The 72,089-nt window shown below is 37.0% G+C and overlaps 1 protein-coding gene across 4 annotated transcripts; it reads right to left on the bottom strand.

The window, feature by feature from the left end:
- Positions 1 to 19,279: 19,279 nt before the first annotated feature.
- On the bottom strand, positions 19,280 to 67,518 carry LOC149772978 (uncharacterized). Of its 4 annotated transcripts, XM_089947009.1 has the most exons (9): positions 67,123 to 67,517; positions 56,805 to 56,910; positions 56,030 to 56,295; positions 53,265 to 53,286; positions 52,918 to 52,939; positions 46,246 to 46,293; positions 33,407 to 33,484; positions 26,743 to 26,861; positions 19,280 to 21,201 (listed from the first exon to the last, which is right to left on the bottom strand). In XM_089947009.1, exons 1-8 carry the CDS (start codon positions 67,175 to 67,177, stop codon positions 26,745 to 26,747), a joined length of 714 nt encoding a protein of 237 aa, XP_089803135.1. In that variant the 5' UTR covers positions 67,178 to 67,517; the 3' UTR covers positions 19,280 to 21,201; positions 26,743 to 26,744. The 4 variants fall into 4 exon arrangements, with proteins under 4 accessions (XP_089803135.1, XP_089803137.1, XP_089803136.1 ...); XM_089947011.1 differs by lacking the exon at positions 26,743 to 26,861 and having other exon boundaries at positions 67,123 to 67,518; XM_089947010.1 differs by lacking the exon at positions 46,246 to 46,293 and having other exon boundaries at positions 67,123 to 67,460.
- Positions 67,519 to 72,089: the final 4,571 nt, after the last annotated feature.

Raw genomic sequence — 72,089 nt, 5'->3', positions numbered from 1 at the left:
AGGTAAAAAGTAACTGGGGGATAAGATGTGTATGTGGCGCCAGGCCTGGAAGGTGCCACCATTAACCAGGTGTCCATGAAGTTCCAAACAAAACAGCCCTTTTCAGGGCTACCCAATACTCTAGAAAAGAAATAACTATTAATTTGCCAATGTGTGTAGGTAGAGTAGTGTGAAAATAAACACTAACTCTTTATTAATAGTGGAAGTGTATGTGTTTGTAAGAGCTCAGGTATGTTTGTGTGAATAGTAGATTATGGGTTTCTTAGCAAATGTGGAGAGTATAGTTAGGGTTATATTATATGAAATGAGAAAGTAGGGGGATGTTTTCCTTCACGTCCGCGCGATGTTGGGTCATGATCTAGGTAAGATCCATTTTATGTTTTAGGGGGATGTTTTCCTTCACGTTCGCGCTTTTCGTATAAGAACCCACAGTATTAGTTGTTCAAACCATTCTGCAAAGAATACAAAGAAGATGGCGTCAAACCAAATGGACAAATTACAAACCTTGCAAGACGTTTTAGACAACTTAGGAATAATGGAACAGATGCTATTAAGACTGGTTGAAGACCATTATTCCTATAGTCCCCATCGTGTGAAGATGGAAATTAATAACTTAAGGAAAGCAAAGGACAAGATTAGTGGTGTAATGAAAGAGATCAAGGAGGAGAAGGAGGATGAAGAGGAAATCATAAGAATACGCAACTGGAACGAAAAAATTGAAAAAGAAGAAGAAAATGAAAAGAAGAAGAAAGAAGAGGAGGAAGAGAAGAAAGAAGAGGAGAAGAAAAAAAAGAAAGAGAAGAAGAGTGTAGGAGATAAAATAAGAACTTGGTGGAGGAAAAGAAGAAATTAGAAGAAAACCCAAAGGCCCTTTTCAGGGCCAGCCATATTTCTCGAAAAGAGATAGTCTTTGAATTGCCTACCCCTTTTTTAAAAAAATTTTTTTAAAAAAAATCCCATGTTAAATTCCCCTTGTCCGTAGATTGTCCCACGATTTATTGCCATGTTAATTCCCCTTGTCCGTAATCTGACCCACGATTTTTCGCCATGTTAAATTTCCATTGTCCGTAATCTGACCCAGGGGTCCCTGTAATGCTAATTCCCATTGTCCGTAATGTATCCCCTTTAACTACTAGGGGCTGTAGTTATAAGGGTGATATCAAAAATTGCATGTAAGTGAGCAGGGGCTGTCCTAATAAGGGTGATATCAAACATTGCATTTAAATGAGATGGGGTTGTCGTTTTAAGGGTGATATCAAACATTGCATTTAAATGAGATGGGGTTGTCGTTAAAAGAGTGATATCTTAAGATATCGCAGGATTTTCAGATGGATTGCGGTATTCCTAATTTATTATCTTCTAACATAACCGCTCCGGTGGCCTAGTGGTTAGAACATCCGTCTAGGATGAGGGAGGTTGTGGGTTCGATCACCGGCAGAGTCATACCAAAGACGTTTAAAAATGGTACTAACAGCTGCCTCGCTTGGCGCTCAGTATTAAGATGCTAGTGTTAGGACTGGTCAGTCTGGTTCAGGATAATGTGACTGGGTGGGACATCATCCTACATGTCTGAGGCATGATGCCCCAGTGCTAGACATCACTATAAACTTCCACACTGCAGACCGTAGCAATATGGCTGAAAATTGTTAAAGAGAGGTTAAAATTCCGAATCACACACACAAACACACATCTTCTAACACTCGTACATATCATTGATAGATACCAGCTAGACCTTTCCTGAATGGTGTAGGCTCAGGTTTAATGCCTTTTAAAGTTACAGTTTACAATTTGCCAATAAATCCCAAAGGGCAAGTTTTATAGAAAGTCTCTCGTTCCATACGGTGTCAAATGCCTTCCTTATATCCAACAGCACGGCATTACATGTTAGCGAAAATAGCTTCACATAAGTTGTGCAACTCAATCGGTTGTGTAATCTCTGTTGTTGAGTATTCAGCATGTTGTCTTTTGATTTGTGCTATGTATCAAATATAATATATGCACCCATTTAAACAGTTTGTATAAAACAGGTAACGGAGATACGGTCTTGTAGCGATCAAAGTCATTGTAACACTTTCCTCAACCTTTGTAAATTGGTACAATTCTCGTGACTTTCGGCTCACATGGTACATAAAAGTATTTTTTAGTATCACATTGAATGGATTTGTAAAAATGTTTGTCAGCTTCCTGTCACCATATCTTATATGCTCGATCTGTGTACCAATAAAGTCTCCCATGTGTATTACATCACCAACGGAAGCATAATAATCAAAGGAGACTCAAGAATATCAATCAATTTTTGGCAGAAATAAAATTTGTCATCAGCAGGGAGATAAGCACTAAATGCAAAAGTGAAATTATTGAGGTGATAGGTAATTCAATTCATGCGATTTGGTCATTACAATAATTTGGTTGTTTGACAGAATATGCAAGATTTTTCTTATACATTATTTAGTTACTTAGCTACTCTTGTATGGCTTACATGTGTTTGTTCACACCTGTTTACATACATGTTGGTTACGGGATTTCTATCAGTGTCTAACGACATCTTGTAAGACTGAAATCAATGGGCTTATGCATTGATCCTAAATCACCCTTAACAGCCTGTGCATTCGTTAAAGTATGTTCGACATGGATAGGCGAGTTGACAGTCGCGTCATTAGACCGCGGCTCCTTATAGCACTCACAATGTGCAGCGGTTTTTGGGTAAGTTTGCCACTTCATTGCTTTTGTACTTCTGTGGAGTAAGTTTTGTCGTTGATGACATCTTAGACACTTTACCTGAAAGTTTAGAAATTGTCATTTCCATCCTTTATAAACGCCCACTCTTGCATTTACTTCCCCCAGAACATAAAGTCTACCTGATGCAGTATAAAGTAATCAAAATTTGTCGTGGACGTCAGTTTTGAAATCTTCAAAGTTAGATTTGATATAGACGTTTAACTTTCTAATTTAGTAACCTTTCTTAGCATTTACAATTATTTTTTCTTCACAAGCATAACTAACGTACATTATTTTTTGAAAGTCCGTGTCGTATGCTTATCAATTGATGTGGAAATCTGCAGCAGTTGAGTTTGTCTTCAGCCCTTCAAGTATTCCAGCCCTTCACTTATTCCAGCACTTCACGTATTCGAGCCCTTCACTTATTCCAGCCCTTCACGTATTCCAGCCCTTCACTTATTCCAGCCCTTCACATATTCCAGCCCTTCACGTATGCCAGCGTTTCACGTATTCCAGCCCTTCACGTATTCGAGCCCTTCACTTATTCCAGCCCTTCACGTATTCCAGCGTTTCACGTATTCGAGGCCTTCACTTATTCCAGCCCTTCACGTATTCCAGCCCTTCACGTATTCCAGCGCTACACGTATTCCAGCCCTTCACTTATTCCAGCACTTCACGTATTCGAGCCCTTCACTTATTCCAGACCTTCACGTATTCCAGCCCTAAACGTATTCCAGCGCTTCACGTATTCCAGCCCTTCACTTATTCCAGCCCTTCACGTATTCCAGCCCTTCACGTATTCCAGCGTTTCACGTATTCCAGCCCTTCACGTATTCCAGCCCTTCACTTATTCCAGCGCTTCACGTATTCCAGCCCATCACGTACTCCAGCCCATCACGTATTCCAGCCCTTCACGTATTCCAGCCCATCATGTATTCCAGCGCTACAACTGATCAACAATATTTATGTTAATCTTATATTTATCTTAATCCCATGACGGCGTTCGAGGGTGACAAGTGGGGCGACAGACCCAGGCCCCGCTCTTAAGGGGGCCCCACCCTTCAGGCCTAAGGTCGTCCTTATGAGTTTGTCAAGCGATGTTCTCCTGAAAATTGGAAACGCTGATACAGGCCGCACGTAATGCACGCAAAGTCGCGAAGTCAACTTAGTCAACTTCGTAACGCACATGGACATAGAACACAATTAATTTTACTATATGTTCTCTACATTTGTTTCTCAGTACTGACCATTCCACTGTGTAACAATCAATGCAAATCATATGTTAATCTAAAATACCTGCAAAGATGACTTCACGGTGAAGTTCTTGTCAAATGTTGACCTGCTCTTATTTTGAGATGCTGGACTGTCAACACATAGCAGCATGTAAACATAACACAGATTTCACTTCCGGATCATCACCAAGGCCTTATTACTCACTGTACACTGTCGCCGACATACACACAGACAACAACACCCTGAGCTCATATTATTAAGAATAAACAGTTACCTTTAAATCCCTACCAAAAATGCATAAATAAAACTCTTCTATCACCACCAAAATGAGAGAGGAAAAAATGTTCTAAAAATAGACTAGAACTACATTAATGGGTACTGAACTGGAAGTATTAATTCTGACCTAATTCCTGACAGGCCGCATGTTTTACGCCAATTTTAGTCAAACTTTTATATTTGGATGCTATACCTATTTGAACTTTATACATGAAGTTTTTTGAAATTTCCTTGCAAATAAAACATGTGACACCTGTCAGAAAGTATGTAGTGATGGTGTTCCACAGGGTGCAAGTTCTGGTCCAAGTGCTCTTGAGAAACCAAAACTAAATTTGCTATATCTTCCTTAATTATTGGAATTTTTCAATGCAGTAAAAACCTAATTGTAATACAAGACAAGCCCTGTCTGAAAATATGTTTGAAATTTACAAATATTTAAAAACTAAATTTTTTTGAAAACTTAAATTTTCATACAAGTTTTAAAACACAGTTTGACAAATTTTAGACAGAAAATTTGACTAATGAATGGTATTTAAAACAAATGGTAGCTAGGGTCTGTACAACTGATAACATTTTTCCCAGGGGTAGTGAAGAATCATAGCTCATAGTGATTTTGGCAGCAAACCGCAATATGCCTGTCCAGATGCATTTAGGTGTACACACTAAAGAAACAATGACAGGTGCTATGTTCCACATTTATTGTGTCAGGTACTTAATCAGTTGTTTCCATAACTAATAGCACATTCAGATTTAAAGTTCTGATGGGACCACTACCATGTTTTATAGCAAAAATGCATTCCATTTCAATGTCAATAACTACAAAAGGTGGCAATGGGATAGGAAAATAATTTCTAGGTAAGCTCTACCTTACTGAAAAATGGTGCTGATCTCTCTCGTGAAGACCCAAGCCATGACCTTGCGGTGCTATATATCAGCGTGGTGATATGAACTAATCTTGGTCACTTATGGCAGTACACTGCACATGCCCTTATGAAACCTTGCTATCACCACCAGATTACTGGAGAGCTTCCAAGCTGATCCAACTCTAACACTTTGTTCCAGATACCAGGCCAGACCTTAAAAGATACAATATGTTTCACTTAATTCTGTAAAACAGTAAGATCTATGTAAATGAAGTTAAAATGTGTTAGATATGGTATTTTCAAAATAACATTAAGGTTGCAAGCATGGGGCAAAATATTGAACTTGACAGAGTGACACTCAGAAATGTGAAGCAATGGTCATGTATTAAAGTGATAAATTCATCCTAAAAATATATGAGGTTTCTAGAAGCATATTTAGCCATTTACAAGTTAAATAACTAATCAGATAGACTATGTATCATAAAGTTTAAGACAATGTTGGGGCGGTGAAGTCTGATCATTGGTGCAAACATTAGTACATACCAGTATACAGGAAAGTCAAGTGACAATGCACTAAATTAGAATATATTACTATAAGCAATCTTATTCATGAGGGAAATAACAATTTTGGATATTGCAAGTGAATACAGCCAAATGTGGTCACATAAATCAACTATAGGTACCAATATATCCTATGTCAACTAAATGTGAAATTCTGATCCCCAAAACTTGTAAACAAGGACGGAAATTTGCATATGTGGGACATATACAATGTACTAGTTAAGATCAAATGTGCAAACATAATTCAAATGATCTGTTTGAACATTTATAGTGTATTTTTAAGATTGTTGGTTACCAATTATTAAGCTCATTGATTCAATGGAATCAGATATCAGCTGGTGCTTCAATACCGCACTCTGTCAAAGTACTAAATTGAAATATGTTACCATACATAGGCATATTCATGATGAAAATAACATTTTGGGGTATTTTCAGTGCCCACACCCAGAAATGTGCCTTACAGATTCACTGTAGGTGCAATGTCAGCCTATATGATGTACTGAATGTTAACTTTTTATCCCAAACATTCTAAAATGGATGGATATTTGTTCATGTGGGATATGTAACCATGTTAAGATCCGTTGTACAAAGTTAAATTCAAATAATCTGTTTGAATATTTCTCATGTAATCTTTATAGTGTCAGTTAACAAATATTATTAGTAATTAATAATGCATAAAGCAAGATGGACCATTAGAATTCCCATAACATCATATAGGCCATAATGCCGCACTGCACCAATCAATATCTTAACCAAACTGAACAATAAAATGGAATGCATTTTGTGTTCAACTTACATCATTTTGCTCTTTTCTTACATCCAAGGGTAAATATACCTGGGGAAAGCATATTTTATCCCTTTGACCTGTATTTCATTCTCAGACAGTTTGAAATGATTTAGTAGAGAACTTGAGTAGGTTCTAGTATAAAGTTTTCATCGCTGTCCTCTCACTAAATACCTTATAACTATGTTTATAAACAATTACTGAAGGCTATACAAGCAGATGTGTGTTACTCAGGAAGTGACCCCATCATAAACACATAAATTAATTGCTTGGACACCTAAAAAATAGTCTGAATGGCCAATACAAATTATAATTTTGTCTTCGTGTATTTTAATAACGACAGAGGGAATCGAATATAACAAATCATGCTTGAAGTGACAGGACAGTTTCGTAAATTAGCCCTTGGCAAATTTCTTAACTTAAGGCTGTGATGTGACAGTTTGAGCTATTATTGTTTAATAATTAAAGAGATGAATATATTTGCGAATTTGTTCTTTCCAGCTCGCATTGTACTTGAAATTGATGTGAGGCATATATACCTCATATAGTCATTGCACAGTATGAAGCCAGTGCAATACCAATAGTCGGCTAGGAAGCTGGGCTAATCATTTATGGCAGTACACACTTTGGTTCCAGGCAAGTAGAATATCTCAAAAATGGCATGGATGGCAACTTTTTTGATTTGCATGAAGCTGTTAAGTACAAAATGTTTTTCAAAATTATGATCCAGGGAAAGGGCATTTGTTTGCTCTGTAGCATTATATGCTCTCAAAAATAGCCTTCGGACATGACAAATGCATGTATAACTTGGGGGGGGGGAGGTGCATCGACTATTCATTTTATGAATTTCCACTGACCTGTCAGGTCAAATGAATGACATTCTTATGTTCTGCTTTATTATACATATACTAAAATATGGACCTTTTGGACCTCTCTCATGTGTTTTATTTGTAATGAACATTTTTATTAGGCAGGTGAATGCAACGTTACATTTGTGCATAAAACTTCCCCTTGCACTCTGAGGCTCTAACTTCCGCCATTAGCTGTATAAGTTTTATCCTTCGTCGTTGGTTGCATATTTTTCAAGCTATGTTCTTCTGCATTTTCCCTCCGTCTTTGTTTGTATATTTTTTCAAGCTACGTTCTTCTTAAAATTTCCTCCGTCGTTGGCTCATTTTTTGTCGCTGAGAATGTAAACAATTTGGTATGTAAAATAGACTGAAAATTTCAAATAAAAAAAAAAAAAGTTTTAAATAATATCAGACGTAACAATATGAATCAGTTCCACTGCGTTACTCCACTCTGTACACTACATAATGTGCTCGGGAATCAGACCCATATTTTGTAAACTATTGTTAATCTTGACTTTTACCCAACTCAGAACGTCGTTCAGAGGACATTCATATATGTTAATATCTCAGAAGTATATGTTTCATGCGCATTTTTATTCCACTTCGTAATTCTACATTTAAAGGTTCCCGTCAATCAAAATGATTGCCGTCGCCTTATTCAGACAGGTTCTCATGCCCTAGGACGACCTAAAGTAAACCCGGAAGCAGGATACAGGAATATACCTGTAATTTTGTTTTAAGCCATTTTCGCTTCTGCATAATGTATTATATTAAGATGAAAGACAGATCCGTTTAGGATGTTGTAACTCAATTATGATATATTGGTGATTTTTGTTGAAATGGGTAAGATATGATTTTGAGTTAAATGAAGGTGGGACAATACGTGATTTTGAGTTCAATCAAAGAGAGAGAGAAAGGTGTGATTTTGTTGTTGTTGTTGTTGTAGGGTTTAACGCCATTTTTCAGCACGCGATAGGCTATACATGGCGGCCAGTATTAATGGTGGAGGAAGAACCCGGGAAATCCCCGGAAAGAACCACCGACCCTCGAGAAGCTACTGGCAAGCTTTCTCACATATCCACATTGGGCGAATCCGAGACTCGAACCCACGCAGACAGAGGTGAGATGGCAGTGATCCGTAACGGAGAGCGCTTTAGACAACTCGGCCACTCGGGGCCCCGGTGTGATTTTGAGTTCAGTCAATGAGAAAATATGGCATGAGTTTGAGTTCAATCAATGAGAGAAAAAGGTGTAATTGTGAATTAAATAAAAGAGAGAAAGAGATATTATACTGATTACGAAATGTATTAATCTTTATTTGGATTTCGAAGTTAGCATCTTGTACATGTTACCGTTTGGTGTATGAAACCCACATTAACCCCACCCACCCACCCCCCAAAAAAATAACGATTTTAAGCGGACGTTACAAACGTATAGTTAACTGTTCTATTGAAATATCATTTACTTACCATGAAAATCCACCAAGATCGTCCAGTTCAGCTTGTTGAGTTTGTACGTTACTTATGTATTTATCGTGTACAGTGCATGCCCAGCCATTTAACAGCGTCATCATCTAGGGTGCAGGGTCTGCAGTCCACCGGGAAGCTTTGTCAGAGGACAGATATTCACAGTGTGCAACATGGTCTTTAGAGCAAAACAGCTACACAGGTAGTGTCAGTGGCCTGGACTCATCGTATATGGTTGACTGCACAATGACGCTGCCCTGTCCGGAAAAGGTTCAGCGTGATCCATGGATGGCGTGGAAGGCTGAAGCAAATGAGGGCCGACAGTTGGCTCAGCTATGAGAGAGTGGTCTACAACATCTGTTGCAGGCCAGTCATCACTCCATACGTCTTACTCTTTTACCATGGCTGCCGGTACTCAGCAATATTTCTCCCCCACATCTCCGATGCCAGGAAGCAACAACAAAACTGCTAAGATCTATGCCTATCAGAAACTTCCACTGTACATGGAAATCATTTCGCGTTCAGCAGTCCACTTTGCTTCGAGGTTTTAAAAAAAAAGACTCTCTTTCCCAAACTTGCGAGTCGTGTAGCTTTAGACAGTTATAAAACGGTCAATCCGTTACAGCTGGTTTAAAGAATCATACATCTACGCGAGAACATCTTTAGAACAGTTCCAAATTTGTCAATTAATCCTTAGAAGGTTCATAGAATTCATTCAGTTTCGGATTATAGCAAGCATTCATTTTCGGTTCATAGAAATCATTCAGTTTCGGTTGTGTTTATACCATCACTAGAAGTAGATGCTTATAGGGAAAAAGCATCGCCAAGGTTGTTTAAATATTAAGTCACCAAATCTCGCTCGTGCAATCTCTCATTCGTGTATAGTATTCTCACACCCTCCAGTTTGTTTGTACCTCCCTACCGATTTTAAAACACGAAAATAATCAAGGATGCAAACAAAATGCACAATTACGTAGCAATTTCATTTCCTGATTTATAATTTATAACATGTCTGTCGCCAAGAAGCCCCTAACATTGTCGACTTATTGACATTTAAAAACAAACGGATGCCCTTGATGCAAACAAACAGACAGACAAACAGACAGACTGCTCGCTGTCCTTTTCTGGTTTCTAGAATAGTCTATTTCGTCACAACAGTGTCGTCTGCGTCCAATATTTGCAATGTTTGCTTTAATATTTATAAAACAAACTGAACACATAAAAAGGAAGAACTATTGTATGCATGTGTCAACAGATATGAAACCCCAAAAGTTACGGAATTAATGTGATTAGGAAAGACGATGTACTATAGCTGTTGCTTTTTTCCTCCGATCCATTTGGATCGAATAATTTAAACATAAAAGTACTTCCAATACATTTTTGACATAAATGTACTTCCAGTAAACGTTTGACATAAAGGTACCGCCATGAAATTTTAGACATAAAGTTACCGCCATGAAATGTTAGACATAAAGGTACTTCCGGTAAATTTTAGATTTAAAGTTACTTTCAGTAGATGTTAGAAATAAAGGATCAATGTACTTCTAGTAAATACTAGACATAAAGACACTTCCGTTACATGTTAGACATAACGGTACTTCCGGAAAATTTTGAACATAAAGACACTTTCAAAAAATTTTAGATATAAAGGCGCTTCAAATAAATGTTATATATAAAGCCACTTCCAGTAAATGTCATCAAGGTACTTTCAGTAAATGTTATACATAAAGGTACTTCCAGTAAATACAATTCCAGTAAATGTTATACATAAAGACACTTCCAGTAAATGTTATACATAAAGGTACTTCCAGTAAATGTTATACATAAAGGCACTTCCAGTAAATGTTATACATAAAGGCACTTCCAGTAAATGTTATATATAAAGGTACTTCCAGTAAATGTTATACATAAAGGTACTTCCAGTAAATGTTATACATAAAGGTACTTCCAGTAAATGTTATACATAAAGGTACTTCCAGTAAATGTTATACATAAAGGCACTTCCAGTAAATGTTATACATAAAGGCACTTTCAGTAATGTTATACATAAAGGCACTTCCAGTAGATGTTATACATAAAGGCACTTCCAGTAAATGTTATACATAAAGGTACTTCCAGTAAATGTTATACATAAAGGTACTTCCAGTAAATGTTATACATAAAGGCACTTCCAGTAAATGTTATACATAAAGGCACTTCCAGTAAATGTCATACATAAAGGCACTTCCAGTAAATGTTATACATAAAGGTACTTCCAGTAAATGTTATACATAAAGGTACTTCCAGTAAATGTCATACATAAAGACACTTCCAGTAAATGTTATACATAAAGGCACTTCCAGTAAATGTCATACATAAAGGCACTTCCAGTAAATGTTATACATAAAGGTACTTCCAGTATATGTTATACATAAAGGCACTGTCAGTAAATGTTATACATAAAGGTACTTCTAGTAAATGTTATACATAAAGGTACTTCTAGTAAATGTTATACATAAAGGCACTTCCAGTAAATGTTATACATAAAGGTACTTCCAGTAAATGTTATACATAAAGGCACTTCCAATAAATGTTATCAAGGTACGTCCAGTAAATGTTAGACATAAAGACACTTCCAGTAAATGTTATACATAAAGGCACTTTCAGTAATGTTATACATAAAGGCACTTCTAGTAAATGTTATACATAAAGGTACTTCCAGTAAATGTTATACATAAAGGTACTTCCAGTAAATGTTATACATAAAGGCACTTCCAGTAAATGTTATACATAAAGGCACTTCCAGTAAATGTTATACATAAAGGCACTTTCAGTAATGTTATACATAAAGGCACTTCCAGTAAATGTTATACATAAAGGTACTTCCAGCAAATGTTATACATAAAGGTACTTCCAGTAAATGTTATACATAAAGGTACTTCCAGTAAATGTCATACATAAAGACACTTCCAGTAAATGTTATACATAAAGGCACTTCCAGTAAATGTCATACATAAAGGCACTTCCAGTAAATGTTATACATAAAGGTACTTCCAGTAAATGTTATACATAAAGGTACTTCCAGTAAATGTCATACATAAAGACACTTCCAGTAAATGTTATACATAAAGGCACTTCCAGCAAATGTTATACATAAAGGCACTTCCAATAAATGTTATCAAGGTACGTCCAGTAAATGTTAGACATCAAGGTATCTCCATGAAATGTAAGACATAATGATACTTCCTGTAAATGTTATACATAATGATACTTCCTGTAAATGTTAGAGATACAGGTACTTCTTGAAATTGTTAGACATAAATGTATTTCCAGAAACTGCTACACCATTATCTATTACTAATCCGTTCCTAAATATTGGTATGGACATTTTATTAATGCTTTGTATTGATGAGTAACTAAATATGATGTTGCTGAAATTTTTATCTTGCTCTGAAAGAGAAATGGGTCTTTAAAATTATGACACTTTAGGATTATGTTTAAAAGTGGAAGCATCAAATGTTGTTTTATTTGGAATGCTGTGTGTTTGGTTCTTTCCAACTGTACAAATTAGACCTATTGTTGACATCTTGTATAAACGTAAAGAAAGGTTTTGTCGATTTTAAGTTAGTTTAAATCATATTTATTTGAGAGACTTTGTCAAATACACTTACAAACATATGATTGGGTATGGATTGAGTAGAAAGAATACGCCTATTAGCGATTATCTCCCAAACAAGAAAGAAAATATAACATCAAAATAACTCGATATCGGCACCATTGGTTTTACAGAAAATATGCATACACTTACAAACAAAGCATAGCAATGAATAAGAACTAGTCAATTGCGATTCAAATGGTTGTGAGTCAATTAAGTAAATCTCTTAATCATCCTAATGTAATGTTGTACAGCTAAAAAATATTTGTGTCTTGTTTTCTAACATGATGTTGCTGAATGAAAATTTTTCCAATCGTAAGAGCGAAACGGAATTTGAATAGGACTTGATCTCTAAGATTTAAATATTTGGAAAATTCTAGAAGAAAGTATTCAGCATTCTTAATTTCACCGCAGGAATAATACTTATTACCGGATACATTATTCGTTTATAAATCTTAATTTAAATTACTATAATTTTTTATTAGCCATGCATACATGATTTGAGACATTCTGTCACCAGCGTAGTAGTAACATGGGGTGGTTTCTTTAGCGTGATTCAAAAAATGCGTTAAAAGTATATATTGAATGATTGGTTCTCACTTTAGCGATTAAAAAGTTCCATAATCGAATCGAAAAAGGTAGAAATGAATTGTATCAAACCTGTCGTTTTATACACTGTGTCGAAGATTGTTTGATGATCGAATGGAGTAGGTCTGATGTTCTGTAAATAACGGTCGTATCACGTCTTGAAGATATGAGGGAGCTAGTCCGTGGTACATTTAAAAAAAACGGAAGCGGTTTATGCTTTTACCAGCGAGAGTTTAAGCTTTCCCAGCAAGTTTCATGGTACATTGTGAAGGAACGACACTTTCGGTTGCACCCGTTATTATTCTCATGGCATCAACATTTATTTTTTTCTAAGAGTTTTTTTTTTAATCATTCATTGTACAATTGTCCTAAATGCGATCAGCGTAGTAAAAATTGGAGAATATAAGATTTGTACATTTTTTCGAAGGATAATCGATCTAGTTCGCATTGATACTTTTTAGGCGATTTAATTTATTCCATGCTTTTTTGGAAATGTATTTAATATTTGCATGCCACGTGGCATCACTGGATAATATAATGTCCAGTTGTTTGTGCTAAGAAACCTCTTGTTGTTTGCTTAGGCCGTACATAATATAGGATGGTAGTTCTGGTTCCATTTTTGTGTTATTAGCATTTATTCAGTTTCGTCTGGATTAAATAAAACCAACCAACGTCTGGACCATTCAAGTATTTTTTGAATTTCAGTGTTTAGGATTTTACCAGCTCCGATCTGGTTATCAACTATTATTATATATAATGCTGTATCGTCAGCAAATAGTCTGATTGATGATTCTATATTCTACACAATATCATTGACGAAGATTACAAATAATATTGGTCTCAAAATAGACCCCTTGGGAATCCATCGTCAATGCATCGAAAATCTGAGGATTTAGAATTAATGATAACTCTTAGTCTTTTTGACAGCAAATACCTTTCAAACCATGATAACAGATTTCCATGAGTACCAATGCTTTTTAATTTGAGATCAAGCCTTTTTGACAAACTATGTCGAAAGCCTTGCTAAAAAAACGGTTCTAATCTTCTTTCCTTAGTCTAGCGCAGAACAAATTGTATTGTAAATGTCTGTTAACTGATGTGTTGTTGAATCAGCCGGTAAAAAAACCTGCCTGAGTTTGATATATTGTATTGTGTTGCACAATATAATTGTTTAACGATTTATATACACAATTCTCAAAACATTTAGATAAAGTACATAGTAAAGATATAGCAGGATAGCTTGGCACCACTGTTTTAGAACATTTCTTATGCGCAAGCATTACGTTGCATAGTGTGCTGTTATCGGGAAAAACTGAAATTTGCAAGGAAATATTAAATAAGCGGCATAGTAGATATTTAACCGACTGTGCAATATTTTGCAGCAAATTTGGATGCAGCAAGTCAGGGCCGCATGTTTTCGATGGATATATACATACAAAGACAGTATAAACATCATCTTCAGTAATTTTAATCTCATCAAGTGGAGGATCTGTTAAACCTCATAGAGATAACGGTTTTGTGTGTATAGCTGACTGCTTACAAAAAAAATCTTTGAAAACGTGTGCCTTTTCTTTCTTCTCACATATAACCTTATCATTCACAATAAAATTTTGCAAGATTTACTTTTTTACTTTCCCTGAATTTCTCTAATTAGTTTCCACCAGTCTTTTGGGCTTCCATGTAAATATTTGAATATATCCATCAAAGTATTGTAATAATTACATTTAGACTTCCGAATCTCCTTAATAACCATGTTCTTCTTTTGCCTCTAGATAAATCATTGCCTGGGGTTTTGTATACGTTTCGTTTGGTCATACAATCCTTTTCTCTGAATTATTAGTTTCCTAATTTCATTATGCTTCCAATGTGGATCATTATTGCGACTAATAACATGATTCGGTCTCTACAATTATGATATGGCATTCTGCAACTACGTTTAAAAATTGAAGCATAAAATGTTGTTCTATTTGCAATAATGTGGATTGATTCTTTCACACTGTACAGGTTAGATCAGTGCTGTCCAACCTTTTTGACACCATGGGCCACTGAAAAATGTTTTTCTTGAAGCCGAGGGCTGCAGCAGAAAACTGAAAAGCAACGACTATATAGGTGCTCGAGCACTGGCGGGCCATTTAAAATCAGCACGCGGGCCGCATGCTGCCCGCGGGTTGGACAACACTGGGTTAGATCTATTGTTGATATTTTGTATAAAAGAGAGAAGAAAAAATAATGTTTTCTCAAATGTAAGTTTAATATATAAATTGACAAACTTTTAATGATATATTGTTGTGAATCAAATATGGTCTGTAACATGTTTCCAGCAAAATTTGAGGAAGCATAATTAAATCATAAGTTTAAATCAATTATTTATATGGTTTCCTGCTAAATTATTACAGGACACATTTCTTTATTTATATTGATAATGTGTTTTCTGAGTCAATATATTTACGTCTGCGTTAAGAACGTATTGTATGTCCAACATTTATCTTGATGCCATTCGGATTCTCCTCAGTACAAAGCAGAAATTGTAGATCAACATAAATCCAGGTATTACCTTGGATTTCCCATCAAGCTACGTTTTTTTTATATCGTTTTCTTTTTGTTCTTTTTGATCTAAGACGTAATGCAGTACTCTTTTTGATTTATTATAACACCCAATGCAGCGCTCTTTTTGATATATTATAACACTCAATGCAATACTCTTTTTTGATCTATTATAACATCCAATGCAATACTCTTTTTTATCTATTATAACACCCAATGTAATACTCTTTTTGATCTAGTATAATACCCAATGCAATACTCTTTTTGATCCAGTATAACACCCAATACAGTACTCTTTTTGATATAGTATAATGCCCAATGGAGTACTCTTTTTGATCCATTATAACACCCAATGCAATACTCTTTTTGATCTATATATAATACCCAGTGCAATACTCTTTTTGATCTAGTATAATACCCAATGAAGTACTCTTTTTGATCCAGTATAACAACCCAATGCAGTACTCTTTTTGATCTATTATAACACTCAGTGCAGTACTCTTTTGATCCAGTATAACACCCAATGCAGTACTCTTTTTGATCCAGTATAACACCCAATGCAATACTCTTTTTGATCTAGTATAATACCCAGTGAAGTACTCTTTCGATTTATTATTACACCCAAAGCAATACTCTTTTTGCACCTGTCAGTGTTGAGTTTTCAATGTCTCGATGGTCTTGTTTCTATCTGTTTTATCTCGGTATGCTAGTCTTTCTATCCTCTTCAGCCTCGAATGCGTCTGTATTTTGTAGCTATCATTAGCTTCAAATCACTTAAATCTCTCATCATTTGCTTCATCCTTTTGCATATCTTGTTAATACTACCATGCACCACCCGACAGTTTTATCTGATTATCAACATTTGTATTTGTTTTACGTTGTTCAACCTCATTTGATAATGTGTAATACCATTCGGTAACATCGTTTTGATCGTGACAATTAACTCTTTAATAGTCTAATATTTTCATATATCTAACTGTGCTTTTACCCATATTTGGTTTGTCTTACAAGTCATCTATCTTTTTGGTTTTCCGTATTAAATTATATTTATTTCTGCAATCCTGGCAACAGTTTGTAGCGGTTATCTTTTTGTTCCGGTCATTCATTAGCTTTTAAATTTGTTTAATCGGTTCACTATTCAGGTCTTGATCTAACTGATTTACTAGAGACTGCAAGGCACAGAAGAGTAATTTTGTAAGACCGATAAAACAAACTAAAATGAATCTTAGAAGGGTTCATTGTCAAACAATTTTCATGAAAAAGGTTTGTATCATACTTGAGCAGTATTGTCTAATCTATTTAGTAAGTACACTAATGTAACAAATATGGTTAAGTGACTTATGCAACGAAGCAGCTGGCATATATATAAAGCATTTTCACTATTGTGGGAGTTCTTGATTCCAGTTGGTCTTTTAGTCAACCCGTTTGAAGGCTATCCAATCAGCACGCTGTAGCAGCCCTAACTAAAGCAACTTAATTCCAATTCAAGTCATGTGGTCGTCTTTCACTTCCACGTATACAAAATGCAAGTGGTTGATTGGAATAGTTTTCCAAACTGTTGTTATAATAGTGTAAATTAAGATATTCAGCAATGATCAGGGAAGTTAATAATTATATCACTAACAAAGATTTCAGACATTTTCTTAATCTGACTCTCCTCTATGTTTTGATAAATTCAAACCAGCCCAGTACTCTTCCTCACAATCATAATATTCCAACCAACCCGGTACTCTTCCTCACAATCATAATATTCCAACCAACCCGGTATTCATCCTCGCAATCATAATATCCCAACCAACCCGGTATTCATCCTCACAATCATAATATTCCAACCAACCCGGTAACTCGGTATTCATCCTCACAATCATAATATTCCAACCAAGCTGGTGCGGTGTGTTGAATAATCTACGCGCTAGGTTAATGTTCTGAAAAGCAAACAAGACTGGTGATTTCGGTTAAAATATCACACACTGGGATCATGTTCTAAATGAGCTGGTGCCACAACTTTAAACATGTACACATTAAGGTAATGTTCTAAACGGTCTGGTGCCACGACTTTAATGATCTACAAATTAGGACAATATTCAAAATGGCTGGTGATATTGGTTGAGAGATCTACACCAATGATGATAGTCTGATGAACTTCACACCAGTATGAAGTTCCAAATAGCTTGTTGCTGACGAATTCAAATGTCTACGCGCCTGACTAATATTCTAGGCGTGTTGTCTTTGGTGTGGCATTCTGGGTGCAAATTTGTTATGGCCGTTTCGCTAGATTTTGTTATGGTTTGTTTTTAACGGCACTTTTTACACATAATTACATATATTAAGCCAATTAAATGGCAGATACCTTTCCCAAGGACACATCGAAGTAACCTATGCGGGCTGCCCTGGCCGGGTATAGAAACTGCAAGTCTAAGATTGCGCGTCTGAGCTACCGCGGATACCTCTCTTATGATGAAAAGAATCGGATCTCTGTCTTAGAGAAAGATTCAGTTGGTTCCAACTGGCGCTATGTTAATCGGCTGCTTTTCCAAAACTATCCCAAATAACATAAAGTAGGCTAATTAGTTATCTAATTAAGCTTAGCTGTCGTACCACAACTCAATTTTATGTGACAGCATGTCTTCGATAAATGAATATATAGCTGATAAAATATTTTCCAAAAAGGACTCTAGATAATATTGCTCACGAAATACGTTGCAAAGAGGACTCTAGCTCATGAAATAATTACCAAATACAAAATTACTCAACGTAAATAGTGAGTAAATGTTATAAAGATAAATGGGGTATTGAAATTACTATGAAAAAAACCTATCCATAAAATATCAGGTTAACTTGATAGATGAAATACTCTCATCCATTAGTGTATCTGATCAGTTGAACTACGTCAGTACATTGGGATGGATAATGATAGATAAAGGTTAAAATTGATATTGGATATATTGTGTAATAAATTTCATATGCCTAAATTCTATTATCGTATGTAGACTTTGAATTTTTTCTTGAACTATGTGTACACGTAAACGATAACAACATGGAAAGGAAGCAATTATTGTAGCTACGCCTTTTACGCCTGGGTCGAACGAACGCGATACACATGTAAACGATAACAATATGGAAAGGAAGCAATTATTTTAGCTACGCCCTTTAAGCCTGGGTCGAACGAACGCGATACACACCTAAACGATCAAAAACACGGAAAGAAAGTAGTTCTTTACCACGTCCTTTCAGCCTGGGTCGAAAAACAAGAACATGGATAGGAAGTAGTTGTTTTGTCACGCCCTTTCAGCCTTTCGAAAAGGATACGTACCTACTGTAAACACTTTCCTCATTCACTCTTATTTGGACATCACCATCGATTTGTTCTTGAATAGCATTTTTCTTTGATAATGAGCCTCTAAACAAACACATATAACAAGTAAAGAATTACAAATCTGACGGGTCTGACTTGTGAGCTCATTGAGACTAATGGAACCTTACAATAGAGATGGAATATTAAGAATGCTGTGAATCTACAACTGTCACCTTTGGTATCATTCCGAACCTATTACTAACTTAATCCCCCAACCTCTGATAAAGAAGGTACTAGGACTAAGCATGCATTAATACTAATTTTGCTTTGTAGACAGTATACTTTTCCGTCCTTTCTCAAATGTTTGGAATTCGATTTTGATTCGAGTTGAGATGGGGGCTATTTTCTTCCAAATAAAAGAAAAACAAACAAAAATACAGGAAACATAAAACGCAAAAATCACTAGTATGCATAAAGTATTTATTTCAACAGTTAAATAAAATTGTTGATGTTGTTTCATGATATGTATTAATATAAACAAATGGTTGTCAGTGTCATATTATAGGGTCCTAAACTGTATAATCGTGATTCTATTCAAAACTTATCAAAGACAGCAGAAACAGACAATGATGATGCACTCAGCTCAATGGGAAATAACATGTCTTGGTGACAAACAGTCACACGTGATGGAAAATAGCATATCCAGGTGATAAACTAACACACGTGATGGAAAACAGCGTTTTGATGTGAAAATAGCATTTCAAACTGACAAACAGCCATACCTGACGGAAAGTAGAATTTCAAGGTGACGAACAGCCACATATGATCGAAAATAACACTTCCAGGTGACAAACAGCCAATCAGGATGGAAAATGTGATTTCAAGGTGACAAAGAGTCACACATGATGGAAACTAGAATCTTGGGTCACATCTGTCTTTGATCATGGAAATTCAGCCAAAACAGGATAAATTAAAACTATTTCCTTATATTGGATTTAAACGAACACGTGATCGATCTCAATGACATGCCATGAATATACCGTACTTAGTTGGCTTCAGCTATACATTGTCGATACAGTGCCAAATGGTAGCAACTCTCCGTTCGTAAAAAGTCTCGAGACGTTAATGGTGTTGCAACGGGTCTGAGCTATGTGAACACAGTCTTACGTTCTAAATTAGTCAGTTGGGAAGCGAGACCACCCAATTACATATGCAAAATTTCGCTTCAATATCCAGATTTTTAACGACTTCTCCAAAACAAACCGATTTTCTCTATGCTTGATATTCATATCTTCAGACGCGTCAAACCAAACCAACATTAGCAACGTTAAACAAATGCCGCTTACTGCAAGAATTCAATATAGTGTGACATGTTGATAAATATTAACCTAATGTGCAAATTAGGTTGATCATTGACAAGCCATATAAAGAACTGGAGAAAACTCTCAAATGAAGTACAGTTTGTCTCAAGAAAAGGAGCCCTGGGATTCGTTGATCCCCATCCTAAATGAAGCTATACAATTCTGACTTAAGTAGTCTCCTGGATACAATAATGAGGAAGAAACTGCAAAACCTAATATTGCAAATGTGTTATGTTCACTGGAGTGAATTCGTTCAACGATAGATGGATATGTATAAATAGTCACTGAATATGACGGGACCATATTAACAAAGCTACAGTTTTTCAAAACCTTTCACAGTATCACATTTGTATTACTAACACTATTTGGACATCACCTAAAATGACGATTTATTAATTCCCACTATATATGCAAACGTATACTTTATTGCAAAAATAAGCATTGTAACAAAGTTAGTACTGATTTATATAGGTTAACATCTATAATGAATCAAAGTAATTACAAAAATGGTCAATACAAAATCGGACATATGCTGATATGTCCACATTTCCCAAAATGCGTGAAATGAAACAGTCCTCTAAAATATATACCGCAATTGAACTGTAATCACTATTTCTAAATCACAATATTATCCATTCATTTCTTTTAATGATATTCCGACTAACATCCGAACTATTCCTAATGATTCTCAAAACATTAACATATTCAGACACTTCTTCAGTTATTATGACATAAATTTCAATATTTCTAAAACAAGGTCATTTTTTTAACGAACTGATCTTTCGAACGTGAATCTAAACTGCATTGATTGATATCAAGCACTTTACAGCGCTGCTTTCTGCAGATTTTTGGAGAGCAAACTTAACAGAATTCCAAATAATTTCATAGAACTTTTAAAAGTAGTATATAGTGATATATTTAACTTTAACATGTTGATGCCTTGTTGCATCTGCATTTTAAATTATCAACATAACCTGGTACTAATCAGTGATTATCACGGCAACTAGAGCTGCGTCGAATCGTCAACCTGAAAAAGAATACGGTTTAAATCGGGTTACAGTTTGCAAGACAATGCGCATTACAATCCTCGTCTTGACAGATAAGCTTCCATACAAAACTATGACAGTTAGAGTGGCCAACATGAAGCGAAGTTGAGATATATATTTCAAAGAAATGTGGACAAGAGTGACACTGTAACGTTCCACTTATTTAGCTAGGATCCGGAGAAGATGCGTCAACATTTTGCACATATTGCCATCGGACTGAAACAATTCCTGTTACTTTAGTTAAGTTAAAAAATTGGTAAATCAGTTAATATATATTATATTTGTTTGTGTGTGTTAGGAACCTTAAAATATAGCACAAAGTACTTAAAAATAGAAGTAACAACTTTTGCCTATGAAAAATGCAGTAACACCGACTAATCTGAGTGCATTTCACCGTAGATGCTAGGAGTCTTTTTTCCCCTTAAACTTTTGGAAGCAGAAAGGACATGGTACTCTGGACCCCAAAAGGCCAATAAAGGAGATCAAACTCATAAAGAACGCTTGTCAAAAAAATAGTGATTTCATAACTAGATACGAGACATAGTTGTGCAAAGGACAAAAGAACATGAAACAGATTTTTCATTGTAGATAGTACTACACATTCCTGCTAATTAGATGAGCACTATAGAGACCCGGATGTGAAAGGATGAGCCGATCATTGGTTGAATGAGAGGACTGATATTAGAGAAGGAAGGGTTGGTAATTGGTTGAAAAAGAAAACAGCATTAGAGTAACTTGGTATTAAGGAAGGAAAGGTTAAAACTTGGTTGAAAAACCCAACACTAGAGTGAACTGATATTACTGAAGGAAAGGTGGATCACTGGTTGAAAAAGAAAACAGGATTAGAGTGAATTGGTATTACGGAAGGGTTGATTATTGGTAGAAAAAGAAAACAGCATTAGAGTAACTTGGTATTAAGGAAGGAAAGGTTGATAATTGGTTGAAAAACCCAACACTAGAGTGAACTGATACTATTGATGGAAGGGTTGATCATTGGTTGAAGAAAAAAATACAGCATTAGAGTGAATTGGTATTAAGGAAGGACGGGTTGATCATTGGTTGAAAAAGAAAACAACATTAGAGTGACTTGGTATTACGGAACGAAAGGTTGATGATTGGTTGAAAAAACCAACACTAGAGTGAACTGATATTACTGAAAGAAAGGCGGCTCACTGGCTGAAAACGAAAACAACATTAGAGTGACTTGGTGTTAAGGAAGGGCGGCTGACAACTGGCTGAAAAGACCAGAACTAGAGTGATTTGGTATTAAATAAGGAAGGGCTGCTCACTGGTTGAAAAAGAAAACATCATTATATTGACCTGGTATTTAGAAAGAACGGCTGATCGTTGGATGACAAGACTAGGACTATAGCGACCTAGTACTAAGTATGAAACGACTGGTCACTAGTATAAAAAAACACCATCGGAGTGACCTGGTATTACGGAAGGACATGCTGATCCTTGGTTGAAACAACCACCACAAGAGTGACATGGCACTAATGAAGGAAGGGCTGATTATTGGCTTTTCCTAAAACCAATAGCACTAGAGCCCAGAATGATCTGGTATTAAGGAAGGAATGGCTGATAATTGGTTAAAACAACCAACACTGAAGTGACCCGGTTTTAAGGTCGGAAGGGGTGATAATTCGTTCAAATAAATAAACAGCAATAGAGTGGTCTCGTATTGATGAAGGACATGTTGGTTACAATAAGAATCAACCAGCACTAGAATAACCTGGTATAAAGTATTGTGGAATGACGGGTATATCATTGCTTAGTATAAAAACAGCAATAGAGTGACTTGATCTTAAGGAAGGAAGTGGTAATAATTGGTTATAATAAAACAACCAGCACTAGCGTTGCCTGGTTATAACGTAGGACAGGGTGATCACTGGTTACAATAAAAAGCAACAGCACTAGAGTGACATTGTATTAAAGAAGGGAGAGGTGATAATTGGTTATAATAATATTAAAAAAACACTAGAGTGACCTGGTATTAGGGACTGACTATTGGTTGAATAAAAACCATACTATGCCTAACCTATACAAGTATACAATACACTTAATCAGAAATAGCATAGTACCACTCTATAGAAATAACATGCAAAAAAAGTCCTTTGTTTTTAGGTAAAACTGATTTTTAAATACCCATGACTAGTCTTTGTACTATCAAATTATCATACATTTATATAATCAATAATATTTCGTATCTCATCCAGTTTGCAGTTTGAAACAAAACGATTATATAGCTCACCTGTGCGATGCTGGTAGTAGTCCCAATCTGCCATTGTAAACATTATTATCATAGTAATCCCCATCTGCCATTGTAAACATTATTATTGTAGTAGTCCCCATTTGCCATTGTAAACATTATTATTGTAGTAGTCCCCATTTGCCATAATAAACATTATTATTGTAGTAGTCCCCATTTGCCATTGCAAACATTATTGTAGTAGTCCCCATTTGCCATTATAAACATTATTATTGTAGTAGTCCCCATCTGCCATTATAAACATTATTATTGTAGTAGTCCCCATCTGCCATTGTAAACATTATTACTGTAGTAGTCCCCATCTGCCATTATAAACATTATTATTGAAGCAGTCCCCATCTGCCATTGTAAACATTATTATTGTAGTAGTCCCCATTTGCCATTGTAAACATTATTATTGTAGTAGTCCCCATCTGCCATTGTAAACATTATTATTGTAGTAGTCCCCATTTGCCATTGTAAACATTATTATTGTAGTAGTCCCCATTTGCCATTGTAAACATTATTATTGTAGTAGTCCCCATTTGCCATAATAAACATTATTATTGTAGTAGTCCCCATTTGCCATTGTAAACATTATTACTGTAGTAGTCCCCATTTGCCATTGCAAACATTATTGTAGTAGTCCCCATTTGCCATTATAAACATTATTATTGTAGTAGTCCCCATCTGCCATTATAAACATTATTACTGTAGTAGTCCCCATCTGCCATTATAAACATTATTATTGTAGTAGTCCCCATCTGCCATTGTAAACATTATTATTGTAGTAGTCCCCATTTGCCATTGTAAACATTATTATTGTAGTAGTCCCAATCTGCCATTGTAAACATTATTATTGTAGTAGTCCCCATTTGCCATTGTAAACATTATTATTGTAGTAGTCCCCATCTGCCATTGTAAACATTATTATTGTAGTAGTCCCCATTTGCCATTGTAAACATTATTATCATGCAGGAAATACATTTCTCCTAAATTGACCTTGACCTTGAGAACCAAATCTTGATCACTTTCGTAATTAATATTTTTGCTGCAATTTTTTAATCTTTATATTGTAACATTTACTCTTTTTAAAATGTATATTTTATTCAGCACCATACAGCCTTACCGTGCTGGTATATCGCTAATTCACAGATATATGGACAAAGAATGAATTAATTATAAATACATTTAAAACCTTATATATTCATTATACCTTTAATGTTTTAAGACTTGTTTCTCTTACATGCAAAGAATAATTATAATATAGTACGAATAAAAACTAAGTAGGGCAAAAGTACTAAAAGCAAAGTTTTACATGGAAATCTACTGCAATTTTAAAGTAGTGCTTGAACTCGCAATTCAGTGGATTTCTCAACTGCGAGCGTTGGAAGTATACTAGTAGCATTGTGTGTTAAGATTCCCAAGCCGGTTAGAAATGTATTAATTAACTTTCAAAATACGGCAAACAAGTCAGACCTAACAGAGTATTTTTGCAGATCTATAACAAAATACTGAAATCAAATGCTACACCCCTTTGTTAATAAAACAAACATGACAAATTCAAGATTGTTGGATTAAAATTGCTACAAGAAAAGTCCTATAAGACTGCCAGCAAGGTACGGAACCAAATTATATAGAGATACGTGTGGCATAGACAATAAGTGAGAAGTAAAGTTCTTTAAGACTCTATGATAATGCTGGAATCTGTCTTCCAAGAAAATGAGGCAGACGCGAGGTGGATCTGTCAGCTGTGTAAAATGCACACCTATCTTGCAGCCTGAGAAACCACAGTGGTAAACTCTTTCTGCGAATTATGAATCATTAATATTCAAATATGACCTTAAATAAATCTACTCAAATATGTTCAGTGAATAGACCAGATCTAAAGCGTTTTGAAAATCAGTTAAAGATGTAACCACAGTCCATTAAAAATGCTACAGCTTACAACAAAGATCCTTAAAAACGCTATTGATTACATCAAAGTCTATTCAAAACGCCACTGAATACACCAGTCCAATGATTACACCAAAAGTCCATTGAACACGCTACTGATTACCCCAAAGTCCGTTAAAAATGCCATTGATTGGACCCAAGTCCGCACAAAATATTACTGATTACACCAAAATCCATTACAACGCTACTGATTACGTAAAGTCCATTAAAAATGCTAATGATTGCACCAATGTCTATTACAAACGCTACTGATTACACCGAAGTCCATTAAAAAGCTATTGATTACATCAAAGTCCGTTAAAAATGCTATCGATTACATCAGTCAATCAAAAACTCTACTGGTAAAAGAAAGTTTATTAAAACTGCTACTGAATACACCAGTCCATTGATTACACCAAAAGTCCATTGAAAATGCTACCGATTACAGCAAAGCCCGTTAAAATGCTATTGAGTACACCAAAGTCCATTAAAACTCTACCGATTACACCAAAAACAATTAAAAACGCTATTGATTGCACCAAATTCCTTTAAATTTGGTAGCGCACAAAAGTCTCAAGTTGAAGCTCAATATCAAAGCTCAACCGTTACCAGAGCCAGCAATACTTACCTATAAAAACGGTAATATGCATGAAGGATTATGTATAAAAAATATTTTGAATCGGTTGCAAAAAAATTACATCTACGATTAAGTAGATTTGCACTATAAATATGTAAAATTTGGAAACTCGTTTTCAGAGAGTATGATCATGGAACCTGAGCTTGTATAACTGGATATTAAAAATATGTATTGTTGACAGAAAACGTGAAAATAATTTCTAATACCAAGTATTTCGAATATCTGGTTTAAGTGTGAACTCTCAGAGAATATGTCAGCCAATATGTATATCAGCGTGACCATGCTTGATTTATTATTTACTGAATTGTTACAGAGTTTATATATCACGTGACAGGTCAACAAGTATCTCTAAAATTATAAAAAGTAATGACCGTCATACGAAACCTAAACACATTAAATTATTCAAATGTCACTGATACTAAATCCAAACACTGGAAATTACACAAAATGCCCATTTTATGAAATGCAGACACAGGAAAGTACACAAAATGTTCATGTTACTAAACGTAACCACAGGGAATTACTCGAAATGTCGATCGTGCGAAATTTAAACACAGCAAATTATTTTTTTTAAAAAGCCCAGCAAACCAATACACGGCTACAAGCAAACAAAGCCTAAAGAAGTTACACTAATGCTGCAAAGAACGCCTAAAGTAACACTAATGTAAAAAACAATCAACGGAGAAATTAACAAAATACCATCAATATAAAGGCATATTAGGCTGGCCTTTTACAGAGGTGTCATCTCCATCAGGATCGAATATAACTTCCATATCGTCAGCATTTGTTGTGTGTATGGAGTGAGAAGAGTTGAATTCCTGTTGAAAGAATGAAGATTAAATTTACACTATCGGGAATATTCAAGTTGCGAAACCTGATACACTCGCCAAATCATTAGAAAATGACGGTGTAGCTGCGAATTAAACAATATATTGTTCTGTACCTCATCAACAACATATGCGAACTGCAATTTGTTGGTTGCAGGTGCGATGGTGTCGATTGCAATGGAGAGATTCAGAATATACAGCAAACAGCGTCGACGCTGACTCAAGAGGCATGAATCGATTTACTTTATTTGTTATCTCCATTCATTTCTTATTGCTATTTATCAGTGTCTCCTTATTTATATTGATCATTTTGTGCTTTTTTCTACTGGTCACTGTTTTCTTATTTCTTTTCATCACTGTTTCTTGTTTCTATTGATCACTCTTTTCTAATCTTTATTATATTGTATTGATCGTTGTTTTCATATTTAACTTGTATGTTTGACCTCTTCTGTCACTCCTTGTATCTTCAACCTGTATGTGAATTGAAGAGATGAACGAACGGATTTTCTTATCTTAGAAAAGCAACATCAAATGTATATCAACCTACATCAGGCACCCTATTTGCACGTTAAATAGCACTAAACGAAATATTTTGTGTTCAGAAAAGCTGTACTGCAAACTACAAATTGCTTTTATCAATAACTTATTAATATGAAACGTGTTTAGTGTATGTCTGAAACTGTTTAGCAACTGTATGTCTGAAGCTGTATTTTCAATTGGTATGCCTGAAGCTGTGTTTTCCAATGGTATGTCTGAAGCTGTGTTTTCTAATGGTATGTCTGAAGCTGTGTTTTCCAATGATATGTCTGAAGCTGTGTTTTCCACTGGTATGTCTGAAGCTGTGTTTTCCAATGATATGTCTGAAGCTGTGTTTTCCAATGGCATGTCTGAAGCTGTGTTTTCCAATGGTATGTCTGAAGCTGTGTTTTCCAATGGTATGTCTGAAGCGGTGTTTTCCAATGGCATGTCTGAAGCTGTGTTTTCCAATGGTATGTCTGAAGCTGTGTTTTCCACTGGTATGTCTGAAGCTGTGCTTGCCAATGGTATTTCTAAAGCTGTGTTTCCCAATGGTATCTCTGAAGCTGTGTTTACCATTAGTACGTCTGAAGCCGTGTTTGCCAATCGTATGTCTGAAGCTGTATTTTCCAGTGGTATGTCTGAAGCTGTGTTTTCCAATGTATGTCTGAAGCTGTGTTTTCCAATGATATGTCTGAAGCTGTGTTTTCCAATGGTATGTCTGAAGCTGTGTTTTCCAATGGTATGTCTGAAGCTGTGTTTACCAGTGGTATGTCTGAAGCTGTGTTTTCCAATGGTATGTTTGAAGCTGTGTTTACCATTGGTATGTCTGAAGCTGTGTTTTCCAATGATATGTCTGAAGCTGTGTTTTCCACTGGTATATCAGAAGCTGTGCCTTCCAATGATACGTCTGAAGCTGTGTTTTCCACTGGTATGTCTGAAGCTGTGTTTTCCAATGGTATGTCTCAAGCTGTGTTTACCATTCGTATGTATGAAGCTGTGTTTTCCAATGGTATGTCTGAAGCTGTGTTTACCATTGGTATGTCTGAAGCTGTGTTTTCCAATGATATGTCTGAAGCTGTGTTTTCCACTGGTATAACTGAAGCTGTGATTCCCAATGATATGTCTCAAGCTGTGTTTTCCAATGGTATGTCCGAAGCTGTGTTTTCCATTGTATCTCTGAAGCTGTGTTTACAATTAGTACGTCTGAAGCCGTGTTTGCCAATCGTATGTCTGAAGCTGTATTTTCCAGTGGTATGTCTGAAGCTGTGTTTTCCAATGTATGTCTGAAGCTGTGTTTCCAATGATATGTCTGAAGCTGTGTTTTCCAATGGTATGTCTGAAGCTGTGTTTTCCACTGGTATGTCTGAAGCTGTGTTTTCCAATGGTATGTCTGAAGCTGTGTTTACCATTGGTATGTCTGAAGCTGTGTTTTCCAATGGTATGTCTGAAGCTGTGTTTACCATTGGTATATCTGAAGCTGTGTTTTCCAATGGTATGTCTGAAGCTGTGTTTTCCAATGATATGTCTGAAGCTGTGTTTTCCACTGGCATGTCTGAAGCTGTGTTTTCCAATGGTATGTCTGAAGCTGTGTTTACCATTGGTATGTCTGAAGCTGTGTTTTCCAATGGTATGTCTGAAGCTGTGTTTACCATTCGTATGTATGAAGCTGTGTTTTCCAATGATATGTCTGAAGCTGTGTTTTCCACTGGTATATCTGAAGCTGTGCCTTCCAATGATACGTCTGAAGCTGTGTTTTCCACTGGTATGTCTGAAGCTGTGTTTTCCAATGGTATGTCTCAAGCTGTGTTTACCATTGGTATGTCTGAAGCTCTGTTTTCCAATGGCATGTCTGAAGCTGTGTTTACCATTGGTATGTCTGAAGCTGTGTTTTCCAATGATATGTCTGAAGCTGTGTTTTCCACTGGTATATCTGAAGTTGTGATTCCCAATGATATGTCTGAAGCTGTGTTTTCCAATGGTATGTCTGGAGCTGTATTTTCCAATGATACGTCTGAAGCTGCGTTTTCCACTGGTATGTTTGAAGCTGTGTTTTCCAGTGGTATGTCTGAAGCTGTGTTTACCATTGGTATGTCTGAAGCTGTGTTTTCCAATGGCATGTCTGAAGCTGTGTTTACCATTGGTATGTCTGAAGCTGTGTTTTCCAATGGTATGTCTGAAGCTGTGTTTACCATTGGTATGTATGAAGCTGTGTTTTCCAATGATATGTCTGAACCTGTGTTTTCCAATGGTATGTCTGAAGCTGTGTTTACCATTGTATGTCTGAAGCTGTGTTTTCCAATGACATGTCTGAAGCTGTGTTTTCCAATGGTATGTCTGAAGCTGTGTTTTCCAATTATATGTCTGAAGCTGTGTTTTCCAATGGTATGTCTGAAGCTGTATTTTCCATTGGTATGTCTGAAGCTGTGTTTCCCAATGGTATCTCTGAAGCTGTGTTTACCATTAGTACGTCTGAAGCCGTGTTTGCCAATCGTATGTCTGAAGCTGTGTTTTCCACTGGTATGTCTGAAGCTGTGTTTTCCAATGATATGTCTGAAGCTGCGTTTTCCACTGGTATGTCTGAAGCTGTGTTTTCCAATGGTATGTCTGAAGCTGTGTTTACCATTGGTATGTCTGAAGCTGTGTTTTCCAATGGTATGTCTGAAGCTGTGTTTACCATTGGTATGTCTGAAGCGGTGTTTTCCAATGATATGTCTGAAGCTGTGTTTTCCACTGGTATATCTGAAGCTGTGATTCCCAATGATATGTCTGAAGCTGTGTTTTCCAATGGTATGTCTGAAGCTGTGTTTTCCATTGTATCTCTGAAGCTGTGTTTACCATTAGTACGTCTGAAGCCGTGTTTGCCAATCGTATGTCTGAAGCTGTATTTTCCAGTGGTATGTCTGAAGCTGTGCTGACCATTGGTATGTCTGAAGCTGTGTTTTCCAATGGTATGTCTGAAGCTGTGTTTACCAGTGGTATGTCTGAAGCTGTGTTTTCCAATGGTATGTTTGAAGCTGTGTTTACCATTGGTATGTCTGAAGCTGTGTTTTCCAATGATATGTCTGAAGCTGTGTTTTCCACTGGTATATCTGAAGCCGTGCCTTCCAATGATACGTCTGAAGCTGTGTTTTCCAATGGTATGTCTGAAGCTGTGTTTGCCATTGGTATGTCTGAAGCTGTGTTTTCCAATGATATGTCTGAAGCTGTTTTTTCCACTGGTATATCTGAAGTTGTGATTCCCAATGATATGTCTGAAGCTGTGTTTTCCAGTGGTATGTCTGGAGCTGTGTTTTCCAATGATACGTCTGAAGCTGCGTTTTCTACTGGTATGTTTGAAGCTGTGTTTTCCAGTGGTATGTCTGAAGCTGTGTTTACCATTGGTATGTCTAAAGCTGTGTTTTCCAATGGTATGTCTGAAGCTGTGTTTACCATTGGTATGTCTGAAGCTGTGTTTTCCAATGATATGTCTGAAGCTGTGTTTTCCATTGGTATATCTGAAGCTGTGATTCCCAATGATATGTCTGAAGCTGTGTTTTCCATTGGTATGTCTGAAGCTGTGTTTTCCATTGTATCTCTGAAACTGTGTTTACCATTAGTACGTCTGAAGCCGTGTTTGTCAATCGTGTGTCTGAAGCTGTATTTTCCAGTTGTATGTCTGAAGCTGTGTTTTCCAATGGTATGTCTGAAGCTGTGTTTTCCAATGGTATGTCTGAAGCTGTGTTTTCCAATGGTATGTTTGAAGCTGTTTACCATTGGTACGTCTGAAGCTGTGTTTTCCAATGATATGTCTGAAGCTGTGTTTTCCACTGGTATATCTGAAGCTGTGCCTTCCAATGATACGTCTGAAGCTGTGTTTTGCACTGGTATGTCTGAAGCTGTGTTTTCCAATGGTATGTCTGAAGCTGTGTTTACCATTGGTATGTCTGAAGCTGTGTTTTCCAATGGTATGTCTGAAGCTGTGTTTACCATTGGTATGTCTGAAGCTGTGTTTTCCAATGATATGTCTGAAGCTGTGTTTTCCACTGGTATATCTGAAGTTGTGATTCCCAATGATATGTCTGAAGCTGTGTTTTCCAATGGTATGTCTGGAGCTGTGTTTTCCAATGATACGTCTGAAGCTGCGTTTTCCACTGGTATGTCTGAAGCTGTGTTTTCCAGTGGTATGTCTGAAGCTGTGTTTACCATTGGTATGTCTGAAGCTGTGTTTTCCAATGGTATGTCTGAAGCTGTGTTTTCCATTGGCATGTCTGAAGCTGTGTTTTCCAATGGTATGTTTGAAGCTGTGTTTTCCACTGTATCTCTGAAGCTGTGTTTGCCATTAGTACGTCTGAAGCCGTGTTTGCCAATCGTATGTCTGAAGCTGTGTTTTCCAATGGTATGTCTGAAGCTGTGTTTACCATTGGTATATCTGAAGCTGTGTTTTGCAATGATATGTCTGAACCTGTGTTTTCCAATGGTATGTCTGAAGCTGTATTTACCATTGTATGTCTGAAGCTGTGCTTTCCAATGTCATGTCTGAAGCTGTGATTTCCAATGGTATGTCTGAAGCTGTGTTTTCCAATGATATGTCTGAAGCTGTGTTTTCCAATGGTATGTCTGAAGCTGTGTTTTCCATTGGTATGTCTGAAGCTGTGTTTCCCAATGGTATATCTGAAGCTGTGTTTACCATTAGTACGTCTGAAGCCGTGTTTGCCAATCGTATGTCTGAAGCTGTATTTTCCAGTGGTATGTCTGAAGCTGTGTTTACCATTGGTATATCTGAAGCTGTGTTTTCCAATGGTATGTCTGAAGCTGTGTTTACCATTGGTATGTCTGAAGCTGTGTTTTCCTATGATATGTCTGAAGCTGTGTTTTCCACTGGTATGTCTGAAGCTGTGTTTTCCAATGGTATGTCTGAAGCTGTGTTTTCCAATGATATGTCTGAAGCTGTGTTTTCCACTGGTATGTCTGAAGCTGTGTTTACCAGTGGTATGTCTGAAGCTGTGTTTACCAGTGGTATGTCTGAAGCTGTGTTTACCATTGGTATGTTTTCTAGTTGTATTTATGAGAATGTGTTCCATCAGAGTTTGAATTACTGATATATATTTTCACCTTACGACACTGCCTCTCAGCACAGTATCAACAAGGTCAAAATCGAAACAAAAAGGTACTATCACAAAATTATTATATATAATTCATAACATAAACTATTACCTATGCTATGAAAATTATTTTGTGGAAAAGACACTTTTGAAATAATTCATAAAATTTGAAAATCTGCTCAACAGTCAAGTTTCAATGACGCACTAACTGATCAAGGCGATTATAGTTCAAGCCAATTTCTAGTTTATGTTAAGTTTTAAAATATCGGTATACCGAAGCTGAGCATGGAGATAACAATGTATTGCTGGACGCAAATCAATTTGAACAACGTTAGTAACATCACTGACACGGTGTGGGGCTAGGCTGTGGCTACTTTCGAAAATTATATATAGATTGGGAGGGAAAATATCGGTTTAAAAGGCAATCCTCTTGAGAGTCTTTATTACCGCCTCTTTAGGCTGTCTTCTGGGCCCTCTATATCACTGCCTAAATAGGCAGTCTTCTGGGACGTCCTTATCACTGACTACATAGACAGTCATCTGGGCCGTCTTTATCACTATCTACGTAGACAGTCCTCTAGGCCGTCTGTATCACTGACTACACAGATAGTCCCCTAGGCCGTCTTTATCACTGCCTACTTAGACAGTCCTCTAGGCCGTCTGTATCACTGTCTACTTAGACAGTCATCTAGGCCGTCTGTATCACTGCCTACTTAGACAGTCCTTTAGGCCCTCTTTATTACCACCACGTAGATAACATGTTCAGAGTCCAGTCTGGCAGGACTGATGCCTCTGCTGTTCCGAATCATTCTTACCCTGACCTATGTTATATCCCTTTGTGGATCTCCCCATTTGTAAAATCAACCCACTCCCAGAGAGTGTGATATCTATGGCCATAACTACTTCGGGCGTGGGTTTATTATCAGAAGTTCTAACCTGTTTTTTGGTGGCAGTCTCTGTCGTTCTAAACTTCACTGCTTCGTTATCCTCTTCTTCGAAATTCATAGTTCCTGCCTAAGAAAAACAGAATGAAAATTATCAGTAGACTTTGGTATTATATTGGCAAACAAAATCACCATGGGGTGATTAAAATTAACGAACTTGCTGTAATGAAATATACAGTAATGGAATTTCATTCAAAATAATGTAAAATAAAAGATATCCGTTTTTAAGCCAAAACTCTCCAGGTCTAGTCTATTCACTTAACATATTTGGGTAGAAAATGTGTAAAACTTACTTCTGAAATAGTGTGGGATTTCACATCCTTATGAGTCCTACCAGACGAGAAAGGAAGATTGCAATAAGAAATTAAACAATTCAACAGCTGTGTATCACTACGTGTTCATCACCGTGGCGTTTGATCATCTCAATGTTTGACCATGTTTCACCACCGTGTCGTTTGCTCATCACCACGTTTTTAATCATCGCCAAGCTTGCTCAGAGACGATATTTATCAGTTTACATAATTTCATAATATTATTGCTCAATACAAACGTTTATCTGTATGATGCGACGACACGATCAACCTTATCATGCAACAGCAGATGCATTTCCCGAGCCGGTTGTACTGCATCAGATGCGGTGACCAAGAACAATGCATTATATTTCTGCTCGTCTTTCCTAAATACGTCGTTTACTGTTGTATGGCGTTTATTCTTTTGGTTGACTGGGAAAACTGCAACGCCATTGTTGTCACTTATTTCAGAAATAAATTTTGGCCGTTTTGTATCTTAATATTGTTTGAGCTAACATACATACATACATACAAACATACATACATACATACATAGTATAGATCGTACAGTATATCCCGGCTTACCTCCTGCCACGCTTAGTTCTTGTTATCTTTTTTTAGTAGTGCACTCCAACACGATAAATATGATTTAATAACCTGGATAATATTTAACTCAAAGTTTGTTTCTGTTCTAAAGATTTAAAAAATATATATTCTAAATATTTTCATAATTCCATCAGTTAATTTTTTACAATTGTAATTTAGTGTCTTAAGTTAAAACGTTACTCATCTGAAATCAGAACTTTGTTTTGAAAACTGATTAAAAAAAAGATTTAAATAATGGTAATAAAATAAATTGGTTTAGGTCTATGGAACGTCGGAAGTAAGAAGTCTGGGTCTATAAAAGACGAAGGTTTCGGCCTAGAGTACGTCTAAAATAAGAAGGTTTAGATCTATATAAAGTACGTCTAAAATAAGAAGGTTTAGATCTATATAAAGTACGTCTAAAATAAGAAGGTTTAGATCTATATAAAGTACGTCTAAAATAAGAAGGTTTAGATCTATATAAAGTAGGTCTAAAATAAGAAGGTGTAGATCTATATAAAGTACGTCTAAAATAAGAAGGTTTAGATCTATATAAAGTACGTCTAAAATAAGAAGGTTTTGGGTTAGAATACGTCTAATATGGATGGGTAGTATAATGCTAGCATATTACTCTTCCATAATAAAATTTTGACACGCATTATGATATCCTAGGATATTTAAGAACAATATTCTTACTGTGGGGTATGGGCATATGTTGGAGGGGGTACGGCATAAAAGTTAAAGTTAAAACTTGGGGAGGAGGACAAGAAAATATTCAATAAGAAAATGGTAACTATAGTAAAACGATTCATTTAAAGGAATACATAAAAATCGTGTACTTGGATATTAGGGTTCTGATGTTATGATGGTGGTTATTAATTTATATTTACTGTTTGGAGAGTGAGATACTGAATTGGGGGAACCAGGGCATGCACTATCTAGACTACACATGTACACATTGTTATGTATCTACTGTCATAAACTGACAGAAGAAAGCAAAACGAACAATTTTTTGTACAACTTAACTGGCGTATCCAGTATCCATCTCTTTTATGGTTTGGGAACTTCAGTTGGGGTTGTAAGCAATTGCAGTATAAGGTTATATAACCAGTCACTGAGGATACGCAGAATGTACTCCGACGATGAAATATTCCTAAAAAGGTCTGAAGAGCTATCTAAACAGTTAAATTACCGCGGCAACCAAAACGGCTAAGCAAACAAACGGCGATGACCTACTAAAATATGGAAAGAAGGAAAGGGTTGATAGGATACCGTTTATGCTGGCCTACCATCCAGACAATCCTAAAGTAGGTAAAATCATCCGGAAACACTGGCCCATCGTGGAATCGTCGGAAGCACTAAAGTTAATCCTCCCTAACAAACCTGTAGTAGCCTACCCCGAGACCTAAAGCACATCAAGGACATCCTGGTCAGAGCGAAGCTAACGCCAATTACTGATCAAAACCACCCTAGTTAATTTGACCCCTGTGGCGATAAAAGGTGCAAAACCTGTCAGTATATGATAGAGACCAGGACATTTTCTAGCACAGTGACTTGAGAAAAACTAAACATACATGGTCCAAACAAAAAGTGGAAAACAAAGAATGCAATTTATCTCATCACATGTAAGATATATAGCCCTCAGTAAGCTGGAGAAATAATAATAATAATAATAATAAACTATCTTTAACGACGATAACCCATCTGTCCTCAGTTTTTGTAATAAAAAAATAAAAAATAGAAGATCATGCACATAACCATGTATCGTCACACACTCATTCGTACATATTTGACATGAATGACTATGTGTGACTATACTGGAAAACATACAAATATATATCAATTATGGATATGATTTTAAAGTTTTCTGTTCAGAGCTTTTAATGTCATTCCAGCTGGTCTAGAAGGAATTTCTTTAATGATATTTTAAAAGAAGCAAGGGAAGTTGAATTACGTATCCTCATTGGTAAGGAATTCCATACAGTAGGTGCTGATACAGAAAATGAGCTTTTGTAATGATTGGTTTTCGACCAAGGAATCTGGAGATCGTTGTTAGTCGTCGATCGGAGATTACGCTCAGTATTCGATGATCTTAGTTCAATTATGTTAGAGATATAATCTGGAGAAAGACCGTTTAAAGATTTGTTTGTCATGATTCCTTTAAAATAAAGAATACGTTTTTGTATAGGTAGCCATAACCTGAAAAGCTACACAAAATGACCAACCTTCATAGATCTGAGTGGATAACAAAGAAGCTGTACAGAAGCCCGGTCGCAGAAAACTTCTCCTCCCCTGGCCACACTTTCAGTGATATAACACTTATTGCAATTGCTAACAACTCTAACTGGAGTTCCCAAACTAGGAAAGAAAAGGAATCTTACTGGATACGCCACCTTAGAACATTGAAACCAAGCCGTTTAAACTAAGAAGACTAAAAAAAGACGGCTAAGCAAAATAAAATTATCTTTTGCAGCCGACATATTTTATTTTTAATAATTCTGTATATTTGCCTTATAGCCTATACTAACTACTATAACAATGAAATATCCGGGATGTATTTTGCGCTTACATAAATTTACATAAAATAACATGTCGTTATGGATCATCGATTTCTAGGTCAATACAAATATTTTTCAGTATCATCAACAAGCTGAAATAAATTAGCTGAAACATAACCGTTATTCTTTTTTAGTTGTTTGTCTTGTCTGTTATGTATTTACCTTTGGAAAAGACTCATTAAAGAGTCGAAAGCGCTCAGGCTAGCAAGATACTAGTTTCGCACTGTTCGTTGTCGGTGTATTGCATTTATCTTAATCAATCGCTGACACACGTGATCCCTTTCCGGATCCAGTGCACTTGAAAGGATTGTTATTTGGCATATATATATATATATATATATATATATATATATATATATATATATATATATATATATATATATAGTGACATTATGTATGTTATGTGGTACTAAATAAGATGTATATATGCGTCATGTATTATGATTCTAATAAAATTACAGTCTGAGAAATAAAATTAACCTACACAATTTAACCAAAGTGAGTGATGCATGAAGTATGTGTCACAGTGTCTTACTTCTGCGAAGAGTATTTAGAAGTCAAGATGCATCTCCTCACCATGTTTCTTGACGAATGTAGAGTATAACAGATGCAAGCTAAATACAAGAAATAATATCCAACTACTGTACATGTATGTTTAGAGTTAGTCCCTCACCCCTCCCAATCTGGGTAGGTGCCACGAAGCTCACTTCAAATCTTGCACCGGATCTAGGAAGATACGATTCAGCAAGGCTATACATACCGATACACGTTTATGCAAGGGGTTGTGCAATAGCTCTTATCTGCTTGGTAGAAGCTGATGAAAACTAAAACAATGCCGACGGCTAAAAACGACGTGGCAACACGGTTATCGTCTGCAGAACCTCAGCGTTCATAGGAATTTACTACCTGTTCCGTGAACAAGAACGTGAATACAATAATATGACTGGTCGTAAGAATGCTGTGTGATACATTCCAAGCTAGAAAAATGCATTGCATACACTGCCACGCTTGACTTAAACTACAGGGAGACCGACGAAGACCTCTTGCATACTACTATTCGCCGTACAACATGCCATGCATATAACAATATCTAACTGTTAAAAACATGTCAACATGGCACACAATAAACTATATATACTGGCTTATATAATGCTAGTTGTCCACAAACACATTTCTAACATTTTTACAGCTTTATATTAAAAAAATTGAGGCAGTAAAATACCAGTCTCATGAAAACCGGCATCTGACACGTGATGCTCATTAAAACCGGCATCTGACACGTGATGCTCATTAAACCGGCATCTGACACGTGATGCTTATTAACACTTGCTGCTAAAAGGTCATGTTATGATAATCTCTGTAATTTACACATTCCATTTATTTATGCTTGCAAATCAGATTTAGATGGATTTTTATCATTTAAGAAAGAAAGTCAAAAGACTGAGAGGCTAAATATTGAATGATATCTAAACACAATTATCCTTGTGTAAGAAATAAGAAAACCGTAATTGTATTAATTGATCAACGGACATGCCCTTGAATTTATGCCCATCAGGCATGAAACTCAAAAACTTGGAGAAAAATATAGAGTTTAATCTCTGGTCTCAAAGCAATCGAAGACGACTTTAAAAACCAGAATTTATTGTTTATTTTGTGCACGGTTGACAACGTAACGCATGCTCCAATAGAAAGTCGCTGTTTTTTGTGATCTCCACACTAGTTTTACTGCGTACATGGGTCCCTGTTTAAAATGAAAGCGTCTGGGTTAACACAAAGAGAGATTAGAGGTTAGTGCAGCCTAATTCTTAGCCCCCTCCCCCCCCTCCCCCAAATATCTCAAATATCTGACGTCTGATTAGTCAATATTTAGTCAATAGCCAATCCAACATTTCAGGAGATCGAGCAGTGTCAGTTAAAAAAAAAAAAACTCAGACAAACGTTTCCAGAAGACAATCCTCGAAACAGCAAAAATGTGTATATTAAATAGACAACACATGAAGAAGCCCCATCAACAAACAAAGATTTTAAACCACAGATATTTAATAAGTAAGCATTTGAGACCTTGACTTCGTTGCCCCCATGACATGACCCTGGTTTTGCGCACGCAATTGCAGCGCGGAGATTTCCCGTACGCGCACAAATACACATCCAATCAGTGCGACTACCCTCTCTGTAAGCACTTTCGAGACTGCTCCACGTGAGCCCCACTTCAGTACTGATCAGCTGAAGAATTCCGGTAACAGTGTAACAAGCTTGATACTTGATGTGGCGGACGGGTTAATTTCAAATATTTCTCATCATGTGTGTCTATAATTCTCAGTGAGCGGAAAGAAAAATTTCAGATTAAAGTCCTCAGTAATAAAACGAACATCAATAATGTGAAAACTACTACATGTAGACTTTTTTGGCGGACTTGTTAATGTAATAATTTCAGACAATACGAGCACTGACTGTGCGAGAATATTATTTTAAATAGCAACAACGACCATCATATAACGTCGAAAATACCAGCGTTTGACACGCAAAAGGAACCGCTCCAGTGGTCTAGAGGTTAGAGCGTCTGCCTCGGATGCGGGAGGTCGTGGGTTCAATCCCCGGCCGAGTCATACCAAAGACTTACAAAAATGGTACTAACAGCTGCCTCGCTTGGCGCTCAGCATTAAGAGGTTAGTGTTAGGACTGGTCGGCCTGGTGTCAGGCTATTGTGATTGGGTGGGACATCATGCTACATGTCAGCGGCATGATGCCCCAGTGCTAGACATCACTATAAACTGCCACACTGCAGACATCGTAGCGATATGACTGAAAAAGTGTTAAAGCTACGTTAAAAATCCAAGTCACACACACACACACACACACACGCAAAACTTTGCGGAAGAATTCAAGGGCGTAGCTTATGCTGGAATTAAATTACGCACGCAGTGCTGCAGTTATAAGTAACAAAAATAGTTAAACTGATGTTATGATTCAATATCGCCCTGTCAAAGAGGGAAAAAAAATGTTGTATGATTATTCAAATATGCGCAAGTGTTCTATTGAATCGTTCCGTAAATAGCCTGATCGCGACGAACACCGACATTACCTTACCACGATGAACCCATACGTGTTTCGCCAAGAACACAAGAACAATTCTGGCGAATTCTTTACTTAGATTCAGTTCCATACGTCGCGGACATGTTAACAGCTCACGTTCGTAAATGTGTTTTCTATATTCGCTGACATTTGGAGGTCAAAGGTTCGGACACTTTATCTTCAGACAACATCTACAGCTGCTAATGCATATTTATCTGTGTACATACAACTTATATCATACGCAACTACGTTCTCAGCCACGTGCCTGATCGTGTGGGAAACCTCAAACTGTCCACAGGAAATATTTGCCGCGTTCGCAAAATTTCCAACTGATATCAGCGTTCTAGTAAACGCGTGGACTCAAGGATATCTCGTATATATTCCGTACAGAAACTTTGCTTTTCGCGGACATGTTAGTTATATCGTGATTTTGCCTCTAATGACCAGCCTTTTTCATAGTGAAATCGTTGCCTTCATCTTCATTTAACAATTATTCTGGCGATTATTTTTCCAACAGCCAGTCTAGAAATTACATTCAAGTACTGTATGAGATCCAAACCGGTGCATGGACGCGCACGAAAATCATTCGATGCTTTGAGATCATGCCAGTAACATCCAGTATTAACGCGGTTTACATGTTCTTCTCCGGGGTTTGGTCGGTTACCATGGATTCGAATATCCAACTGTATTACATACCCACAGTCATTATACATAGGGCGTTGCTTTCACCAAGATATTTATTCCTGTCAAGCATCAAATCTATGGACACGACGATTCAGATTAATCTAGCATTTCACGCCATCGGTGGCGTTTTACATAACCACAGTTTTGAAAACGCAATCATCGCATTGTTGCATATTATTTGGAATTTTTCCTAACGTGCCCCAGGATGATCTGCTGTCATCTACTTCCGCGACACCCATGTACCTTCCATGTAACAATCCTCTACTCGCGTACGTGAGTTTTTCCATCGTGAAACACGATGCGCATTCGTTAGACATTGCGGGTAAAGAGTAACAACAAAAATGTGCATCAGAGGCCGATCTGACAATGAAAGCATACAATGATGATCGTATGTAGAAGTGTGAGATCAATACATGCTGTCGACGGGAGAAAAACTCACAAATGCGACTTATTACGGATAAGGCTTCTGTGATATTGTCGAGGTATTGTTCACAGGTGCGCCAAATACTGAGTTGTTGATACCATCTAAATTGTTGCTGCCGGTCGGTTGAAAGATCGGGGATAGCAGGCGGTTTTCTTAATTAGTGATAGACTACTACAACTGGGGACTCGGCAACCAAAGGCGGTCGCGTTCCAGTCCACCGCAACAAAGTCAGAACCAGTAAAAAAAATGTCAACAATAAAGCTTCCGAACGACGTCTGGCTCAGTTGTCGAAAGGCAATACTGATTCAGTGATTGCAATTCGGGCACTGAGAAGCGTTTTACGTCAAGCGAAAGGTATCAGTCGAAACCGAAAATGTATGACAATGCTGATATGTCCGGTCCCGCATGCGAGACGGACGTGCCTTTGTCACGAGGCAGAAGCATTCAAAATTACTAATTTTACGTCTACAAGGCTAGGAAATGAGACCTGCATGAACCAATAGAATATAATGTTCAGGACACATCTCGTTATTTTCTTCCGTGCGAAGCATTTTTGGAAGTCAAAGGAGAGCTTTCATGCTCTGGCAATAAAACATCGCGTACCTACAACAAAGTCGGACTGGTCAACCACATCGTGGCACTGATCAGCAGCGCACTTTATCTCATCCATAGAAGGGAAATCGAAGCTTGTTTAGACAACACTGATGTTGCCACAATAATTTACAGAATAAAAGCAGTTACAGTTACTACTGTGCGAGGTCCACTGGCACGTATATAACATTCGTCAAGTACACAAGCGAAAATGCAGATCCAATTCCGTATATCGTAAGTAAACGTAGACAGGCTGCTTTCGTCGACCAGCAACCCGCCGATATGCACTGAGAGACCTGGTCCTAACTACAGTCCTACAATGTTTGGTGCATACCCAAATTTCAACGGCGGATTAGCGCATCATTCAGCTCAAAGTCGAGCGGTGATATTTTCCTGCATGATTCCAATGTAGTACATATTCGGATTCTGCAGAAACGTTGGTACGGTTATTTCGGTGCCAACCATACAGTCGTGTTAACCCGTAGCCAGGGATGTAATTTGTTCTGCTGACAAAGTCGCGTTATCCACACTTACGGGTTGGATGCCCTCAGCCAATCCACTTGTGGCTGAACGTTTGACATCACTTAATGAATCTTGCGAAACATATACGGTTGCATTCCACACGAAGACTACAGCCTGTGCAAAGCTGCGTCCTAGGAGAAGTCTCATAGCAGACAAGTACCCAACAAGGTGACAGCGCACAACTGCATGTGTTTGTGGCATTTGGAATCGTAGTTAATCTAGAATGCCAGCGGGGAAATCCAGCAATATTTGCCAAACCGTGAGTAAATGAGGTCTTACTTTGGTTAAATGGTCAGCAAATACCCACGAAAATCATCCTGCTTGACTTCGAAAACAATAATATCGCGGATTTTCATCGGCTGTTGAAATACATGGGCAGAGATGAGAACATTTACACAGGCATGCAGTTTTCTCAAAATGAATTTACTGACTTGTTAACGATTTATTACTTTTCTCTCTAGCATCAAAACCTAATTAAACAGGCCATGGTGGATATGTGCTTCAAAGAACGAGCAATGGGAGATCCAGTTACTCTGATTATAAACATTGTTGTGATTCTCTCCGATAAGATATATCTAAGTCACTGGCGCACCTATCGACAACTTGTAGTGGTTTCCGCAAACTTGAAGTGGGTAATTAAACATTAAACCTTTCAAATAAACTGTGACACTAGAGTTCTCACGTTAGCCGAGGTCAACACAAACACATCATAATCCCGCGATAAAGAACAAACGAAACGGAGACATTTGAAACTTTGCCTGGACATACCATCTGGGACAACCCAATTATGACACCTACGCAGGCTCAACAGTTCGATGCAGCTAAATATGGACGTCGCTGAATAATACTCAAGTTGCCAGTAGCTGTGTCGCTGAGCTGAAACAATACGACAATTTCCATTTCTAGCAGAGGTTAAAGCGCTGCCGGAGGCTTCGGCTCCAGCTGTTGCAAAAGCAGCGCGTTAGGCGATCGGGGGATGAAAAGAAAGGGAAAGGTGCTCGACTACCCTCGAAGACTAGAAAGGGAGGATGTCTATGACTAGCTGAGATGACTCAGAGCAGAAGACGTAGTCAGTTGTGACATCGCTGTTGGTGACCACAGAATCACGTCCATTGAAAAATTTTGATTTACTCGCGATGACAAAAATCAATCCAACTCTTCACTGGGGCCTTCATGCAGGATGAACTTGCATCGATGATCCCACGCGCTTGAGAAACAGGCATCGTCAACTTGAAATCATCTGTATGACCTGGAACTCGCTTGGTCGCATACGCGGTAACACCTCGACACCTGTTGTATCTTTACTCTTAGGGGCTTTCACTGGCTCATCAGTTGTTTGATTATTTGTACAGAGGATAGAGTTGTTTACCACTGGTTTATTCAACGTTGCCTCTGCAAACTCAAACAGATGGCATGATATGCGGGCATATCGTCGTTGGGACCTTGCATTTATTTGAGCGTTCACCGACACCACAGTCAGAGATTCGGGGGTGTTGGTTACCTTTACCAAAGACTACTTCGATTTAAATATAGAATCAAAACTTAAAAAGGTCGGTAATTCAATGAGCGGAGATCGTATCAGGAACAAAAACTGAATACAGCGCATACAAAAAAAACCATTGATGAAGCTGAATCTACGACGAAACAATACGTGGGGCTGAAAATATCGACTTAACAGAAAAATTGTATACACTTCCTCCTGGTTGTCCTCTTGATTTATCAAAAGACATGCTCTCTGGACTATGTATTGTATCAATTGTAAAATATTTATGAATTTTATCCCAAGAGCCAATTTAGATTTGTTACTGAGAAGAAAACAAAACTGGATATTTTTTATATATTGTGTACTCGTTTGCTAACCAATGGCGTTTTTTTAATATTTAGGTATTAGAAGAAAGACAATCAATGGAAGATCTATATAAAGCTATAATGTTAGAAACTAGACATTCTTTAATTTTTAGGTTAGATCGCGATGACAACTCATCAATATATTTATCGGCTGCAATCTCTCTCAAGATTAAAATCTTTTAAGGAATAAACGTTGAGTACAATTATCCATCTTTGGTATTTGTTTTTGAAGATCGCTAATAGAGTACATGTAGGATGAAGACTCTTGCAGAATTGTTCCGAACGAAGCTGGACCTGGGACAAATAGTGTATTGCGTCAGCTGAGGACGTGCCAACATCGATAGTGATTTTATATCGCTTGCTGATGAATATCTGCGTGAAAATATGGTTCACAGATCATAGTATACCATCGTATGTGCGTACGAAAATATCCCGTCAATTTAGGTTGAAAAATAAAATATGAAAACACTCAGTGATTATTTTTACAACAATGAAATGAAATTCACCAACATATCAACCGCAATAAAATTTCAAGTCTTTTATATCGAATCACCAACACTAACTCAGACAGAAAAGGAAAGATCTACCTGACTTATATTACAAAATGAGGCAAGTGTCAGAGTAACAGTTTTGGAGGGAAAAGACCATTGACAGGCTTAACCAGTGTAGTTTGGGTTAAACTTGGTGACAACTCCCATGAATGCACAATCACCGCGAAAATAAATATTACCCAGGAAGATATTTTCCATGATTGCATGGCAGTTGTACCAGTTAATACAATGTTTGGTTGCAAGTGTGTGTGTGTGCATTCTGCACTCGGTCACGGTGCCGCTAAGCAGGGTCTGCCTGTCGAGCAAAATATACTCCGTGGTGACGTTATTAAGAGAAGAATTGTGATGGACCTTCAAAGTTACCAATGTCAATGTGAAATACAGCTGCGAGACGAAATCGCCAAAATAACCGCAGTACTCAGTAACTACAAGCACATATGAGTGGTCGCAGATGTAAATTTTGGACCCATCGCGGCAATCACTGTTAGCCTTGGAATCATGTCCATGGCAACTATCATAGGCACGCCAATCAGATTTGCTGTCGCAGCAATATCAACAGTAACCGGTAACGCAGGCAAAACAATTTAGTTACAATTATATCAACTATTACGTGTTTATTTATAAATTCTCCATGCAGCGAAACTTAGTCTACGTACAGTTAGTAACCTATCCTCGATGGCCATCGAAGAGAAATCTATTACCGCCGCGGAGTTTAAAAACTGTATTTGTGGAAATCGAAAACTTCCGACGACTCCACGCACGCATACGGAAGAGGGCGCTATGCTGAATCGCAACAGGCAACTGATTTGCATTCAGGAACGCTTAAATAAAATCCTATATTACCCAGGTGTAAAACAATTTATTATCGAACGACCTCAAACAATGCCAGTTGTAAAAAAAATCTTATATGGAGTGCTCTCAAATATGCTCAAATGAAAAACAATCTGATATGGAATGCACCCAAATATTTCCCAGGGGTAATACAATGTGTTACTGAAATGCTCTCTAATACTGACCTGGTGTAAACGAATCTTATATGAAGTGCTCTCACACACTGCCCATGAATAAAACAATCTGATATTGATATATACTCGTTTTTGCTAGCGCCTATCGCTCCTTTATGCGTGGACCTGACCGATGTTTGTGCTCGTGCGGAAAAATACCCACTCTGAACTCGCGTGTTCAAAAAGGGTAAGTCATCGAGTAACGACGGTACGGACCCGGATAAGCAACAGCGGTCTCAAATGCCCACTTATTCCCTACTCCAAAATATTACATCCAGTTATGATCTCAAATTAATTGAACATAATTGGTCTGATTTGCAGTTGAAATAATTTTGTGATTAAATCCAAGAGATAAACTTCTTAGAACTTCAATACATGCAACATTTTCTTTTTTAATCTTATCTTCTAAAACTGCATCAAAACACAAACTTTTTACATGCTTTAAAATTGATTCTAAATTGTTTGTTCTTGTTGCTTTGTGGTATACGTAAATTACTTTTTTAAATTAAATTTTCTCATGTATTTTCATAACTTGTTTTATAATCATACTACTTTGGATTTGTGTATACTAAATGTACATAATAAAATAATTTTCCAAACAAAAAATGATATCAAGAAAAACTTTCTGTCCACTTGCAACATAAGCAAACAATTTATAGACTGTGTTCACTAACGAATATACACTCTAAGCCAATAGTTTACCTGGTCCAAAATCCATTTGTGCGTCAGTTTCTCTTGATATGCACTAGGCTGTAAGTCGATGTAAGCAGGCTGATAATATTTTTATTACTGAATAAGCCAGAGTTATCCCCAGATGAATACGACATCTACAGCTTCCTGTCAAATTCATCCCCCAGACATGACCAGGGTCGTAGAGAGAGATCATGGGCCCTGAGGTAAGAAACACCCGGACCTATACTAGTTCTTGTTCAAATAAAAAAATTCTTTCATAAAATTAAAATGTTTTGTTCGACCCGGGTCCCGTGGACATATCCTCGATTACTCCCCCCCCCACTACGCCACATATGAGCCACTATACTTTAACAGACGTGTTCGTGATGCCGATTTTGCTCCGTCACATGTTTGAAAGTAATAACACTCCATAAGACAGTTTTAGACCAAATTCACCTTGCTAAAAAGCAATTTTTATTATCTTAAACATACTTTCTTGCAAGCCGTTGCAAACAGCTTACATTTTTACCAAATCACGTTCCTAAAATTCTGGGGAGAACTCTGATAATGTAGGAATGAATAAATTAAGAACTGTGCAGTTATGATTTAATTCTGCAACACTCCCACGCATAGCTATAAATCTACGTTTTATTTTTTTAATTTTTGTCCTGGATCCAAGAGCAACATTTTTGTTTCTAACCTTCTCATGTTCTTTTCGTCCATGACATAGCGCATTCCTAAACAATCCACTACAAAATGTTGATTAATCGAATTCTTTAACTTCATATTCATACACAGCAATGTACACTGACGTCACCAGCTAGTGATTAAGGATGCTTATTCCAGATCTAGCATTGCAACGAACTGTCCATTCATATCTTACTGTTCTTACCTGTTCACCTTTTTAAGCAGCATAATTGCTAGAAGGATATTGATACCGAGTAATAATGTTTTCCAAATAAAGATGTGCCCTGTAAGCTAAAGTATGCTAAGAAGTGTTTATATCCCTGACAACAACGTAGTCTAACAATATGACACATTGCTTATTGCATATGTTTATTCACAAAGGCAAATATCCACTTTATAATTTACCTTACATTGTTCTATAGATAATGATTTGTTCATACAATCTTAGTTATCAACCCTAACGTGCACAGACCACACACAATCACCAGAATGAAAATAAATAGATAATATGGATTATTAACGTGCAGCTCTGATTTTTTAGGAAATCATTCTTAAAAGAAATCGACATTTCGTGCTGCAAGTGCCTGGCCTTACCCAGCTTTGGACTGCTTCGCCTGATTTCCATAGAACTCCCGAATGTTGAACTCTCGTGTTCTAGTAGTGTATATAAAGCAGGTTGTCTTTAAATGGAATTCAAGAGGTCTCGCGTTGACTATCTTGCGTTAGTTGTAAATTTTAAGGTGCTTGTTTCTGCATGTGCGCGACTAGTTTGTGGTACTGAATGCACTGCGTTCTCGCTAGATACTGTGATTTTAAATATTTCTCTTTTAAGTATTGCCACAGCAACGGAGTAAGTTTTCAAATCAGACCGACATAAAGACAATGATGTCAATAATTACTGCTAAATGTAACTGGAAAATACAACTATAAACTTCATTGTACAAATTCAACAATTATCACGGGTATATTGATCGAGACAGCTTTGGTGGAACCATTACACAGCAATCGATTGTAAATACTGTAACTGTACAGTGAGGTTTATCTAGGATGTTGACGCACGTATGGATAGAAAAAAAAAGGACGCCAAAATGATCGCAGTGTCATGGTTCCACCAATACTGGATGGAAAAATGTGAAAAAATATATACAAAAGATGCTTAGGTAGATATTTTATCATCACATCTCCCTGGGTCAAGAATACATTAACATACATCAAATCTCCCTGGGTGAGGAATACATTGACACACATTAAAAATCTCTCTGGGGCATAAATACATTGGCATACATCAAATCTCCCTGGGTCAGGAATACATTGACATACATCAAATCTCCCTGGGTCAGGAATACACTGACACACATTTAAAATCTCTCTGGGTCAGAAATACATTAACATACATAAAATCTAACTGGGGCAGAAATACGCTGACATACATAAAATCTCCCTGGGGCAGAAATACATTGACATACATCAAATCTCCCTGGGGCAGGAATACATTGACATACATCACATCTCTCTGGGTCATAAATACATTAACATACATAAAATTTGCCGGGGTTAGGAATACACTGACATACATCAAAAATCTCCCTGGATCGGAAATACAATGACATACATCAAGTCTCCCTAGGTTAGGAACACACTGACATGCATCAAATCTCCATGGGTCTGAAATACATTGACATACATCAAATCTCCCTGGGTTACGAATACACTGATATAAATCAAATCTCCCTGGGTCAGAAATACACTGACATGCATCAAATCTCCCTGGGACAGGATCACATTGACATACATCAAATCTCCCTGGGACAGGATCACATTGACATACATCAAATCTCCCTCGGTCAGGAATACATTAACATACATCGAAAATTTCTCTAAGTCATAAATACATTGACATATCAAATCTCCCTAAGTTACGAATACACTAACATACATCAAATCTCACTGGGGCAGGAATACAATGACATACATCAAATCTCCATGGGTCAGAAATACATTGACGTACATCAAATCTCCCTGGGTTAGGAATACATTGATATACATCAAATCTCCCTGGGTCAGAAATACACTGACATACATCAAATCTCCCTGGGTTACGAATACACTGGCATAAATCAAATCTCCCAGGATCAGAAATACACTGATATACATCAAATCTTCCTGGGGCAGGAATACATTGACATACATCAAATCTCCCTGGGTCAGAAATACACTGACATATATCAAATCTCCCTGGGTCAGAAATACACTGACATGCATCAAATCTCCCTGGGTTACGAATACACTGACTTACATCAAATCTTCCTGGGGCAGGAATACATTGACATACATCAAATCTCCCTGGGTCAGAAATATATTGACACACATCAAATCTCCCTAGGTTGGGAATACACTGACATACATCAAATCTCCGTGGGCCAGGAATACATTGACCTACATCAAATCTCCATGGGGCAGGAATACATTGACATACATAAAATCTACCTGGGTCAGAAATACATTGACATATATCAAATCTACCTGGGTCAGAAATACATTGACATACATCAAATCTACCTGGGTCAGAAATACATTGACATATATCAAATCTCCATGGGTCATGAATACGTTGACATACATCAAATCTCCATGGGTCAGGAATACATTGACATACATCAAATCTCCCTGGGTCAGAAATACATTGACATACATCAAATCTCCCTGGGTTAGGAATACATTGACATACATCGAATCTCCCTGGGTCAAGATTACATTGACATACATCAAATCTCCCTGGCCATAGAATACACTGAAATGCATAAAATGTCCCAGGGTCAGAAATACATTGACATACATCAAATCTCCATGGGTCAGGAATACATTGACATACATCAAATCTTCCTGCGTTAGGAATACAGTGACATACATCAAATACCCCTGGGTCAGAAATACATTGACATACATCAAATCTCCCTCGGTCAGGAATACATTGGCATACATCAGATCTCCCTGGGTAAGGAAGGCATTGCCATAGATCAAATCTCCCTGGGTCAGGAAGACATGAACATACATCAAATCTCCCTGGGTAAGGGATGCATTGACATACATCAAATCTCTCTGGGGCATGAATATATTGGCATACATCCAATCTCCCTGGGTCAAGAATACATTGACATACATCAAATCTCCCTGGGTCAGGAATACATTGACATACATCTAATTTCCTAGGGTTTGGAATACACTGACACGCATCAAATCTCCCTGGGTCAAAAATACATTGAGATACAACAAATCTCCCTGCGTCAGGAAAACACTGATATACATCAAATCTACGTGGGTCAGAAATACATTGACATACATCAAACCTCCCTGGGTCAGGAATACATTGATATACATCAAATCTCCCTGGGTCAGAAATACACTAACATACATCACATCTCCCTGGGTCAGGAATACTCTGACATACATCACATCTCCCTGCGTTAGGAATACATACACTCAGTCGGTCTGAACGATAGAAAGAGCTGAGCATTCGAGTTAAACACTATAAGACCATTATTTTTAACTGTTTAAAGATTATTATATACACAACTCAGACCATTATTTTTGCTGTTTAAAAATATTAAGATACAACTAAGACCAGTACTCGGAACGGTTAAAAAATGACTAGAGAAACAATCGAGACTATTACTTAGAACTGTTTAAAGATTACTATAGATACAACTGTGACCATTACTTGGAACTGTTTAAAATACTATATATATAACTGAGACCATTACTTGGAACTGTTTAAGGATTACTATAGATACATCTGAGACCATTACTTGGAACTGTTTAAAGATTACTATAGATACAACTGAGACCATTACTTGGAACTGTTTAAAGAATACTATAGATACAACTGAGACCATTACTTTGAACTGCTAAATAATGTTTATAGATACAACCGAGACCATTATTTGGAACTGTTTAAAAATACTACAGATACAATTGAGACCAGTACTCGGAACTGTTTAAAGAACACTGTAGATACAACTAAGACCATTACTTGGTTGTTGTTGTTGTAGGGCTTAACGCCATATTTCAGCACAAGATAGGCTATACATGGTGGCCAGTATTAAAGGTGGAGGATGAACCCGGATAACCCCCGGAAAGAACCACCGACCCACGAGAAGCTACTGGCAAGCTTTCTCACATAACCACATTAGCCGAATCCGAGACTCGAACCGACTCAGACAGAGGTGAGATGGCAGTGATCCGTAACGGTGAGCGCTTTAGACCACACGGCCACTCGGGGCCCCAAGACCATTACTTGGAATTGTTGAATAATCACTATAGATACAAGTAAGACCATTACTTGGAACTGTTAAATAATGGATACAATCAGGACCATTATTTAGAAATGTTATAAGTATATTATAAATACAACTGAAGCCACTTGGACCTCTTCATGAATACTGTAGATACAAATGAGTCCATTACTTGGAACTGCTTCCGGAATAACTATAAGACTATTATTTGTTGCTGTTGTTGTTGTTGTTGTAGGGTTTAACGCCATTTTTCAGCACAAGATAGGCTATACATGGCGGCCAGTATAACTGGTGGAAGAAGAACCCTGGAAAACCCAGGGAAGAACCACCGACCCACGAGAAGCTACTGACAGGCTTTCTCACGTACCCACGTTAGCCGATCCTGAGACTCGAACTCACGCAGACAGATTTTTGTTTTTGTTGTTGTTGTTGTTGTTGTAAAGTTTAACGCCATTTTTCAGCACACGATAGGCTATGCATGGCGGCCAGTATTAATGGTGGAGGAAGAACCCGGGAAAACCCCCGAAAAGAACCACCGACCCACGAGAAGCTACTGGCAAGCTTTCTCACATACCCACATTGGCTGAGTCTGAGACTCGAACCCACGCAGACAGAGGTGAGATGGCAGTGATCCGTAACGGAGAGCGCTTTAGACCACTCGGCCACTCGGGGCCCCCACGCAGACAGAGGTAAGATGGTAGTGATCCGGAACGGTGAGCGCTTTTAGACCACTCGGGACCCCAAGACTATTATTTGGAAATATTTAAAGAATACTATGGATTTAACTGATACCATTATTTAAAACTGCGTACAGAATACTATAAGTAGTATACTGGGGCGCCCCACTATACTACTAATATAGATTCAACTGAGACTTTTACTTGGAACTTTTCAAATAATGTTTTAGATACAACTGAAACCATTGTTTGGAACTGTTCACAGAATACTATAGGTATAAAAGAGACCATTATTTCAAACTGTTCAATGAATAAGTATAGATCCTATATTATATTACATTACTGTCTATATCAGGCATAGAAATGTGAATACCGACTGGACTGAGCAGGCTCTGAACCCATGATACGACTTTTTATCAACTGAACTACCGCAACTAATTTAGTATTTATACCAGCAAAATATTACTTGATATGGCATAAAAGCACTGTTGGCAAAGAGTTGAAGACTTATTATTGATAAGGAAGAAACATTTAATGATCGTGTGTGAAAGACATAGCACATTAATATGCATGGAAAAGTTATTTACAAAAAAGAAAGGTTAATGATTGGATGCGATAGAGAACACTAATATTCGAGGACTTATTATTGGTACAGAAAATATGTTTAATGATTGAATACGACACAGAACAATAATATCAAGCAAATCTGATTAAAAAGGAATAAATGTCTGCAAGTATTGATTGCACATTTTATAACTGAAATTGAAACTCAGTTTTTGAGGTCAAAATAATGTTTAGTATTAGTAAGTACAAGAAGTCTGGCATATCGCAATTTGCAATGTTATGAGATTACATTAAGAAATCATTGGTACTAATAAATGGGGAAAATAATTACGCATTATCTCTCAGCTTAATAGTGTTAGTGGTATCTTGAAAATAAAATAAGTAGACCAAAGCAGAAGACTTTTTGTTTTGAGTTGGTTATTAGTTTATTGTCTTTTGTGTAAATACTTATAAGATGAAAATGTGTAAACTATAATACATACCGTTCCATCAACATGACCATCACTGAAAAATGAAGGAAAATTCTACAATATGTACCAAACTAAGGTATTCTCAGTAAGTTGTTATAAAACTTCCATTAACCTCACAAGTACAGAAGTTCTTGTTCTGTGTTTTGGGGTGTTAATATGAACCTAATAATAATAACTTTCCTCAATGAATGCCTACTGGACTTATTAACTGATCTCTTTTTAGAATCTGAGTGCCACTGCCAGGTTGGTTATCTCCCTTAGATTAGACTACTTATAAAACATAAATAAGCTCCATGATTTTTGAAGGTTTGTTTATATAAATAATCATTTTGTACATCACTCTCAAGTGGAATACTTACGGTATTTCTACAATCCAGCTTCCTGAAAATGAGAAAATAATCATCAGGATTAGCTGAAAATCAAGAAAATTGACTTACAATCCTCTTCCAAAAAATGAATAAAAATTACTTAGCAATTACTGTCCAAACAACCAACCAACCAACTAACCATACAAACGTACGTACGTAAATCCATCAATCTATACATACATACATACATACATACATACATACATACATACATACATACATAAAGACGGTCAAAGGAAATTATATATTCTTAATCCGTCAACATATCGTAATAAAGTGAATAAAAGGTGCGATTAAGAACTTAACACGGCCAATAATCCTGGGATAATGCTCTGCAAGTGGTTTGTACTGTACATTAGTCAGATTAATTTAAATATTTACTAAAAAGGGACATCCATTTAGTACGTACGCAAAAATCTGGCAAAGCTTGACCCCTCCTCCCTCCCTTTACACATGCTTTTTTTTTTACACACACACCCCTCTGCGTGCATAGCCTTGACGCACACGCGCTCAACCCGAATTCTATACAACGGTCTATATTTAATCCGCGCAGAAACCATGAAGGATTAATAATATTAACGTGTTTAATAAAACAGATAGTCCACCGACGTTGCATGTCTGGCTGCATCAAAGAAATAAGCTGCGCAACTTTAAACAGTTTGCCCCGTGTCCAATAAAATTCAAACGCCGACTGAACCCAGTCGAACTGGTTACGTATCAAATTATTATCGAGGTTTCACCCTCCCCCGTTTCCTATGTGTACGTACATTATCAGTAGACACACACCACCCCCCATACGCAAGCATATGCATTTTGGTTACCCTCCTCCTCCCTCCATGCGTAACTAAAAAATAGACGGCCGCTAACAGTCACTATCCCACAATATTGACAGACACGATCATAACCGTTTATCCCACACTACTGATGGACATGACCATAATCGTGTATCCCGCTATACTGACAGACATGGCCATAATCGTGTATCCCACTATACTGACAGACATGACCATAATCGTGTATTCCACTATACTGACAGACATGACCAAAATCGTGTATCCCACTATACTGACAGACATGGCCATAATCATGTATTCCACTATACTGACAGACATGGCCATAATCATGTATCCCACTATACTGACAGACATGGCCATAATCGTGTATTCCACTATATTGACAGACATGGCCATAATCGTGTATTCCACTATACTGACAGACATGGCCATAATCGTGTATCCCACTATTTAAGTGCAAATCCTTGTTGGTTCAATAAACGAAATAGGGATTAAAACTACGGTGCACTTACGACGGAAACTTAAAAAGTCATTATTTCCTTCTTCCTTAGATTTAAATCGAATTCTGCCTATACTTATTGAATATATCAAATCATCTCTAGCTAACAGGAACTATGAGTGAATAATGTCTAAATCAACCTAGCATTATGTCCCGTCTGGTCCAGCACAAGATCTTAACTGTCACAGCAGTATGTCCCGTCTGGTCCAGCACAAGATCTTAGCTGTCCCAGCATTATGTCCCGTCTGGCCCAGCACAAGATCTTAACTGTCCCAGTATTATGTCCCGTCTGGTCCAGCACAAGATCTTAACTGTCCCAGCATTATGTCCCGTCTCTTCTATCCCCATATTTTAAGGAGTTTAGATTGCATGCCTTTATTTTTTAGTTTAGATAGCTCTTTACAGAATTTTAGCATCTTGACCTTTCAGCTTGTAGACTGCATGTTTGCGTTTATTTGAAGCGGCTATCTTCCTGTTTTTATTCTTCTGTTGTACATACATACATGCATGCATCCATGCATACATATATACATACATACATACATAAATACATACATGCATACATACATGCATACATACATACATACATGCATGCATGCATGCATACATACACACATGCATGCATACATACATACATACATACATACATGTATGCATCCATGCATACATACATGCATCCATACATACATACATACATACATACATACATACATACACACATGCATACACACATACATACATACATACATACATACATACATACATACATACATACATACATACATACATACATGCATGCATGCATACATACATACATGCATGCATCCATGCATGCATACATACATACATACATGCATGCATACATACATACATGCATGCATCCATGCATACATACATACATACATGCATGCATCCATGCATACATACATACATACATACATGCATGCATACATACATATATACATCCATGCATACATACATACATACATACATACATACATACATGCATGCATATATATATGCATGCATCCATGCATACATACATACATACATACATGCATACATGCATGCATGCATACATACATACATGCATGCATGCATGCATGCATACATACATACATCCATCCATGCATCCATGCATGCATGCATGCACACACACACACACACACACATACATACATACATACATACATACATACATACATACATACATACATACATGCATGCATCCATGCATAAATCTATTCATCCATAATCTGTTCGATCACAAAATTACAAGGCGTCCATTCTTTCTTACATCAGTCATTCAAGAATGCAATATTATCATCAAGACTTGTCAAAAAGAATCGATTAACTACTTAAAAGTGCATACAAATCGTGTCTTGTTTATTTTATATTTAATTTTGCCCGATTTCAAGTTTTTGTTCTGGTATGTTGTCTTGATGCAGGAAAAGATCACATACCCGTCTGGTTCTTTCTCTGAAGGGGGACGGCACGGCTACTGATGACCGAGGGAGGGTAGGTGACAATGGGTCGCACGGGGACTGTGCTAACCGTCCTTACACTTCTCATCGTGCTAGGGGCTGCCGTAATATACTGATGTTCCCCCATCGGTTTCTCCACCAACACTGTCTCCGATATTGACTTCTGCTTGAATGTCTTCACCTTATAAATCCTAGGTACCCGCTTGAATCCTCTCCTTGTCTTAAAGTTATGATACCAGTTCCTCCTATCAAAGAAGTACGTAATTGACGTAATGAGTGAAACGTCTGGCTACTGCTTAAATAACATTTCCAATTTTAAATCTGTATCAGCTATACATTTCTGCATCAAATTTCAGAACATTTTCACCATATCTATAAATATCTTGTATCAATGGCCATAATTAGATAATGAAAAAAAGAACGTCGATTTTAATGCAGATTTGTTTTTTTATTTCACGGAGCATCCTTGGGGGGGGGGGGTGTTATATAAATGTGGGTCATTTCCTTATAAGCAAAATATTTAGTATACAAGTATTGGTTTCTCCACGGTGACAAGCCCTTATTAGCAAAGTATTTAGTATATAAGTACTTGATTTTCCACGGGGCCAGTTCCATATAAGCAAAATATTTAGTATACTGGTATTGATATTGCATGATGTAACTGATTCGTATCGAAAATTGTAATGAAAGTATTCATCAACAAATGAACGTGCAGACAGGCGGAATACACTATGGGTAGAAAGGAGTGGCGTACCATAAGAAGAGGGCGAGAATCGTCGCGACCATACAGCACAACAAGATGAAGGCAAAAATGGCGCTTATCACAAGCCCCGCCAGGCTGTACTCATAGCAATGGGCATCTGCAAGAGAAAAATATAAGCCGTTGAGAGAGAGAGAGAGAGAGAGAGAGAGAGAGAGAGAGAGAGAGAGAATTTAGTTACTGTTTTATCAAAAAGGACGCTTATCACAAGCCCTGCCAGGCTGTACTCATAGCAGTGGGCATCTGCAAGTGAAAAATATAAGCCGTTGTGTGTGTGTGTGTGTGTGTGTGTGTGTGTGTGTGTGAGAGAGAGAGAGAGAGAGAGAGAGAGAGAGAGAGAGAGAGTTTAGTTGACTGTTTTATCAAAAGATATTGTCTGTCGTCTTTCTAGCGTGATCTTAACAAGATACCGCTGTAAAAAAAAAAGACAGTATTAATGCACTGGTTGACCCTTAACAAGCTAACCATTCCTAAATATGCGCATAACATGGATGGGTAAGATTTATAGTCTCAAATACATTTTCTCGTGACAATATACTGTGCAACATACAACTAATTTATGATGATACGTGACATTATACGGTTAAGACGTATCATGATCATGATGTGTTACGATAAACGATGGAAGATACAATTTAATATATTGTTACGACTTCATGGTCTTAAACTTGTTAACAGAAAGAAGTATAACCATCAAGCTTAGTAAAAAATTAAGCAACTAATTTATTTTTGTAGAACACAAAATGAAAATTTAAAAGGTTAAAGTATCGTGAATTAAATGCCAAATAGTCCTAAATGTTCAATCACAATCCAAAAATATATAATATTCTGAATGAAACCAATACTGAATTTGCTGACGTAGCCTCTGTGTGTCTTTGGGAACAAAAGTTAGCTCCCCTTTCTTGGACGTGATATAGCCAATGTGTTACATGTACCGTTAAAACCAACAAAACGAAAACAAATACCGATAATAATCTCTGCCAGCATAAGGTGGAGGAAACAACTAGCTGCATGATGATGATGAAGACAACGACGATAATAATAATAATGATAATAATAATGCGAAACAACATATGGTTTAAGATACAACTTACTATGCTGATTATGTGTGACAACCCGCTTTGTAACATACAACTAACTGTATGATGATGATGCCGTGTGACAACATGCTATGTGACATACAACTAGCTACATGATGATGATGCCGTGTGACAACATGCTATGTGACATACAACTAGCTACATGATGATGATGATGATGATAAGGTCTAAGATACAACTTACTGTGTGATGATGATGATAAAGATGTTCCACAACATATCGTGTGTGATACATTTTCCTGTATGATGATGGCAACGAGTTAAAGCATACGGTGTGCAAATGCGTGCTCCAGTATGATGATGGTGATGTGTGACTTTTCCTTATGATGATGGTAATGTCTGACAACTTACGGTGTACGATACAATTTTCTGTATGATGATGGTAATGTGTGACAACATACGGTGTACGATACATTTTTCTGTATGATGATGGTAATGTGTGACAACATAGGTGTACGATACATTTGTCTGTATGATGATGGTAATTTGTGACAAACATACGGTGTTAAGATACAGCTTACTGTATGATGATTGTGATGATATGACGTAAAAGAAACCGTGAAATACGCAACTTACTGTAAAATGATTCTGACAATGTGACTCACCGTATAATGATTGTCATGACGTCCACACACAAAAACAACGTGAAAGACACAGCTTAATGGATGATGATGATGATGATGATGATGATGATGATGAAGTAAACTTTTCAAAAAGAGAAAATGCACCACAGCGTAGGTTAAATAGTTTAGAATTATACTGCTGTAACTGGAATTAAAAAACAAAAAAATTAAAGGACTAAAGTTACGATTTTAAAAGACGCACACGAAAGTTATGGTTTTAAAGTTGCGTGCAACAATTTTTATCCAATAAAACTGTTAATGCTGTAGGAACAAATATAAATAACTTGTATTAAAAAAATAACATTATGAACACAATTTAGCATTCAAGATAAGGCTTCGCTATTATTGTTGGTTACATCACGCTTTTACAAAGGCAATATCAGCTTGCGATTGGTCCATTATCAGCAACTGATACTGAAGAAAATTTCAAGCCGACAATTCCAGTGCATAGATTTTGTTACAATGGAAATCTACTACAAAATGCAAACTCATTTAAGTGTCCAAGGGTGCAGTTAAATAAGAATGTTTATTTGGTCGGACCCACTGAAGAGTGTAAGTGTTCAAGGAAATTAAATCTTTTAATTTTATTAAAACATTTGCTCCAAATATGAAGAAACAAAACATTGTAATGAATATAAGAAGTTTGGATGTCTTCGTCGCAAAATTAAAATATGTTTGTTTAAGAGACAGCATGCATTTGAACAATATCTGAATATGATAAGATTACCTTTATTTAGAAGTGTGTTGTCTAGATTTATAACGGTTTCATAATGTATTGATAGAGACAGGCCCTTATATAGGATTACCAGGAGAAGAACACTTATACTCTATGCGTATTAAGAAGACTAACTGAGTATAAATATCGTTTTTATTTTTATGTCTATTTTATTGGGATTTAATACAAAAGTATTTAACTAAGAATATATCCTTATTGGCCCAATATTTAAATGCATATTATGATCAAGTCCGAAAATTCTTCGAAGCTTTGGATGTTTTCTTAAATTTATATTTTGTAGATTACACGTGGGTTTTTTATTGCTGTTTTCTTGGGGAGTAGTATTGGGAAAACACTGACAACGGAAAGCTAAAATTGATAAATAAATATGGCCACATTGATAACTTTCGTCTAAATATGCTGCTCGAATTTTTATGTGATGATAATATTAATATTAATAATAATAATAATAATAATAATAATAATTTCATCTGTATATTTATATATTTTAAATACAATTCACACTTACAATTTATTCATATACTTTTGCTTACCTAAGTCCTCTTTAACTCCGACAAATTCATCGTACATGTAGCTATAAACAGTGATTACAATTTCATGCTGGATAAATTGATTTAGTTTTCTTATGTTTGTTTGTTCTATTATGGAATCGACATACTGTTATTTTTCCTCACACATGTCATTTTGGGCTATTTGTTCCATCTGTATATTTCTAAGGATAACAAAGAGTAGATGCAACATTCGTCTTTTTGTGTCTTGGAAAAGATGATATAGAGGACTCGTCACAGCCGTATTTTTAAATCTTGGAAAATATGTTGTAGAGGATTTGTCACAAACGTATTTTTAAATCTTGGAAAATTTGTTGTAGATTAGTTGTGAGAACCGTATTTTTAAATCTTGGAAAATATGTTGTGGAGGAGTTGTAACATCCGTATTTTTAAATCTTGGAAAAGACAATATAGAAGAGCTGCGGCAATCTTACTGAACTTTACTGACGATATTAGGTTTTTATGTTCCAACAATAACTTTTTAATCCAGTTTAGGGGTACTAATATTCGTACACGTTGAGACCCTAATTTTCCTACATCCATTTCACAAGAAGACGCCTTCACGAAATCATTATTGCCTTTATTAGGTGATCACCTGAAATGAAAAAGTGTCTTTGACTGAGTCTTGAGTCAGGAAGATCCAGTTCAAAAATGGAAGCGAAACCGTACAAATACTAAATCATTTAATCCATTTAATTTGTGCCATGCTGAGATACCCAAAGTGGTAGACCTAATGCATGACTAATGTAACGTGTCTTCATCATCTACGTTCATATAAAATCAGGTTTATAAACTAATCACTGGCTCCTTTGTTCCATGCCCTATAGTAATGGTGTCACGTCATGCGTTTGACGCAGCAAACGTCATTTTCAAAATGTCGATGTTTATATGTTCTGCTTAACGGTCAGCTGAGCGGAACATTTTTTTGACAGCCGTACCTCTCATCAGAGTGTTTCATTGTCCACTGCCGTACCTCTCATTAGAGTGTTTCATTGTCCACAGCCGTACCTCTCGTTGTCTACAGCCGTACATCTCATTAGAGTGTTTCGTTGTCTACAGCCGTACCTCTCATTAGTGTGTTTCATTGTCCACAGCCGTACATCTCATTAGAGTGTTTCATTGTCCACAGCTATACATCTCATTAGTGTTTCATTGTCTACAGCCGTACCTCTCATTAGAGTGTTTCATTGTCCACAGCCGTACCTCTCATTAGAATGTTTCATTGTCCACAGCCGTACCTCTCATTAGAGTGTTTCATTGTCTATAGCCGTACCTTTCATTAGTGTTTCATTGTCCACAGCCGTACCTCTCATTAGAGTGTTTCATTGTCATCAACCGTACCTCTCATTAGAGTGTTTCATTGTCCACAGCCGTACCTCTCATTAGAGTGTTTCATTGTCCACAGCCGTACCTCTCATTAGAGTGTTTCATTTTGATTCAAGGTATGGTTTAACGTCATTTTTCAGCACATCATAGGCTATATATGGTGGCCAGTTTGTTTCGGTCACATCGAAGTTTTAATATATCCGGAAGAGCACAAAAGTAATGGGTTTCTGTTTGACCACTTGAACGCCATTCACAACTTTGTTGTTAAAATGGTCCTGTCTTAGTTTTTAAAGAGATTGAAGGAAGAAGAATTTACCTCACCCTCCAAACTAAGAACACACACCCGGTCCAACTGTCCATTGATATGAGATGTCCCTGAGCGAAAAGAGTTCTGATTTCAAAATATATATGTCCAATGTTTTAAAACTAAAGTTCTATGTGGAACGTAATGGTAGAGTGAAGGATTTTATCAAAGTTCCTGTGCAACTCAAATGTGGTTGCTTTTGTTTCACTGGAACTATGTCCTATTTCTTTCATTCGACTTGTTCTAAGGTAGTATGTATCCAGTTGTCCTGTATCTTCATTCGACTTATTCAACATTAGTATGTATCCAGTTAGTATATCTCTTTCATTCGATTTATTCAACGGTTGGATGTATCCAGTTGTCGTATCTCTCATTCGATTTGTTCAACTGCAGCATGTATTCAGTTGTTGAATCATTAGATTTATTCAAGATTAGTATGTATCCAATAGTTGTATCTCTTTCATTCCATTTATTCAAAGCATGTATATATCCAGTTGGCGTATCTATTTCATTCCATCTATTCAAAGGTAGTATGTACATAGTTGACGTATCTCTTTCCTCGGCTTATTAAACATTAGTATGCTACCAGTTGTCGCATCTCTTTCATTCGATTTATTCCAGGTTTGTATGCATACAGTGCTATGATATAGGCCCAGTTTCTTGCATCTCAATTCTTTAAGACCAAGGCACGTCAGAAAGTGACGTACTACTGTGACAAGCAATCAATGTGTCCACGATAACAATTAGTTCGCCACGTCAGCTAATTTATACGTATAGGCTGCAGGTGCTCCCATTTCTCTTCAAGTAGATTATTGCCTTGCGTGCAGGGACAGGTCACCCATTAATGTCTTTATCGCTTGTCTGAAACTGTCAATCAAATTAATTTCTTTCGATTTCATGGTATGACTTCATGGATATGTTATACGTATGGTTTTTTTCTTTGTGCATAATTCTACTTCACAGAATTATTTAGTTCGTTTATATATGTGTGTGTGTGTGTGTGTGTGTTTAGACAGACACTATTTCGATTGTTTCTGATACTAGGATTCCATACAAGAATGTGGGTTGTCAAATCAGTAAGTGATACGGTTTCATGATACTGAACGAACAATTAGCATAATGGACTTTATCTACTGGTAACAATTAGCATAATGGACTTCATCTACTGGTAACAATTAGCATAATGGACTTTATCTACTGGTAACACTTTAATTACCTCAATTTGAATGCACAAGGTAAAATGTAGAAATTAGTCTTAAAACTGATTGAATCTTTTACCAAACAGGTTAGGGATATGTTACTGAAACATTTGGATTAAGGATCAGTGACTAAAAGACCTGGATTAAGGATCCGTGACTAAAACACCTGGATTAAGGATACGTGACTAAAACACCTGGATTAAGGATGCGTGACTGAAACACCCTAAGTATACGTGACTAAAACACCTGGATTAAGGATACGTGACTAAAACACCTGGATTAAGGATCCGTGACTAAAACACCTGGATTAAGGATCCGTGACTAAAACACCTGGATTAAGGATCCGTGACTAAAACACATGGATTAAGGATCCGTGACTAAAACACCTGGATTAAGGATACGTGACTGAAACACCCATAGTATACGTGACTAAAACACCTGGATTAAGGATACGTGACTGAAACACCTGGATTAAGGATATGTGACTAAAACACCTGAATTAAAAATACCTTACTGAAAAACCTTGAGTAGTATTCCTTAACTAGTATACCTAACTGAAACCCCGATATCTTTTTCCGTATTCAAATAACAATATCACCATGTACCGTTGTTCAAGATTGTAGACAGGATAACTACATAGTATTTGTTATTTTGGTTTCACTCAGCCATACTACGACCCATGATAGACAAAAGTATCCTTAATCGTATAAATTCACTATTCGATTTCGCGGTCACCTAATTTTTCCTAATTTAGTGCAATCAAGTGCATGTTAAAGAGATATGTAGAGAACAATTCGTTGCAGATATCTCCCATTTGCAGGAGTAGCGGTAGATCAGGTGGTAGAGCGTCTGCCTCGTAACCCCAATGATCTCTGGTTCAACGTCGGATAGCCTGGGAATGCTCTTTGGGTGTTTCCCAAAAGAAAGTCATATATCTCAGATTTCCTCGCCATGACATAGTCAGTATTATGTTATAGTTGTCGGCCAAACCAACAACAAAAACAACAAACGAAAAAACTTCCCAATTGAATATGAGATCTTTTGTCCATAATACTTCAAATAATATTTCAAATGTCATCACCTTATCCAAGGCAGCTAAAGTACCATGTTTTGATATCACGCCCACGTTACAGGTAAGAGTCTATCGTCAAGTACATTACCGAGGTAAACCTTTTTCCCATCCATCCGTGTCGATGGAGTCCATGTTACATGTGAGATTCTATATCAAGTTCAGTAGCAGAGTGTACTGTTTTAACTCCATCCGTGTAGACGTTGCCCATGTTACATTATACATATCTTCAAATATTTCCATCTTTGTATATATTCTACTCTTTCCCCTGAGGGTACATCTAGGATTCAAACCTTTGTTTTCCTTCACCCTAGTGAAAAATATGACCCAATATGGTGCTCGTCTTGAAGTCATGAAAAAGTAGGTGTTACACGGCTTGAATCAGACTTGTATTATGTTACATATACCGGTGAGCACATGTACAATGGAAAGTTGTTGTTGTTGTTGTTGTTGTTGTAGGGTTTAACGCCATTTTTCAGCACACGATAGGCTATACATGGCGGCCAGTATTAATGGTTGAGGAAGAACCCGGGAAAACCCCGGAAAGAACCACCGACCCACGAGAAGCTACTGGCAAGCTTTATCACATACCCACATTGGCTGTATCCGAGACTCGAACCTACGCAGACAGAGGTGCAATGGAAAGTAGTAACTGTTGGAGTGAATGGGAAGAGGTTTATATTGGTGTTTTGCTGCACGGCAACACGAAAAGACGCTCCATTGCTCAGTATGTTTTTTCTTTTCTTGGGGGGGGGGGTGACTTAAGTAAAACGGAAAGGTGTACCAGTGCATACATTTTAAATACTCATGTTATCTGAAGAAGAAGAATAAGAAGAAGATAATGTTATTTCTGATAAATTTGGTTCAGAAAGAACCAACATTACATGCAGTCCTTTAATAAAATAATATTAAAATCATAAATGCAAACTCTGTATGTGTGTATCATTTCGCGCACATGCTTAACACATATGTTGAGATGTATACACATATCTCCATGGCGACAAAACCTGCAAAGTCGATAGCCAATTGGACTATATTGAGGCATCTATAAATAAATGGAGCACTCGAGATGTCCACAGTTCACACACCCACCCACTAGAGCATGTTTGAAAGATGGGAAAGTGTTTAGGGTATCAAAGTTAGATATCTCAATTTGATTCAGCTATGGATAATCAGAAAGAAGAAATGTGTGATTCATGCTGGTTTTTGTTTGATATCATTAGGCTAGCGATGAAGACTGTAAGCAACTGTTGTGAAAACGCCCCAAAAGCGTCCCAGTGATGACGATTTTATTATTGTTGTGAAAACACTCCAGAAAGTTTTAGTAATGAAAACTGTGTGTCATTCTTGTGAAAATACTCCAGCAGTGTCCACGTGATGAAGACTGTATGCAATGGTTGTGAAAACACCACTACTGCGTTTTAGTAATGAAGGGTGTGAAATCATTGTAAAAACACCCCAATTGCATCTTAGTAATGAAGACTGAAATCACAGTGAAAACACCACTACAGTGTCATATTAATGAAGACTGAAACCATAGTGAAAACACCACTACAGCGTCCTAGTAATGAAGACTGTGAAATCATTGTGGAAACACCACTACAGCGTTTTAGTAATGAAGAGTGTGAAATCATTGTAAAAACACCCCAATTGCATCTTAGTAATGAAGACTGAAATCACAGTGAAAACACCACTACAGTGTCATATTAATGAAGACTGAAACCATAGTGAAAACACCACTACAGCGTCCTAGTAATGAAGACTGTGAAATCATTGTGGAAACACCACTACAGCGTTTTAGTAATGAAGAGTGTGAAATCATTGTAAAAACACCCCAATTGCATCTTAGTAATGAAGACTGAAATCACAGTGAAAACACCACTACAGTGTCCTATTAATGAAGACTGAAACCATAGTGAAAATACCACTACAGCGTTTTAGTAATGAAGACTGTGAAATCATTGTGGAAACACCCCAATTGCATCTTAGTAATGAATATTGCACGCCATTGTTGTAAAACTACCCCAATATCGTCCAAATGATGAAGCTTGTGTGCAGCTGTTGTGAAAACACCACAACAGCATATAAGTAATGAAAATTGTATACCAGTCTTGTGAAAACACCCCAAAAGTGTCATAGCAATGAAGATTGTATGAAATATTTGTGAAAACATGCCAACAGCGTCCAAGTGATGAAGAATTTATGCCAATGTTATGAAAATACCCCAAAAGCATCTTAGTAATGAAGAATGTATGCCATTATTGTGAGAAACACACCAACAGCGTCTTGGCAATGACGACTATGCAATCTATGTGAAAACGCCGCAATAGCGTCTTAGTAATGACACTTTGCAACTGTTGTGAAAACACCCCAATAGCGTCTTAGTAATGACACTTTGCAACTGTTATGAAAACACTCCAATAGCGTCTTAGTGATGACACTTTGCAACTGTTTTGAAAACACCCCAATAGCGTCTTAGTAATGACACTTTGCAACTGTTGTGAAAACACCCCAATAGCGTCTTAGTAATGACACTTTGCAACTGTTGTGAAAACACCCCAATAGCGTCTTAGTAATGACACTTTGCAACTCTGGTGACAACACCCCAAAAGTCTCCGATAGTAAGCATATTAAACAAAGGCAAGGAGAGAATGTGAATTTTTAAAATAAAAAATAACATCCAGAAAAGATGCCTATGGGATCCAATATATATAGTCAGAGTCTAAAGCTGCTAACGTCACTCTAAATAGTATAGACAGCCCTAATCTGTAAACAGGACTTTGCAGATAACGTTTCGTAGTTAAAACTGGGTAAATACTTGATAAACGTCAGAAACAAGTTTAATTCGTAAACATCATCGGTATCATGTGTGACCAGACAACCACGGCAACTCGCTCGTACTGTCTGAATCGCATCGTGCTTTTAAAATGAATTAAACGTATTTTATTGCTATTTGTGGAAAATTGCTTCCTTATCAATTTCAAACTACTCCGCCAGCCATTTTACTTCCAAATCCTCCACACTTGCAGAGGCACCCTATCATATTAAATGGTTCATGAATTTAAGGATAATCTGACTGACATCCTCAGTGGTTTCTAACGTAACATAGATAATTCATGTGGTAAATCAACCGCTGGGTTATGCCCCTGATCATAACAAATGGTCGTTTGCAAAGAATCAATAACCGGTATACACTAGAATCCACCCCTACCCTCAACTCCTTGTGCCAAAATAATGTTCTTCACTGAGGAACGTGAAGCAGTGGGGTACTACCTTCTTCTCTATCACCACCTGACACTGGGGTGGGGTCTCTAAAAACTTGAAATATACAGTATACGAAGCGAAACTAATTACCGCTATCTGCACAATTATACGATTTTTCTGTTTTAAATCTACAATTATACTTACACTGCACCAGTCCGAGGAATAAGAGCACAGAATACTGTAAATTCAAGATCGACATTTTGCTTGTTTGACACGGGTGGGGCCGACTGCTATGCAAGTCCTTTGTGGTAGCGAAATTCCGTGTTCCAGTATAGAATTCTATTTGTGTTAATTGTTAGGACAGGCAAGCATTCACTCGCAGCCTATTCATGTACTGGACCGTGTGAAACCAACCGGAGAAACGGCGGTCACGTGTTTCAATAAACTACACTCCTAATTTTGAGTCAACCATATTGTCGTCTGGTATTCTCTGTACTATTAAGTCATATTTCAGACGAACAGTACAATTTTCCTTTTCGTACAGAAGGACACGTCCATATAATTTGTGCCGTTTAAATATAAATGCAAAGGGATAAATTACATCATCTTGCTTTGCTCATAGTAATGCAGGTTCCTACACGACTTATACCAAGGTAAATGTTAAAACCACCACTTGCCATTTGTAAATAGTTCATCTTTAACGTGGGGGTAACATGGGGCAGTTAATTTGCACTTGGATTAATTTGCGCAATACGCAGTCAATTAAATACGTTATTTCGAACTATATACAACATCGTTTTTGAACGACAACGAATCTGAGAAGATTACTGTTAGTTCCGCTGTCTTCGATGTTTCCGGCTTGGTACAATCAAAATGGATGGTTATTCGTCATCATTATCATCATCATCATTGGGATTGTGCTTTGTTTGATCACAAGATTAATTTCACCATAATTTGCAGATAAATAGCTTGAAAGCTCAATTTCTTGAGGAGATTTAGCTTAGATAAATATTTATATTTACTTTTTGTGAGAGATACATCTTTATTTTGTTTAAGATCCTACAAATTTATTGAATGTGTGCTATAGACAATAATGAACGACCTTTATCTCATTACTCTGGGATAAATCCATATTCATCTATTTACGGATGTATCATTTCCCTATGGACCATAAAGAGGGACTCTTCCCAGAGTTTTATAACTTCCCAACGGGCATTAAAAGAGACCCATCCCCCGCGTTTATCATTTTCCACATAGGCATAAATGGGGCCCTTACTAAAATGTAACTGGATAAAGGCGGATGAAGAGAAGAACATTACATTAGCTAATTTAAAAGTGCGAAGCGAAATCAGATTACCTGTTATATTTCAAGTCGTGTTTTTCGTCGTCCTATTATTTGATTAAAACCTGTTTCTTAAGAGATCAGAACTTTATACATTTTTTTAATAAAAATTCACATTGCTTTTGTTTAAATTATGTTTAAAGACGGTGAAACTTTGACGGACATACGGTTGCGATCGTCGAAAAACAGAACTTTTCGAGGAGTAATATGGTCACGTGACAAATCGAAATGGCGATTGGTTGTTGTTGTTGTAGGGTTTAACGCAATTTTTCAGCACACGATAGGCTATACATGGCGGCCAGTATTAATGGTGGAGGAAGAACCCGGGAATACACCAGAAAGAACCACCGACCCACGAGAAGCTACTGGAAAGCTTTCTCACATATCTACATTGGCTGAATCCGAGACTGGAACCCACGCAGATAGAGGTGAGATGGCAATGATCCGTAACGGAGAGCGCTTTAGCCCACACACACGCAGACACACAATTGTTACCGTATTGAGTTACGGTAGAAAGGACGGTACTCTAGTTTCAATGAGAGAGAGAGAGAGAGAGAGAGAGAGAGAGAGAGAGAGAGAGAGAGAGAATCTAGTAAAAAACAGAAACGCGGTATGAGAGGACAAAAAGAAATTGACATGAATTTACTATGAGATTCTGACGACGATGATGCATTCAATTTAAGAAATGTTCATGGGCAATTGTGTTAATTCATAATTTCATAAAAGGGATGTGTTATTTTTATTGTCGGATGACTGCAGTAACGTTTGCTTTATATTCTATCCCAAATTTAAGAAATGTCATGTTTTTTATGCAGCACACGCCTTGAGACTACAAATAATGTTACAACATTTCCCTAAAACTACATGCTGGAGAAATGTCAAAACGCGTCTTGCTCTATCGGCAGTCTAGACTAACTTAAAAATAGATCATATATTGTTACGGTTTTCTCAAAGCATGTTTTGGCTTTAGAATAGGAGTGTAGACCATGACTCATACAGTGCAAAACAAGACCGGACATAATTCGAATCATTTCTAAAAAGTTGTGTGCATGTTGTTGTTGTTGTTTGTTTTTTTTTTTTGTTTTTTTTTGTTTTGTTTTTTTTTTTCGAAAGTGGTAAATCTAATGTAAGAACTTTTCCGTTACACGTTGCAGTATAAAAATAAGATATCTGACAGATACAAGCACAATTCAATTCTATATTTATATTTACCTATGGAAGAAAAATCGTTCTACAATTCATTTTATTAGGTAGAAGTGTTTGAAATTTTGTTATAAAACAAACATAACAGTTATTGTGACTACTGACCAAATTCTTGGAGAGGTATCTTAAAACAGTAAAAGATACCAATAGGATTTCAAAATCGAAATAATTTTGTAAGAAACGCTGTGTGTGCGTGTGTGTGTGTGTGTGTGAAACAGAGAGAATTGACTTTAGGACGTAGAGAAGAGAATCTCTTATTCCTACTTCTAAAATTATTAAACAGAGAACTGACATTACTTCGGAGAGAGAGAGAGAAAGAGAAAGAGAGAGAGAGAGAGAGAGAGAATATTTTATTCCTACCTTTAACAATATCACGGCACTTACTTTTATATGGTATATTTTCTTAAAAATTCAGTAGTACACATCCCACTTAGAAAATCACATCAATAGAAAAATTAGGTACAATAGCACAATAGTTAACTACAGACATAGCTGACTAAAAGACTTCAATTCCTGAAAATGTCGATGTAAAGTTATCATAAAATATTACAACCAAGCATTCCGTGATGTTTTTTGCAACAAGAATGGTACAATTTCCATTGGTCACACACACTGTACGACTGTCTGTACATAAAGTTCCATTTTTTTTAATGAAGCGAATGCTAGTTAGGCGCAGAAAAGACCAATCCTGTCACTGTATGAATTGCCAATGAAGTCGATTCGAAGCGAAAGGGGTAATGAAAATATATATGTAGTCAATGAAATTGCTAATAACGAGTGACGCATTGTTTTGTTCTAAGGTAGTGTGGAAAATAATGCTTATACTTTATAGTGTTTTACCATTGCAAGGCAGACAGGCAGGAGTATAAATTTGCAATCCTGTGTTGTGTACTGCGCCATTATCCATGCCACGCTAAATACTGAACTGGCACTTTATAGGTTCACGTTTTGAAACGGACATATTCCTTTTGATTTCGATATTTTTTACATACACATACTCACATAGGGAGAGAGAGAGAGAGAGAGAGAGAGAGAGAGAGACTGTCTAGAAGCAGTTTTTTTTTCTTTTTTCAAATTTGTGAATTTGGATGTTTAAATGCGATGAAGAAATATGGTAACGTTGCACGTAAGTATCTGTTTTGAAAAATGGCGAAGATCCGATACAGATTTTTCACCTGACACATGTAAATTGGAGAGTGTGTACAAGTTTCAAAACTTAAGTCACATAGCTTTCCATTGCTGGTAGACATTTTGGCTTTTGAAAATGTGAAGCAGAGCAAGTCATTGTCACTAACAGCAGTAGAAGAAGAGCTATATATAGAGTGAGCGAACTTGGTTAAATCTTATCTGAATCAGCAATCAGGATGAAAAGATCGCGCGATTTCAGTGAGAAAAAAAGAAGAAAATAAGAGGCAACGATGTGTTATATCGTCTCGTACACAAGAGGAAGTGTTGGTTAATACCCATGCCAGCGATTTTGAAGACGAAATGAGCGAACCCGAATAAACGTCGTCAACGTCTACCACAAGGCCGAGAGAGCCTGCCTCCAGCGCAAGTCGAACATTTCCAGAAAATTAATACCACATTCGAGAGACCCGGAAAAGTACTTCCGGAAAATGAATACTACATTCGAGAAAACCAGAAATGTACTTCCGGAAAAAAAAATATCACAATCGAGAGACCCAGAAACGTACTTACGGAAAATTTAGAACCATGCCGTACATGTACATGGTGAAATTTAACGAGTTCAAATCCGAAGTGCCGCTCCAGAAAGCAGAAGATTTCAACACTGATTTGTGGGATTTCTTGTAAAAGACACTGAAGCAACAATGCCAAGCCGAAGAAGACGATCGTTTGAGATTTTCCGTTTATTTTCCTTTTATCACGACAATTTGAAACAGCCGTCTAGATCAAATTCAGCACCCCGGCAGAGTCGACACCCTCTAAATTCAACACGTTTAGCATCCTAACGACGACTTTCGCATCACCCATGAAAAGAGTCACTTTAAATGGCCCAAGTCCAACGGCAGATGACGCAGAAATGTGTTATTGGTGGCCGACATCCGCAGCACCAAGCACAGCAACGTTCAAATTGACATCTCCCAAGACCAGATGTGTTTAACCTGAGAAATCTTCGTGGGTCGAAGGAACGCTGGCAAGAACGATAACGTATAATGAAGAAAAGAGCGTAGAAGAACATTCGACCATCATACTGAACCAGACAATAAAAATAAGATTAATTTCTATTAAACAGACATGCATATCTAAGAGACCGCGTGTGGCATTCTTGAAATGCACCAACTTCTAGACACCTTGCTTCCACGTTACACATTAAAAGTATACTCTCACGTGATTAAGCGGGCCTCTGGTGTTTCGAGCGCCCGATTTCCCAAACGGAAAATACCATTCACGAAAAACATTTCGATGTCATTACCAGTATCACCCAATTTCTCGGATTGCTTATTTCTGAGGGTAATCTGACCAATGATGCAAACGTAGGGAGCAACACATTAATTACGGAGAGATATGCCGGTTTTTCTAGCTTCTGAACCCTGTACTCCAAAGGAGAAAAACAAAACAATTCACTGCTCATCTTGGCAGCAAACTTTTTTCAGTCATGTGTGCT

Source organism: Sinohyriopsis cumingii, unplaced genomic scaffold, assembly GCF_028554795.1.
Source record: "Sinohyriopsis cumingii isolate HCF-2022 unplaced genomic scaffold, ASM2855479v2 utg000940l, whole genome shotgun sequence".
NCBI classification, from domain to species: Eukaryota; Metazoa; Mollusca; class Bivalvia; order Unionida; family Unionidae; genus Sinohyriopsis; species Sinohyriopsis cumingii.
The sequence above is the reverse complement of the archived record's forward strand: the minus strand, read 5'-3'. Positions and strand labels throughout refer to the sequence as shown.

Bases quoted from the DNA above. Each gene is read 5' to 3' on its own strand.
- LOC149772978 (XM_089947009.1), bottom strand. From the start codon at position 67,177: ATGTCGATCTTGAATTTACAGTATTCTGTGCTCTTATTCCTCGGACTG. The intron at 53,287-56,029 runs GTATGTGATCTT...TCTCATTTTCAG, and splicing joins TCAGAGAAAGAACCAGACGG to GAAGCTGGATTGTAGAAATA. The intron at 46,294-52,917 runs GTATGTATTATA...ATCGACTTACAG, and splicing joins ATGGTCATGTTGATGGAACG to CCTAGTGCATATCAAGAGAA.